General features: G+C 40.6%; 2 long non-coding RNA genes and 1 pseudogene across 4 annotated transcripts; 2 read left to right on the top strand and 1 right to left on the bottom strand.

Moving 5' to 3' along the window:
- The first annotated feature begins 9666 nt into the window (after positions 1–9666).
- Positions 9667–10751, top strand: LOC129157075 (uncharacterized). 2 transcript variants are annotated; one of them, XR_011520308.1, is made up of 3 exons: positions 9667–9879; positions 10012–10466; positions 10605–10718. It is a non-coding gene; the product is annotated as an uncharacterized lncRNA (long non-coding RNA). The 2 variants fall into 2 exon arrangements; XR_011520307.1 differs by having other exon boundaries at positions 9668–9879; positions 10562–10751.
- Positions 10752–29740: 18989 nt separating this feature from the next.
- On the top strand, positions 29741–58312 carry LOC139069625 (uncharacterized). 2 transcript variants are annotated; one of them, XR_011520310.1, is made up of 4 exons: positions 29741–29802; positions 55256–55346; positions 55487–55670; positions 56013–58312. It is a non-coding gene; the product is annotated as an uncharacterized lncRNA (long non-coding RNA). The 2 variants fall into 2 exon arrangements; XR_011520309.1 differs by lacking the exon at positions 56013–58312 and having other exon boundaries at positions 55487–55942.
- Positions 58313–64323: 6011 nt separating this feature from the next.
- On the bottom strand, positions 64324–67555 carry LOC129157070 (uncharacterized; annotated as a pseudogene).
- Positions 67556–72089: the final 4534 nt, after the last annotated feature.

The following is a 72089-nucleotide window of genomic DNA, read 5'->3' as shown; positions in this document are numbered from 1 at the left end:
TAATTTGATCACTTTGCTCATTATAAATGTATTTTAATCAAATGAATGATTATTATGCTTTGGGTAATCATAATAAACTATAATGAATCAGTATACTTAATTAAATAATGTTTTTGAAGATGTTTAGCAATGACCTTCACACCTGCTCATACAGGTCCGGATCCACAGTAACTTCAAAACACATTTGCTCTGACGCACAACAAGTTTGCTTTGGGAAGAGAAGTTTTTCAGTAAGGAGGCAGTACGGAAGAGAGCTGAGGTGCGGAACGAACGCCACGGGGAAAGGAGCCCTGCAGGCTCCTGTTCTCCCACCACGCTATTTCTGTCAAGCCAGACAGAATAGCTGAAATGCAACCAGCTAACGCAGACTCGTCCCAGAGTCTTTTGATTTCTGAGTTAATTTAAACATGAGAAAGCGCATCTGCCTAACGCTTCAGCAACGTGTACCGAGGTCAACTCTGGACTGGACCGTCGCACACCTTTGTCTTCTCTGTCAGCCAAGGTGTCATCTGGAGAACACATCCTCCTGAGGTCCGGATCTAAAAGAGGGTCCTAAGTGCAGTGAGGTAGAACACGACCAGATAGCGTTCTGATGCTTTTTTTCTAATAAGAACTAAAGTTTAATTGCAAAACATCATTTTTCACTCAGTTCACGTTCCCTCTCCCTGAAGTAATCTCAGACACCTGCATGCACGCATTCATAATTCCATCATCCTCAATCTTAGCACATCCAACACAAGGTCTATTTGAGCAAGCTTAAAATATCAACTGTTAAAGATTGTCCAAAAAGGTTGCCAATGTTGATTGTTTTTCCTATGATTGTCATTTCAAATCATTAGTTTAAATTGAAGAAGTAAATCTTTTAAAATTTAAACTTGCCTTTTCATTGAACTGAAACACAGACAAACGGATATGATCGTCAGTTTATCGATGAAAACAACCTTTGAGTCTTCTTATCTCTATAACATTTGGTTATTATTTTGTTAAAATTAATATTCCAGATTATTATGTAGAATGGTTATTCTTTCATGAAAGAGCCAAGAACCATTACGCTACAGTAATAAATAGAGTTTTCTAAACTATTATTTTTGCTTCTGTGTCAAATTATTAAGTGTTGGTGCCCTGGCATGCCCAAAGTATCTATTTCCAGAGTCAATCAGATATGAAAGGTCCAACAATATTAATAACTCATAGTGTGATGGAACATTATACTTTGTTGGATACTTTTCATATTTTATTGACAGTGTATTAATTGTGACCACTTACAAAACATTACACCAAGCATTACAGAACCCCATGATTTCGGCACCTACCACAGCTACTGGACTGTTTAGGCTGTGGGCATCAAGGGAGCAGGCAGAAAACTGTGGAGCAACCAATGACTCAACCTCCCAACCCATCAGTAACAGACATTCACTTACTTAGGGTTCTTGGTCTTGCTTTGTACACTTGTTACCACAGCAATGTAACGTGCAGCAATGGTCAGTTTTTAGGTACAGTTTGACCACTCAACATCAGGTCAAAAAGGAGACACAAGACTGCAGGGCCATGCAGAGACCTTTGATGGGGCGGGTGCTCAAAGTAAAAAAAGGGACACTTATAGAGCAACCCAATAAGTTAGAAAATTCAGATAATGAGACCCTTGGGTTCAAACAACATAATAAAAATATATAAATTAGTGTCATTAGTGTTAATGTTAGTTCATAAATAATAGTTTTAGTTTATAAAGCTGACTTATATCTAGAGATGTTACAACCACATTTTTGCCCCTGATCCGAGTCCAAGTTGTTTGATTTTTGATTATCTTCCAATACTGAGTCCAGTTCTGATACAGGTGGTGATGCAACGCATTATAAATGAAGAAATAAGTCGTCCTTCTGTCTGTATTTGTTATTTTGTTATTTTAGCCTGAAAAGGTCACTCATTCAGGAAGTACATTTAACAGAAATCAAGATACTTTATTGCTATTGCACAGGTGTACAACCAAAGATATTTTGTGCTTACTAAAGACAGCTGTAGTAAGAGGTAGTAAAATAAATGTAAAATAAATGCAACCACAGAGACTTATCCAGTGTGATCTACAGCTATGTTAGCTGAGATCTTTTTCCTGTCAGTAGAAAATTCTTAATCCCATTCCATGATCTCACTGAACTTAACACTAAACATGAGAGCTCTGTTACCAACCTAACAACAACACCCTTTACACAAAGGCACCATCATCACATACGTGGCAGGAATCTCAGAGAAACTTAGAAGAATCTTCTCCAAACACAACATCCCGATAAACTTTAACCCCAACAACACCCTCAGACAGAACCTGGTCCATCCAGAAGACAAAACACCCAAACAGAAGCTCAGTGGGGTCGTTTATGCAGTCCAGTGTAGGAGCACTGTCCAGATGTTTACATTAGAGAAACTAAACAACAATTACACAAGAACATAACACAACACAGGAGAGCCACCTCTTCAGGTCAAAACGCTGCAGTCCACCTTCACCTGAAGGACAAGGGACACACCTTTGAAGATGACAAAGTCCACATTCTGGACAGAGAAGATAGATGGTCTGAGAGAGGAGTAAAAGAAGCTATCTATGTCAAAACGTGAAAACCCCACTTTAAATAGGGGCGGGGCTGAGATTTCACCTTTCCAGAACCAATAATGCAGCTTTGGTCAAGGTTAAGGTCAATTTTATTTACAGAGCACATTTACAGCAGCAAAGCTACACCAAAGCGCTGTACAAGGTAAAACAAATCAAGATACAACAAATCAACAATAAAAACCTAAAATAAGATGAGCACACAACAGTCACAATCTATGATAAAAACTGTTAAAAACTATTAAGATGCTCAAGTCAGCCTGCATTAAAAGCCAAATCAAAAAATTGCGTCTTAAGAAGGGATTTAAAATGCTCTAGATTCTGTGTGGTCCTGATGTTGAGAGGTAGCTTGTTCCACAGTTTGGGCCCAACCACAGAGAACGCTCTGTCGCCGCGAGTCTTGTGGCGGGTTTTTGGAACTGTTAAAAGAGCTTGAGAGCTGGACCTCATGGTTCTGGCAGGGACGTAAGCGGACTGCAGCTCAGAGATGTAAACTGGGGCCAGGCCATGAAGGGATTTAAAAACAAAAAGTAAAATTTTGAAACGGATCCTGTAAGAGACAGGAAGCCAATGGAGAGAGGCCAGAACCGGGGTTATGTGATCCCACTTGCTGGTTCCAATCAGCAAGCGAGCCGCTGCATTTTGGACCAGCTGAAGTCGGTGTGGGGAGGACTGGTCCAGGCCAGAATACAGGGAGTTGCAGTAGTCCAATCGGCAAGACACGAACAGGTGGATGACATGTTCGAGGACATTAGCAGGAAGGTATGGCTTCACCTTTGCTATCTGCCTTAAATGATAAAAACCTGATTGGACCACTGCACTCACCTGTCTGTAAAGATTAAAAGAACCATCTAAAAACACACCAAGGGTTTTAACACAGGGTTTTAGAAAACCAGAACAAGGACCAAGAGGACCAACAGCGTTGTTTAAAAGATTAGAACTTTTTTTTGAATCTCATTCAGTTTCAGTCTAGGTCACATCTTCCTACATCTAATCAACACGATGACTCACCATCAATAGAGGCTAACGACTCATCAGGAGATGGAGAGGCGGGGTACTCAGAGTAGTTTCTGCTCTTTAAATAACAACAGACAGCTACAGCTTATAAGCTTGACTCTCCCATATTCCAGTTAGAACTGACAAAGCTCCTCATAGGAGAATTGAAATGTTTTAAAGAAACCAAAGAAGTCCAGTTGCCTTCATCTGAACTCTTTGGAGTAATAGTCAATAATAAAAAATACATAATAAAGTACTAAAACGTATATAATTATGCTCACATTCACTTTTACCATCTCTTTGTGGGAGGCGGAAAATGTATCACATTTAACCCTCTTATGACCATAAATATAACAAGTTTTTTTTTATGGCTTTAAAATTGCAATAAAAGTCTAAAATGTTTGTAACTCTGCTCCTTTTTTCAGAACAACCTCAGCTTTCAGTGTCTGGTTTGTATTTAGTGTTTATGTTTATTAAAGTCTGAAAAATTGCAGCTTAAAAAAAACAGATATGAATTTTCTTTACATTTATTACTAAACAGGAACTTCAAAATGACTTGAGCAAACTATGTCAAAATAACTACTGGTATTTAAACTCAGAACTGTGTTGCAAACACTCAGAAAACAGTGTGACCCCTGACCTCATGTTAATGAGTTTAATGACTGCAGCCTGTCTGTGACCACAGGTCTACGCTCTGGTCCAGAGAACAGGATACAGTAAAATAAATACTAGGTATCATAAAATAACACTCATGGGCTACTTCACAACTGTAGCTACATTTCTACCAGCATTATGAAGATCAATAAGCAGATAAAAGTTTAAATGTAAACATTTCATTACAAAAAGTCAACTAATAACATTCTGCACTGATAAAATTATATTTTCAGCTAAATAAATATTTATTGTAAGTATAAATAATGCTGGAATGAAGCTGAATCATTTAGTAAACAGTTGTGTGTTCAAATAAAAACCAGTGTGACTTTAATCTGTCCCTCCTCATGTCACCATCTACAGAAACAGCCTTTTGGGACACCTGACCAACCAGGTGGATTTTATTTGTGACGTTTCCATAACTTTATAAAAGATGCTGATGAAGAGGATCAGATCTCCTCCTTTCGGTTCTCGCTCTCCCGTCACGGTCCGCACCGTTTCTTTCTGTGACGCTGCAAAGCTGGTTTCCTTCTAATAGCGATTTTTGGAGTAACATGAATTACATCATGTAATACCTCGATGGAAAGCTCATTTTATGTACTTTTAGAACCCGTTTGAAGTATTTTTACTCGATTAGTAATTCAGAAGTTATGACCCGGAGAATCTAGAGTGAGACACATCCATGATTCTTTGAGTTTCTGCAACTCTTCAGGAGAACTCTCTCTCATGTCTCATTTTCTGTCCCAGACATGCAGCTACCTGACTCTGCTCCACACACACTAACCACGGACTCAAACGCACGTAAACAAAAGCTCTGGTATTAAAATTTATCCAGCTGACGTGAAGCAGGCAGAAACAAAACTTACAGGTAGATGAACGCAGACCCCTGTCCGCAGGGAAAACACCGGTCTGTCGTCTCCATGGCTACAAGGTAGAGCGACAGCAAGGAAAACCAATCACACGTTAGTATGATGCAGCAGAGCCAATCAGTGAGCTTGTAGGCGGGTCTAAGGGAAAATAGCCTTCAGCTTGAGGCGGCTGCCTCCGCATGGTCCTAGTGCCCGATTTGTATCACAGTATAACAGTTTTGTACGGTAAAATCTGACGAACGACCAGAAAAAGGGCACTTTGGGCACTTCGGACAAAAGGGGCAGGGTCTCAAGCACCCTCCGCACCCCCCTCTGCACATGCCTGCAAGACTGCATGTGTCCCCTTTAAATTGGCCTGCCTTCATCCAATCAGCTGGAACTCAGAGTCTCTGCAGCTCTGAACACATGATAACGACTTGTCAACAATAACATTCTCTCCTCAAGGTCCAATCTTTCAGGTCTTCATGCCTCCATATAAGGAACAAAACAGCTCGGATCAGTTGCTAAGTCAAAGAGTGATTTCCTAAATCAGATATGAACTTCTACAATTTATAAGCTATCAGGGGTGTCCAATCCTGGTCCTGGAGGGCCGGTGTCCTGCATGTTTTAGTTTGAACTCTGTTTCATCACACCTGATTTCAATCAGCAGCTAATTAACAGGCTTCTGCAGAGCCTGATGAGCTGTTGCACAGGTGTTTCAACCACTGAATCAAGTCTGTTGGAGAAAAAAACCCACAAAACCTGCTGGATACTGGCCCTCCAGGACCAGGATTGGACACCCCTGAGCTAGATCAAACCTGGGCACATACGGCCCTTTGGTTGACTTTGACCGGCCCGCGTAAGGTTAATTGGAAATTACAAAATAAATGTATTTTCTCATTTTACCTCATGCATGGACTAAGGCTGCATTGCTTTTATTTTGAAGTTGTTTTTTACGTGCACAATGACGCAATACGTGTAGCAACAAGTGCCCGCGGTTGACATGGTTATTGTAGCCCCCAGAAATGTCCGCTCATGCAAAAAAAAAAAAAAGAAAGATGCCGAATGCAGGATTTTCAACAAAAATTGGACTGCTAAGTATTTTTTTTACTGAAGTCGGAGGTAAAGCCGTGTGTTTGGTTTGCGGGGAGGAGAGTGCCGTGTTTAAGGACTATAATTTGAGTCGGCATTACGACAAGAAACACTCGGAAAAATACAAGAACTTGTCATGCTGAGAGGGCACGGACATCCTAAGCTTTGCTAGCAAAGTTGCAAAAGCAGCAAGGCTTTTTTACTAAGCTTCACACATCCAGGGATGCAGCAACCAGGACCAGCTTTGTGATATCCCACAAAATAGCTAAAAACAGCAAGCTGTTTTCGGAGGGAGAGTTTGTCAAAGAGTGCATGGTGGACTCTGCCGCACTAATATGCCCTGAAAAAAGGTGCATTTGAGCAAATCCCGCTGTCCAGGCGAACCGTGACCAGGAGGATCGAGGACATTGCGGGGAACCTGGAGCTTCAGCTGCAACGTGAAGTGGCAAGTTTTGACTTTTTCTCACTGGCCTTAGATGAGAGCTGTGATGTCCGCGACACAGCCCAGCTGCTCGTATTTGTCCGGGGATAACGGACTTCAAGCTCACAGAGGAGCTGGCAGCAATGCGGTCAATGAGAGGGACAACGGCAGGGAGTGATCTTTTTACAGAGGTAAATGCCTGCATGGGCACTCTGGGATTGAAATGGGAGAGATTGTCAGGTGTCACAACAGACGGTTGTCCAAACCTTACAGGGAAAAATGTCGGACTTTTGAAACGCATGCAAGATAAAGTGACAGAAATCGATGCAGATCAAAAATAGGTATTTTTGCATTGTATTATACACCAACATGTGTTGTGCAAGTCAGTGCTAAAAATCAACCATGTTACTGATGTTGTTACTAAAATAATAAACTTCATCAGGGCGCGGGCAATGAATCACAGACAGTTAGTCGCACTTTTGGAGGACTCCACACCAGGCACGTGCAGGGGGTGTGGGGTGGGGGTGGGGGGTGGGGTGGAGGGTGCTTGAGACCCTGCCCCTTTTGTCCGAAGTGCCCAAAGTGTCCTTTTTCCGGTCGTTCGTCAGATTTTACCATACAAACCGTTATACTGTGATACAAATCGGGCACTAGGACCATGCGGAGGCAGCCGCCTCAAGCTGAAGGCTATTTGCCCTTAGACCCGCCTACAAGCTCACTGATTGGCTCTGCCGCATCATACGAACGTGTGATTGGTTGTCCTTGCTGTCGCTCTACCTTGTAGCCACGGAGACGACAGACTGATGTTTTCCCTGCGGTCAGGAGTCTGCGTTTATCTAACTGTACGTTTTTTTCTGCCTGCTTCACGTCAGCTGGATAGATTTTAATATCAGAGCTTTTGTTTACATGCGTTTGAGTCCGTGGTTAGTGTGTGTGGAGCAGAGTCAGGTAGCTGCATGTCTGGGACAGAAAATGAGACATGAGAGAGACTTCTGAAGTGTTGAAGAAACTCACAACTTAGAATCACGGATGTTTCTCACTCTAGATTCTCCGGGTCATAACTTCTGAATGTCTAATCGAATAAAAATAATTCAAACGTTTTCTAAAAGTACATAAAACAAGCTTTCCAACGAGGTATTACATGATGTAATTCATGTTACTCCAAAAATCGCTATTAGAAGGAAACCAGTTTAGCAGCGTCACAGAAAGAAACGGAGCGAACCGTGACGGGAGAGCGAGAACCGAAAGGAGGAGATGGTCTGATCATCTTCATCAGCAGCTTTTATAAAGTTATGGAAACGTCACAAATAAAATCCACCTGGTTGGTCAGGTGTCCCAGAAGGCTGTTTCTGTAGATGGTGACATGAGGAGGGACAGATTAAAGTCACACTGGTTTTTATTTGAACACACAACTGTTTACTAAATGATTCAGCTTCATTCCAGCATTATTTAAACGTACAATAAATATTTATTTAGCTGAAAATATAATGTTATCAGTGCAGAATTTTATTAGTTGACTTTTTGTAATGAAATGTTTACATTTAACCTTTTATCTGCTTATTGGTCTTCATAATGCTGGTAGAATGTTGCTACAGCTGTGAAGTAGCCCATGAGTGTTATTTTATGATACCTAGTATTTATTTTACTGTATCCTGTTCTCTGGACCAGAGCGTAGACCTGTGGTCACAGACAGGCTGCAGTCATTAAACTGGTTAACATGAGGTCAGGGGTCACACTTTTTTCTGAGTGTTTGCTACACAGTTCTGAATTTAAATACCGGTAGTTCTTTTGACATAGTTTGCTAGTCATTTTGAAGTTCCTGTTTAGTAATAAATGTAAAGAAAATTCAAATCTGTTTTTTTTTCATTTAAAGAGCAAGTAACGTCTAAATTAACTTTTTTTTGCTGATGAACTGTATAAATGAGTGTCTAATAGTGTTTTAAATGTGTGTATTCATTATTTTAGCATTTTGGTGCATTTTCTTAAAAAATTAAAAATTCTGCCTAAATACCACAGTATAGCTCCACCTTCAGCTTAAAACATAGAATTTGACTCATTTTGAATAAATTTTAGCCAATGGCTAAAGAGTAAGATACTACGTAATCCAGTAGAGTACTACGTAGCAGCTCTGTGTCAACGTTATAAAAGCATCGGGAGTCTCGGCCACGCCTTGTGGCGAGTTGGGAGTTGGATTTGCATGCGAGTGTAGGAGGCTAGCCGTAGTTCAGCATTAGCATATAGCATTAGCATATCCTAGTCTTTAGCATAGCTTTTAGTGTTATACATACTTATTTAGTGTTAGCTTGGCTGTTGGATATTGTAGTTTAGTTACTGTTTGGCTGTTAGTGTAATTAGGAAAGTAGTTCGGGTTTAGTGCTCCATATCGTGTTAGCATGGTGAGATGGTGTAGTGTAGTATGGTTGCGGAGCTCTGTCGGGTTGCACTCCTTTCCGCTGGACTTAGAAATTAGGCGCCAGTGGTTGCGTGTCTGGAAAAGATTCAGCTCCCGCCTGGTGCTGTAGTTTGCAACCAGCATTTTACCCGCGATTCTGCACGTCTCCGTTCCAAGAGGGAGGCTGTGCCCACCGTGGCTCTTCCGCGATTTAGATGCAGCCCACCGACTCTGCTCCCCCACCATGACGGGCTACAGTCTGAGGTGAGTAAGCTAAATAAAAGTTTTAACATCTTCTAAAGACAATTTCCTACCTAAATGCAAAGTTTGAGAGACGTGGTTCACTCCATTTAGCTAATATCAGTCTGCACTGCCTTCGGGCTATTTTGTCAAGTTCACAAAATGTGGAACGGGATGTAAGGTTAGAATCAGCGGCGAATCGGAACATATCTCGAAGCCCTGGCCGACAAAACGGTCCACATGACTGTCAGGCTCAGAGAAAATTCGGGTTGTTTTTGTGTCAATCGGTAATTCAGCAACAGTGACTCTAAACTGACGCAGCACTAGTTGACAGACAGCATTACAGCGTGAAATCTAGCACAGCGTGACCCGGTTCCGTGAGGAATTCTGTTCAGGAGGTCGCATTTCAGGATCTCCACATCATATGTGACTGACTTTTACTTTATAATAACATCACACACTAGGAATGTTATAAAGCGCCTATATGGGACAGTTTCTTTTGTATTTTATCTGACTTTATAAACATCAATGTGCTTCTATTTTTTTTCAGGCTAAATCTACCCAAGACACTGGTTGTCAGACTGATTTAGTAATCTGCAAGAATGCACTTGTCCAGGCTGACGTGGTGTTACCCGTAGCAAAGGTGAATTATTTTTAATAATCTTCTATGTAAACATTTTATTACCTTCTAGTTTTAATTTGTTTTACAGATTGTTACAAGTGATTTTATGCTCTTTTAAACATTTATAAATGTGCTGCTTCTTTGTTTTTATAGAGCTCACAGCCTCAGTGTCTTGTGACCCAGGGACCATGACAGAAATTCATCTTCCAGAAGGTCCCAGAGCATCCACACCTCCTGAAAAGACCACGGTGTGAGGTGTCTGCTGTTGATTCCAGCTTCCACCTCAGTGACAGTGCAAGCTCAGTGAACTGTTCAAGGTAAAAAAAAATTAAAACATTTCTGAATTTTTAAGATATTAACAATTAAATAAGTATGTGATTACATCATGAAGGAGGCTACTGATTCTGGCCCTGTGACACTTGGTGGTCACCACCAGGTGGTGACGTGTGAGCTGATTCACCTGGTAAATAACTTTTAAATTAAATATTTTGTTTTTGCTATCAAAAGTAAATTAACTAATAACCTGCATTACTGCAGGACACTCAGCAAAATATGGACTCTACACCATGAGGCAGGCACACGTTAATAACTCTATAAGAGCACATAAGGTAAGCAACACCACATATTATTTTTATTACTGTACACTGTCCTGGATTTGTTTTCTTTCTGCATGATTTGTTTTCTTTCTGCATCTCATCATTAGCCTGGCTGATCACCTGATAACTCCTGTCATCTGGTTATGACAGCATGAGGATGTCCTCACACACCTGTAACCTATCAGCTCATCTGGCAGAATAGAGAGAGAAGAGACAACACCACATCTCCTGTTCCTGGAAAGCCTTCAGCCATCCTTCGATGACTGAGAACCTCCATCAGCTCTGTCTCCTGTCTGCCTACAATTATAATAAATATTGTGTTTGACAAGTTTTTTGTGCTGCCAAATATCTCATTTTGATTCCAGTTTTGATATTTTAATGGATATTTATAAATTACATTAATTGAATTATCACATTGTCGCATGTTTAACTAGCTCTATTGTGATGAACTAAACTAGCACCTCACTGTTAAAAGCTCGTTTTAATTTCAAGCATGTTTAAGTATTTATGGACATGAACAAAAACAGGAAATATATAAATTGAGATTTATTTAATTAATATAACAAATAAGGGGGAAAGAGTCATTTAAAGGCACATTCTTCTGGAAGCTCCTGATCCTGACGACACCAGCAGGAGACTAGCTGCAGACACCAGAGGATCACCTGCAACCAGGAGCAGCTAGTATCAGTAAATAAATAATGAAATCAGGGCAGTTTTAATGGGCTGAACACATTACAGAATAATTTTCTCATGGTATATTTTCATAACTTTATGCAGCAGACTAGCTTGAGCCCAGATCTCCTGGAGAGCTGCTATCCAGCACGTTTCAGTGGATTTTCCTGCTTTAACAGGTTAGATAAGCTGTTAAGCAGCTCAGCTGTTTGTTGCTGATTAAAACCAGGTGTGTTGATGCAGATAAATCTCTAAAACATGCTGAATACTAGCTTTTTAGGGCCATGGAGACAAACCCTGCAGCTAATCCAATGCTATGGCTAACGGCTACTTACGTTCAGAGATGGGTCTGTTGGGTCGGTTCCAGTAATTTCAGGCAACTCACAAGCTCAAAACAATAAGGCTCATGTCCGCTTGTCTCCTCCAAATAGACTTGGTCCCTTTCTTCTCGAGTGTCTGGGTAAGGAGGGGGAGAAACGTCCTCCACTTCTAATGACTGCTCAGAGTGAAGGGAGCTAGCTTCGTCTAGTTAGCCGTCTCTTCGTCACTGCCACGGCTCCGCCCTCTCGGTCCTCCAGGCAACGCCTACTAATGTTGCAGTTTTCAAAATTGATACGTGGGTGGGGTAAGACTCTGAGGCACACTTGACATGCACTTTAAGCTGCAGTTTTACAGACTTTAATAAACATAAACACAAATACAAACCAGACACTGAAAGCTGAGGTTGTTCTGAAAAAAGGAGCAGAGTTATAAACATTTTACACTTTTATTACAATTTTAAAGCCATAAAACAAACAAAAATACTTGTTATATTTATGGTCATAAGAGGGTTAAACGTGATAAATTTTCCACCTCCCACAAAGAGATGGTAAAAGTGAATATGAGAATAATTATATATGTTTTATTACTTTATTATGTATTTTTTATTATTGACTATTACTCCAAAGAGTTCAGATGAAGGCAACTGGACTTCTTTGGTTTCTTTAAAACATTTCACTTCTCCTCTGAGGAGCTTTGTCAGTTCTAACTGGAATATGGGAGAGTCAAGCTTATAAGCTGTAGCTGTCTGTTGTTATTTAAAGAGCAGAAACTACTCTGAGTACCCCGCCTCTCCATCTCCTGATGAGTCGTTAGCCTCTAATGGTGGTGAGTCATCGTGTTGATTAGATGCAGGAAGGTGTGACCTAGACTGAAACTGAATGAGATTAAAAAAAAAGTTCTAATCTTTTAAACAACGCTGTTGGTCCTCTTGGTCCTTGTTCTGGTTTTCTAAAACCCTGTGTTAAAAACCTTGGTGTGTTTTTAGATGGTTCTTTTAATCTTTACAGACAGGTGAGTGCAGTGGTCCAATCAGGTTTTTATCATTTAAGGCAGATAGCAAAGGTGAAGCCATACCTTCCTGCTAATGTCCTCGAACATGTCATCCACCTGTTTGTGTCTTGCCAATTGGACTACTGCAACTCCCTGTATTCTGGCCTGGACCAGTCCTCCCCACACTGGCTTCAGCTGGTCCAAAATGCAGCGGCTTGCTTGCTGAATGGAACCAGCAAGTGGGATCACATAACCCCGGTTCTGGCCTCCAGGGCCGGCTCTGGGTAATTTGGTGCCCAAGGCGAGAGTGCCCATTTGCCCCCCCCCCCCCCCCCCCCGCCTCTCACCCAAACCCAAGTCCACAAATTTGAAAAAGCAATTCCACAGTTATTCCTTAGTTACAAATTTTTTATTTTAGATATTCACACAGCAACTCTTTAAAGTCAACAGCCTGAAGAATAAATGTAAGCTTGAAAGATGAGTAACCTGGGAATATTACAATAACCGACAACTCAAAATGTTGTGCAAATGTCATTGGGGGGATGCAAAATCAAAAGCAACATTAAACTGTGCAATCAAAAGCAAAACTCAAATATCAAAGCGTCATCATAAAGAAAGTTCTACTTTCCATTTTGTTCAACTGCTGTGACCAGTCAGCAGGATCCATGGGGCCAGCAGCTCCTACATGTTCACAGACATCTGTTGAAGCTGATGATGGTGTCTCTTCAGACTGTTGGATTGGAGCACTGAGTCTGCTGGTGTTGTGTTCTTCTTCTGTGAGAAAATAAACACACACACACAAAGCAACTTAACCCTCTGATGCATGAATTAAGAACAGTGCCACTTTCACATTCAATATTCCTCGGTCATGTGCAGTGATGCTTTTCACTATTTTTAATATTACTGGACTTTTTATTTTATTGATCTTTTTTAATCTGTTCTATAAAAACATGAATAAAATTATCAAAAACAGGTGGAAGTGGGGAATATTTGAAAAAACTTATGTCTCACTCTCAGGTGCTCTTCAGCATCAAATACATTGTAGAATATGAGGAAGAAGAACCGGTGATCTGAGGGCAGGGGTGAGGAATGAGCACCACCTCACCCCTGCCACATGGACCTCAAGGGATAAACCATCAACCCTGCTCATTTCCTCGTAGGGTCGTGCATAAAGACAGTGGAAGGGTTAAAGCACTAAATTTACCTACCCTACAGCAAAGTAGGGACTGAAAGGTGCAGTAGCCATGCACCTATCACTGATGGAAGTATTGTGCAGCGAGAGGAGCAGCATATAGAAGCTTGTTGAAGTCTTCAAGACAACATGCCATATACAAATATTGCAAATATCCCAAAAAAAGGATGTGCAATAAGTGTGAGTGTAAATGCAAGACTTAAAAAGGTTTGATTGGTGGAGAGTATCCTAGTATTTATAGTCCAAAAGCTGGTCTGATGATGTGGATTGCGGATGCCGATGGATTGTACTCTATGATTAGATGTAAGCTTGTTTTTCAGAGTGGGAGGGGTCAGAAGCAATCTCTCTGGCCTGTCTCAAGGTCCTGGTGGTGTATAAATCCTGGCAGCTTTCAGCCAATCACCTTCTCAGCAAAACTGATGGCCATCCTTTGTCTTTGGCTGTGGCAGCAGCAGAACCAGACTGTTGTGGAAGAAGTGACGAAAGATTCAATGAAGCAAAGGCACCATTACTTTTTTCTGTGGTTGCAACAGGAATATCATCCAATGCTGTGCTTATACTTGACATGAAAACTCCCCATTTGGAGCACCATCACTTGGTACTTTAACGATTTTAGTTTCCTGTAATTTTATTTCATGCTGTTATTTATATATTGTTGCTGACAATATTAACACCTTTTATCACACTAATCAAAGTATTTAACTGTGACAAAAATTTTATCATGCGATAACACATTTTTAGTCTGTCGCTCTACTTAACATGCATTCTGCATTTGTACATAATAACCATCAAGCACATCGGTGTGATACAAGAAAGGAATTTATAAACTTCTGAGTGGAAAAATACACTGTGTGAGGACATTTCTCCTCTGTGACAGAGTGAAAAAGTGGATAAGTCCACAGGCGTCTCTGCGTGAGCGAAGGGCTAAGGCTCCCTCATGGTGCATGGTGGCATCTCTTCCTGCAACATAAACATAACATATTGGTGAAAACAATGCAGGACCTAGCCTAACTCGATTAGAAATAAACAAGGATGGTTTAATACAGTAAAATAACCAATGTCACTTAAGGATTAGGTCACAGATGCATCCACATTCAGAATGGAGTGTGGCAAAAGATGCTGGTTATATCCAGCAAGTTGGGTTTGAACTTTGAAGCAAGTACTACAAGAAAGGAAGCTGTAGAAGGTACACAAGCAGGTGAAAACAGGAAAGACAACAAAAGAAAAGCGTAATGAAAAGGGCAATAAGTAGTCAGCACTACCAGTGTTCCACTGCAACAACCAGCTGTAAGAAACCAGCAAAGGAAGTTGGAATGTTGTTCAGAAAAGCCAAATACTGGCGTCATTAACAGATAAAGAGGAGAAAAACAATGTTAAAAGGAGTGAGAGGTGAGATGAGGACAAGCAGTTATGGATGGTGGATGTTTGAATTTGTGATTCTTTGTAATGAATACTTCAGTTTCTTCTTTAAAGGTAGCAATAATCAAAACAATGTTTTTGGTGTTTTTCATGGTTTTATAAAGCTAGAATGTACAGATGGTTAACAAAATACTTAATGAATGTTACGACCACAGCCCTTTTTGCTCCCTGAAGGCTCCCACCTCTGATCCCGGACCATGGACTGCGCCAAAGCTGGAGTCACTCAGCCAGGCTGCATTCCCCTGATCAGCCTCTTCCTCTTTAAAAACAGCCAGCTGCAGATCATCAGGAGGAGAAGAGAAGTGTTTGGTTGTTGCAGTAGCTTGTGCTCTCTTCTCTCCCCTCGGTTCTTGACATTGTTCTGAAATTTGTGATAAGCGTCTAGATCAGTGGTCCTCAATCGGTGGCCCGCGGGCCCCCTCTCTGTGGCCCCCGAACCCCGCGCGCACCGTGTTTGAGAGGGATGTTACAACTAGAAACAAAGTTTTGCATACGCAAGAGGGTTAAGGTTGGGATGGGGGTGAGGTGAAGGTTAAATAAAAAGAGGGTAAAGGTCAGAATTTGGTGAAATCTCCATTTTCCCACAGCAGTCAGAAAACTACACTCTGGAGAGCGTCGCCTCCTGACAGGTGTGTCGGAAACAAAGACTTGGTTACCCAGCGTCCTTTTTCAAGGGTTTGGGTGTGAGAATGTGTTTGTTTATTACCCCCTCTTACCTCCTTTTGGGTCAATTTCAGTTGAGTGTTATTATCTCCCTTTTAGGTTAAAGTAAAACCTTCAAAGAAACCTTTTTGTTAATTAAACATTTGACTCGTCCTTTTTTATGTTAGCTCCTACTCACCTGCCTAGCTGAGCCTACAGAGGGGGTGTAACAATGAATATTAACTGTTTATCTTTAAAACAGCGACATGAGAAACTTTCAAAATTGAGATCTAATACATTTCTAATTTTGGTAAGGTTAGAATTTTTATCATTGTAGTTCCGGGCGTAAGTCATTCATTCATTGTTTCATATTTTACTTTCAGTTTAAATCTTACAACAGAAAATTACAGCACTGAGTTTGTCGCTGTGGTTGTGTCCTTGGGCAAGACACTTAACCCTCTTCCCTGCTAGTGGTGGTCAGAGGGACCGGTGGTGCCTGTGCTCGGCAGCTTCGCCTCTGTCGGTGCGCCCCAGGGGAGCTGTGGCTACATCGTGGCTCATCCCCACCAGAGCGTGAATGTGTGTGTGTGAATGACTGATTGTGTTATAAAGTTCCAAGAATCTAGAAGGCACTATATCAAATTACAGGCCATTTTCAAGAAGTAGAACTCAGTCTTTCCAAATTGGTTTCAACAACAGTTGTCTTTTGACATTGGTGGCTTTCCAATCTGTTTAAAAACAGTTTTAGAACTTGATCATTGTTAAGCTTTATTTAATTTATTTAAACCTGTTTTGTCTTCTAAGTAGCTGGGCAGAATGACAGAAAGGGCCCAATAAACAGTACACTTGGCCAGCCTTATGAAATGGAGATGTGCATGCCAGGGAGTTAAAAAAAATAAAAATAAGGTGAAAGCTCGGTCATGTGTCTCTGATCTGCTGCAACAAAATAGGTGGACATTGATCTTCCTTTTATGGAAGAAAAAGGGTCGGACTAATCTGCTTACACGCGCTGCCGACCACACTGATTAATCAGGGATTAAATATGCACTAGGTTGCACAAGAACATTTTAGGGGTTGCTTTTTTAAGAGCCACTGTGCATCTCCAGACAGCAATTTAGTGCTTAAGCTTTGCTGGCCATGCTGGATGGGAAATTATAGAGCCAGGAAGCTGAGCACTGAAACATTAAAGTGCAAACCTCAGAGAGTCTCACTGGCAGTCAGAAAGCCTGAGTCCATGAGTCGGGGCAAAGTGGAACGTGTGGAACAATCTGAAAGAGGGCCACATTAGAATCATTATTTATTTTGTTTTAGTTTCAACTTAAATGATAACCACTGAGCCCAACATGAACAATCAATGCTGCTGTTAGATCAAAGGGGCTTTCAGACCAAGGTCAAGAACCCAAAACTGCACTTTAAACCCCATTGATGATGTAACTTTACAGACTTGTGCCTGTCAGATGTATACAGATGTTTGTAATGGTGTTGCACAAGCAACCTTGTGATCTTGTTGCGGGAACCACTGTGCAGCTCAGTTTCCAACATCTGAAGAAAGACCCCATAGGACTCTTTCTTCAGCTTGACAGCATCCCTAACTGCCGGTGTCCACCAGCGGGTTCCGGGATTGCCACGGCACCGACAACCCTGCAGCCACAACTCGGGTCAGCCGCCTCAACAATGGAAGCACGGAACAGGACCCACTCTGACTCAATATCCCCCGCCTCCCCCGGAACATTTTGGAAATTCTGTCAGAGGTAAGAATTTAACTTCTCCTGACAGGAGACTCCGCCCTCACAATATGTTTGGGTCTGCCAGGTCTTACCTGCATCCTCCCCCACCATCGGAGCCAACTCACCACCAGGTAGAGGGCAGTTGACAGCGCCGCCCCTCTCTTCACCCAAGTGTCCAAGACATACGGCCACAGATCAGATGAGACAATAACAAAGTCGATCATCGAGCTGGGACCTAAGGTTTCCTGATGCCAAGAGCACATATGGACACCTTTATGTCTGAACATAGTGTTCATTGTGGACAATCCATGACTAGCACAGAAGTCCAATAACAAAACACCACTCGAATTCAGATCAGGGGGGCCGTTCCTCCCACACCTCTCCAGGTCTCACTGTCGTTGCCCACGTGAGCGTTAAAGTCCCCCAGCAGAACGAAAGAGTCACCAGAAGGAAAGTTCTCCGGCACCCCGTCCAAGGTCTTCAAAAAGGGTGGGTAGTCTGAGCTGCAGTTTTGTGCATAAGCACAGACCACAGCCAGAACCCGTCCCCCCACACGAAGGAAGAGGGAGGCTACCCTCTCATTCACCGGGGTAAACCCCAACGTACAGGCACCAAGATGGGGGGCAACTAATATGCCCACCCCTGCTCGGTGCCTCTCAGTGGGAGCAAATCCAGAGTGGTAGAGTGTCCAACCCCTCTCAAGGAAACTGGTTCCAGAGCCAGAGCCATGCGTTGAGGTGAGTCCGACTATATCTAGTCAGAACCTCTCAACCTCACACAGCAACTCAGGCTCCTTCCCCACCAGAGATGACATTCTACATGCCAGCTTCTGTAGCTGAGGATCAGACCGCCAAGGTTCCTGCCTTCTGATACCACCCATCACAAATTGCACCCAACCCCTTTGGCCACTCCCACAAGTGGTGAGCCCATGGGAAGGGGGATCCATGTTTACTCTTTGGGCTGTGCTGATATATATATGCCGTAAATCCTCTAGTACAGGCCGGTATTCAATTAAAGGCCGGGTCTCCAATTTTGACCGGTGTCGGAGTCGGCGGAGGTGAATAATGGCCGGTCTCTTATTGTGGCTGGGTGGAATGTGGTAACAAGCAAGTACGGGGGGCGGTTGTGTCATCGTCTCACTTTTGATTTGCCAGTGATAGACCGCGAGGGTCACTTTAACCGTGCGGAGATGAAGAGGAGGCGAAAATTTGATATCAAGTTCAAAGAGAACGGGAGGGGGGGGGGGGGGGGGGACGCGCTGTGCCAGAGCGTCGGTACTGACACGCGATCGTTCATGTCGGTTCATTTCCTTTGATGTTTTCTGTCTTTTATTTGCGCCTGATGTGTTTCGCTGCTGTGGAGCGGGGCACATCACCTTGTCCTCCGACGCACCGATCACTGATGCGGCCGCCAAGCAGGGAGCACTCCGCTGTTTTTGCGGTCGGTAGATCTGCCTCCTGAGCATGGCCACAGTAACAATCAGGTGTCGCCACCTCAAAAACTAATTTAACACGCGATCGTTCATGTCGGTTCATTTCCTTTGATGTTTTCTGTCTTTTATTTGCACCTGATGTGTTTCGCTGCTGTGGAGCGAGGCACATCACCTTGTCCTCCGACGCACCGATCACTGATGCGGCCGCCAAGCAGGGAGCACTCCGCTGTTTTTGCGGTCGGTAGATCTGCCTCCTGAGCACTGTCACAGTAACAATCAGGTGTCACCAACTCAAAAAATTATTTAACACGCGATCGTTCATGTCGGTTCATTTCCTTTGATGTTTTCTGTCTTTTATTTGCGCCTGATGCGTTTCGCTGTGGAGCGGGGCACATCAACTTGTCATCCGGTGACGCACCGATCACTGATGTGGCCACCAAGCAGCGAGCACTCCGCTGTTTTTGCGGTCGGTAGATCTTTTAGAACTGCAGTTCAAAGGTAACTCATAAGGTGAATATATATGAACCCAGGTAGCAGTTTCTCTTTAGGATTGAGAGGAGATGCAGGAAGATAATAAACAGGCAGGACAGAAAAATAGTCAAATAAAAACAAGTTAGTTTTTGTTCCTGCTGGTTGCAACAAACAGACACCATTGAAGGTAATCAGAAGTGAGGAACAGAAAATGAAATAATTATTTTAATGTTTAGAGCAGCAGGAACACTGAGAGGCTGCGGGCGCATCAGTGAGTTTGCGGCCGCTGCGCAGAGGGAGGGGGAGATGGCTGAAGCAGAAACTACTGTTGTTAAAAGAAATGTGTTTAACTTTGAAAATGTGTGCACAATTTTAACTGTCAAAAACTCCAGCGAACCATTAGTTCATTTTGCTCAAATAGAAATAGAGGCATGTCTCTAATACTGGCCCTCCTTCCAATAAAGGCCTGGAGCTTGATGAGCTTGAGTCAAATACAGGCCCGGGCCTGTATTAGAGGATTTACGGTATATATATATATATATATATATATATATATATATATATATATATATATATATATATATATATATATATATATATATGTGTGTGTGTGTGTGTGTATTTATATGTATACAGTGATCCCTCGTTTATTGCGGTAGATGCGTTCCAGACCTGGCCGCGATAGGTGAAAATCCGAAGTAGGGACACCATATTTACAGTACAGTAATGTAATGTAAGTTGCAGTGGGCAGCACGGGCAGAATATCTTGCCCTCCAGTCAGAACCCGAAAACACCACCAGTAGGCAACGACTTATAAAATGATACACTTTATTACACGATCAACAATAAGACACAACAATAAAACACTATGGCCCAAGCCCTCTCTCATAAAACCAGTTATCCAGCATGAGTCACACAAGCAGCGGTACTTAGCTGTCTCAGATGCAGTGACCCCCCTCCCCAGGGTCTGAGCTTCCAACGCCGTCCAACGTCCCGGGGTGCAGCTTGCGAGGACGGTGGGTAATTCCACAGCGTAAGACCAACTGCCAAAGTCCGTGGTGGCAGATATCGGCGTGGTCTCGGCATCCCCTATGCCCAGCCCTCGCTACCTAAAGAAGGCAACCAGCCTTCCCTCCTGACACTGGAACGCTGCATGCCTGTTTAACTGTCTTCGTCGCCGGCAGCCCTAACCGACTGCGAACGACCCCACCCCCCAAACTGATGAAAAAAAACAGGAATTTCTTGATATTTCGCATAGAAAAATGCCGTGAATCGGTGAAAAATACCGCAAATCGGCAAATTTCCCTTGAATAAGGCTCCAAAGAAAAAATCTGCGAAGTCGTGAATCCGCGATAAACGAACCGCGAAGTAGTGAGGGATCACTGTACACATATATACATAAATATAAATATATATAATACATATATATATATATATATATATATATATATATATATATATATATATATATATATATATATATATATAATATAATACATATATATATATATATATATATATATATATATATATATATATATATATATATATACACACAGAGAGAGAGAGAGAGAAGAGAGAGAGAGAGGTGTGTATTTATAGATATATATTTATAGATATATCTCCAAAAGTTGCATTAAACCAGTCATGCTGGTACATGGTAAACCTCCTAGGAAATATATTGTTTCAACAACAGTGAGTGGCTGAACTTCAGCAAAGTAACGAACAAACCAAAATGAAGTTGTGTTGCTCAGGTAAGAATGTGCTGCCTCCGGATACTTGGACGTGTCTGCTCCAATTCCTGTGCTCAACACTGAGTTGTGTGAATTCTGCATTAGTGGCCCTGTTAGCATTCATGTGTGTTTTTACACACCCATGGGCATGTGTGTGTGTGTGTGTGTGCATGTGTGTGTAGGTGATGGAGAGTCTACTCTGGCATGAAGGCAGAGGGAAATGCATCACTTTCAATAACAGTGCTTAGAGTTGGTATGGAGGGAGGGGAGGGTTGCCCAGCCTTGAGGGGCTAGTAGGTGGACAAATGCATCACAAGCTCTTTCCACAGAATCAACAGACAGCAACCTTTTGCTCATATAAAGATGATAATGAATCAGAGCTGAGATGGATGTCAGGGAGAAGCACTTCCTCCCGCCCTGCTCTCTGGCCCAGCAGGTGGTCTCTAGCTTGTTCAATGTTTGTCTCCTGGCCCTGGCTGTATAGCATGAGTCATTGCCACAACATGAAGAGCAAGACAGATACAGCCAGGGCGGATGCAATAACAAACACACATCGACTGTGTGTTTATATCAGGAGCTCTTCCTAAAGAACACAGCTGCTCCCAGAGGAACTAAAGGCATTCTGGGAGCGCCGTCTCCTCTGCAGTTGCTGCACTGCTGAATTTCAGCAACAGAGGCATGAATAAATTGAAAATCAATCGGGCTTCATGGTCTGACGGTGCAGGGCTGTTTCCCCAATTACAGCCAATGTTCCTCTTCGTTGGTGGTGCACATAAGCTCTTTACCAAGTCACCTGACATTTAACAGAAAGGCTTTTGGTGCGGCCCAGTGTGGGGTCCCATGTCATGACGTGTAATTTTTACTCTGAGTGACCTGAATTGATCTCCTGTCAGGAAGAAGATCCAAAAATTAATGCTTTCTTCTCATAGTACAATAGAGGTGTACTAAAATGAGGTTTTTTTTTTTTTTTTTTACAAACAAGAAGGTGAGTTCCCAAGTAACAAACTAAAACTAGGCCCAACTTTATTTTCAAAAGTCAACACTGAAGAACAGAAGCTTTTTTGACATGTGGCCTAAATTTTATTTGGTTGTAAAGAGAGGATGGACTGATGTCATTAAAAGTGTTATGCTGTTATCAGTGTGAGTGCACACATGGATTAAAGACAGATTAACTGTGTGAAACTAGAAAAGTTATCCTGCAATTTTCTGAGGAATATTACCAAAACCATCACAAAACATACAATTAGAACTACTACTAGTGAAACAAGATGTTTTAACAGTTTAACAATGAGAGAAAAACAAAAAAAATGTGATTTAAAAAAAATTCCAAGTCAGTCAGGTAACCAATTGTAAACCTAGATTTGTCACGGTGATCATGTAACAGCAGTGTGATAATATCTAAACACAGACTGAGGATAGAGGATGGCATCATCTTTACTTAAATGTAGCCAAAATAATTGAAAGAAATCCCTCTGAGGACAGATCATCAAATGTTTGTTTTTCTGATAACGGGCAAACTTTGCCAGCTTCAAAGTGGCCTCGACAGCAGCAGGGAGATTACTCTAGCGTTTCCATCTGTGATGCAGAAAACAGTTCAAGTAGCTGCTAAAATACAGCAAATGGCATGGCTGTTTGAATTGGTCCCGAAGTGCATCTCTTCAGCTGCTCCCAGCTGAGAAAAATGCCTCTGTTTCTGGCCTAATTTCACATGGAGTACACTGCAAATGGGCTCATTTCTGTTAGCAAAGCAGTCCAAATATTCTCTTTTCAAGTGTTCTTGTGATTCGGCATAATAGTGTTTCAATGGCAACGTTAAGATGGTTTTTAAGAGTCAACTGAGAATGTCTATCAGGTCTAAATGCTTGTAACAATGATTGTTTTTCTACTTGCGTCTTCAAAATGCAATGAAAGCTGAGATTGCATTGCTTTGTTTCGCTGTGGTTTCCAACAACTTCATCAAGACAACAATGGACTTTTCAAGAAAATAACTCCTCCAAGTAATCTTTGCCCTCTGTTCAGTAGCCGAGTTTGATCTGAGAAAATGACTGTTGATTATTTCTTTGTTGTTGTAATGATGCTTCTTGGAAGGAAACCTGATACTGTTAAAGAACCTGTTAATTCCCCTAAATGTAGCCAAATTCGTGAGGAAATGTGTGTTGAGTAGCAGAGCCCTAACCCTACAGCCAGGGGCGGCGTTAGGCCCGGCTACTTGGGCTGAAGCCCCGGATCTTTCATGATAAGCCCCGGATCTAAATCGCGGAAGTAACATGCAGTACCAAAGTCCAACAGAGAGAGCGCAGCTGGCAGTAGTTTGTAAAGTCCCATTTAGTCGTCACACACACAGGTGTGTGGTGAAATTTATTCTCCGAATTTGACCCATCCCCTGAGTTGCAGACACGCGGCGCTCGCTTGGTTTAACCCCCCAATCCAACCCCTTAATGCTGAGTGTCAAGCAGGGAGGCATTGGGTCCCATTTTTCTCAAATTCTTTGGTATGACCCAACCAGGAGTCGAACCCTTGATCTCCCGATCTCAGGGCGGACACTCTACCACTAGGCTACTTAGTCGGTATTCAGTTTACCTGAGACTGAAGAGAAGCCCTTCAGCAGCTGGCTTCTGCAGTCTCTGTCTGAAACGCATGAGTGAAGATGGACATAAGGACGTTTTTTTAGACCAAAAGTACAACGACAGAACCCCAGCTCTGATGAGACTGGTGTTGACTCAGGTTTGTGAGTCTTATTTGAAAATACTTGTTGTGCTGCTGGTTTGCCTAAAGTTAGCTTACTATCAGGTAAAGTTGTTGGAGAAAGAAAGGGAATATTCACTATCATCTCACACTAAACACTAACAGGAACAATACTCTGCCCTGAATATGCTGAATATGTAGCTTCAGATTAAACATTATGTGGTACAAGATATATATATATATATATATGATGTTGACTAGTGCGTGTCACGTGTGTGCGCGCATGCGTGTGTGTGCGCGTGCGCGCGCGTGTGTGTGCGCGTGCGCGCGCGTGTGTGTTAAGCCCCGGATCTTCTTCAGTCCTAAATCCGCCCCTGCCTACAGCCATGAATGACTCCCCAGTCGTCTAATGTCAAACAGCTTACTCTGCAATTGATTCTTGTTTGTTGGATTGTATGTTTGCATTCTGAAAACAATTCATCTTTACTATTTAACTATTTATACATTTTACAAACATGAGACTCAGCAGCGTGTGGAAGAAACAAGCACAGCTCTCTCAGAGCAGACGTATGCTGACTGCTGTGGCAGGGTCGATGCTTACAGGTGCTACTAGTTTAGCGCCAATAAGGCACTCTATTGTGAATACCCTATGAACCAGAAACTCAATACAATATTTACAGTGCGCATTCAGACCTCCATCAATTTTTTACAATTTGTTATATTTCAGCGATTTGCTCAAATCAATTCAATTCTTTTTTTCCCCTCATTAATGTACACACAGAACCTCATATTGACAAAAAACACAGAATTTTAGAATTTTCTGCAGATTTATCAAAAACAGAAAAACTGAAATATCACATGGTCCTAATCTTCAGACCCTTGGCTCAGTATTTAATAGAAGCACCCTTTTGAGCTAAAACAGCCATGAGTCTCCTTGATAAAGATGCAATGTTTCTTACACCTGGATTTGGGGACCCTCCACCATTCCTCCTTGCAGATCCTCTTCAATTCTGTCAGACTGGATGGTGAATGATGGTGGACAGCCATTTTTAGGTCTCTCCAGAGATGCTCAATTTGAGTTTAAAGCTGCGGTACGTAAGTTAAAATTCTTAAATAACTTTAAAAATCCTTAAATTTGACCATCTGGCCTTGTTCTATGAGAAATATTTTATTTTATTTTATGGGTCGTTGGGTTCCAGGCTCGGCCAACTAGGGGGTAGGAGGCTGCGGGCGGGCCTGTAGGCTTGCCGTCGATATTTCTCAGGACTCTGCCGGCTGCTGGTTGTGCTCCCCGGGGCGATCCTCTGCACCTCTCCAGAGGGGGCCGGGACTTCTCTGATTACAGTCTCCCTGGGGTCCCTGCGCTTTGGGGCAGCTCCTGGATCGGTGCCAGTACCGTTTCAAAAGTACCGGTTTGGCACCAGTATCGGATAAAACCTAATCAATACCCATCCAGCAGAAGGGTCCGTACAGTGATTTTGTCTCATTAAAAACGTACATTTTTTTTGCTGATTAGTTTGTTGCTACAAATACCTGCACGTCTCATTTCAGATAGACATCACGGAGCTGGAGGCTGTGATCAAAGAAGGTGACCAAAGATGAGTCGTACATCACGGTGACCAAAGATGAGTCGTAGATCACAGAACTTCAAACCATGATGATAGACAACGCTTAACTTCCTCGCCGCTACAAACCAAGGCCTTAGGATCTAAGAAGTTACTGTTTGTTTTCCGGAGTCCTGACATCAATGGGCTTAAGGTGCTGATGAAAAATATTCTGTCTTATGTCTCCCCTATTTATTAATCATTGTTATCTTTTTTTTTTACAGGTCAAGCTTTGATACAGAAACAGGTTTTGGGAACATTAAATAAAAACAAAACATTGTCAGTTTTCACTGTTAGTAATTATGTGTAAAATCTAAACATATGTTTGAAATGGTAAAGATTAGTCATATCAAACAAACAATAGTGTAAACTACTTATCAGTAACAATGTTGCTAACAATCTTGGTATAAATCCCATTGGGGTCAGGGAATTTGTGCCTCATCCTCCAGACTTGAATTACTACTCTGTGGTCTCCACCAGGTTTAACATTGTAAGAAGTACGGAAAAACGATCTTTTGTCTTCACCAGGGTCAGGCTCATCAGACAGTGCCCTGGCCAAGTGAAGAAGCTCGTTTTTAAGCATAAACTCCTTGTGTGGGACACATATGAAAATGCAGTACTTCCCTTTTCTTCACTGGTTTCCTCCTGTTCCCTCTGTAAGTGGTTTTTATAAACACCGTGGATCTAATCCTGCTAATTTACGTCCACCAACTCCAGCTGTTTCTGTAGGTTCTGATTCCTCCACTTCACTCAGCATAGCTCTGTTAAATGTTCGCTCTTTTAACAACAAATCCTTCCTGCTTAATAATCAAATTCCCTCTGAAAGCCTGGATTTTCTGAAGTTTGTAAGTAAGTAAGTAAAAGTTTATTTATATAGCGCCTTTCACAGATATAAATCACAAGGCGCTGTACAACATGATAAAGATCAGGGCAAATGCCTCTAACCAATAAAAACATCAGAAAAACAATAGCAGTGATAAAATAGAAAATAAAATCATGAGTATAAACAAAGTGAAGGTGTGAACCCGAAAAGCCATCTTTTTGAAACAATCAGGGAGGGAACACCTGGATGAAAAGGTGAGTTTTTAGATGATTTTTAAAGACCTCTACAGTGTTAGAGAGACGAGATTAGAAGGTAGACTGTTCCAAAGTCTGGGTGCAATAGTCTGAAAGGCCCTGTCCCTTTTGGTTTTCAGTCTGGTTCGAGGAACAGCAAGGAGGTTTTCAGATGTGGATCGAAGGTTCCGAGAGGTGGTGTGTGGGGATAAAAGCTCAGTTAGGTAGCTTGGAGCCTGGTTGTTAAGAGCTCTATAGGTCAGGACTAAAACTTTAAACTGTATTCTATATTCTATCGGGAGCCAGTGGAGGGACTGTAAAACTGGAGTGATGTTTGGCAGCAAACTGCCAAACTGTAAAAGTGGTACTGTACAACTTTTACAGTGGTACTGTAAAACACTACTGGTACTGTACTGGTACTGTATTTTAGTTTTACAGTAATTGAGGCCATACCGTAAAATAACAGTAATAGAACTGTAAAATAACAGTTATGGTACTGTATAAATTAAAATGAGGTATAGGACCACTACTGTAAAAAACTGTTTCTTACAGTACAGTGTTGTACAATATTTTGGTTCATACTTGTAGACTGTTTAATAATAATTAAAATTGTAATAAAATAATTTAAAAGTTTAATGAATGGTCTTAAAGTTTTCCCAAATTGACTTAAACAATTATATTAAATCAAAACAAACATCTCTTACAAAACATAGGATTCTTTATTTCTAACACCTCAAACGTAAAAAACATCAGAGGTTATATTATGTAGAAAAAAAATCTCATTCAAAATATTAGAAATTCACCTCAAATCATTACTGGAAAAAATAAAACATTTTACAGTTTATAGAACCTCAGAAACAGGCAAACTAACGTTTACTCATTAACTTTGAAGTATTACTATTATAAGACATATGGTGTATTGATTGGCTTATAGTTTGTAAACAGTAACTAACACGAGTAATTGTTCAGTACACAAAGTTTCTTTGAAGGGATATTCCACCCATAAATGAACTGTAGTCTTTTGTTGTATTCCCCAAAGTTAGGGAAAATTATTTTGTAACCAGCTCAGTCATCCATTTCTGGCAGTGTTAGCTTTAGCTTAGCATACACAATGTAAGTGAATGTTAACAGCTTGCATTTACTGTGAAAAAAGTCATGAATATTACTCGATAATAATCCTAATTTTTCTTGGAGACCTCAATAATCATAATGACTTCAACTGACAATAATAAAGAACACAAAGGGATTACAGGAGTTTATTTATAGCTGTGCTGTCGGCTAGCGCAGAAAGGCATAAGAGAATGACACTGCAGCCCAAAACTCATTGTTCTCATAATTCACGGGGTGAAATGTTGTAAATGTTATAAGAGTAAACTTTAAGTCAGCAAGCTGGGAGTTTTAGGGTCACTGCAACATGTTACTGTGCCTTTCAACGTCGGCTTACAGCGATGCTGTGTTGAGATGTAGCTCTAGGTCTAAACGGGCTCCTATTATTCCTTCGTGTTATTATTTTAATTTGCTGTTAATATTTATTACACTAAATGCTAGCCATTGACATTCACTTACATTGTTTATGATAAGCTAAAGCAAACAAAATACTACCAGATCGGGGGAGCAATCGGGCTGGTTACAAAATGTTTTTCCTCACTGATTTAACAGAAAAAATTTCAATGGATCAGCAATTGAAAGAGTAGAATACATTGCTTTTCACAATACAAAAACATTTGTTAACAATGTAACAGTGCAACATTTGCTGTTAGAAATCTGCTGCATTGAAACATATTACAATAACAAATTAATAAATGAATTAATAAACTAAGTAATAACAGTGCAATGGATAGTGCAATCTATGAGCATATGCTGCATCAGGAAACATACAAAACCTGCAGAACTGTAGTTCTCAAGAACAGAATGAAATAGTGCTTGTTTTTTTTTTTTTTTTTACTGAATCTGATGGGTGAAGAACCTGGCCAGAATGTTCTCCCCTCGTCTGATGCCCCAGTGATCCTAAAAAGGATAAGGAACATTTAAATGTACAGGTGAAACTTGAAAACTTAGAATTTGGTGTAAACTGTTCAACTTAATGGGGAAACTAATATATGAGACAGACTTGTTCCAAATATTTCAGCCTTTATTTTTTATATTAGTGATGATTATGATTTTCAGCTGATTATGGTTAGTATACATGCACAAATATAGACTATATATGTCTCGTACTTACATCGTTTTAATGTATATCCAAAAAATGTATTCTGATGGTACATTGTTTTAATTTTTTCTTTATCCTTCTGACAGCATGGCGGCACGCCACGGCAAAGTACACATAGCGGAAACCCTGATGCATCACTCAATCCAGCGTCTGTGCAAAAACTCACCGAGGAACTTCTATCCGCTGCAAATAACGCAATATATATATATATATTTTAGCAGAAAAGATAGACTGAAACAATACGCTAGTGGACCGAACTGAAACGGCTCAAACCCCCCCCCCCCCCCCCCCCAACTGTTACACCCCTAGTGAAGATAGAGTATCAAGAGAATAAAAATGTCCAACTTGATGTATATCAACCATACCCTAAAAATACATATCTCACCTATTCCATGTTCTTCCACTCAAACTCTGTTAGCTGGCGAAGGAAGGACAGCACTCTGGGGTTCATGGTGGCTGATTTTCTTTTGACCAACTGTCCGGTCTTGCGACTAACTCCAGTCCGTGCCGTACATTTGCTCCCATCTTCAGGATTGATTCTCATGAAGAATCTGCATAAAAATGAGAAAGAAAGAAAACAAAAAACATATTAAGTGCAATTTTAGTTCATATAAATGCAGTCTGGAAGAGTGATTTAACAAAACTGGGGTATGATTCCACTATTTCTGTTAATTTGCTAAAGGATTACAATATATTTCATCCCTGCGAACTCAGAAGATGTAAAAAATCTGAGAACTAAAATCAGACCAGCATAGATGTTCCCAGCATATGTTGTTTTGGTGCTTGTTTAGCTGGTGAACCAGCATTGAATGCTAGTCTAGCATGCTGGTCCAGGATGGGATGCTAGTCTAGCATTCCATCACCAGCATCCAGGCACGTGCAGAGGGGGGTGCAGAGGGTGCTTGAGACCCTGCCCCTTTTGTCCGAAGTGCCCAAAGTGCCCTTTTTCTGGTCGTTCGTCAGATTTTACCATACAAAACTGTTATAATGTGATACAAATCGGGCACTAGGACCATGCGGAGGCAGCCTCAAGCTGAAGGCTATTTTCCCTTAGACCCGCCTACACGCTCACTGATTGGCTCTGCCACATCATACTAACGTGTGATTGGTTGTCCTTGCTGTCGCTCTACCTTGTAGCCATGGAGATGAGAGACTGGTGTTTTCCCTGCAGACAGGAGTCTGCGTTCATCTGCCTGTAAGTTTTTTTTCTGCCTGCTTCATGTCAGCTGCATGGATTTTAATATCAGAGCTTTTGTTTACGTGCGTTTGAGTCCGTGGCTAGTGTGTGTGGAGCAGAGTCAGGTAGCTGCATGTCTGGGACAGAAAATGAGACATGAGAGAGAGTTCTCCTGAAGAGTTGCAGAAACTCAAAGAATCATGGATGTGTCTCACTCTAGATTCTCCGGGTCATAACTTCTGAATTACTAATCGAGTAAAAATACTTCAAACGGATTCTAAAAGTACATAAAATGAGCTTTCCATCGAGGTATTACATGATGTAATTCATGTTACTCCAAAAATCGCTATTAGAAGGAAACCAGCTTTGCAGCATCACAGAAAGAAACGGAGCGAACCGCGACGGGAGAGCGAGAACCGAAAGGAGGAGATGATCTGATTATCTTCATCAGCAGCTTTTATAAAGTTATGGAAACGTCACAAATAAAATCCACCTGGTTGGTCAGGTGTCCCAGAAGGCTGTTTCTGTAAATGGTGACATGAGGAGGGACAGATTAAAGTCACACTGGTTTTTATTTGAACACTCAACTGTTTACTAAATGATTCAGCTTCATTCCAGCATTATTTAAACGTACAATAAATATTTGTTTAGCTGAAAATAAAATGTTATCAGTGCAGAATTTTATTAGTTGACTTTTTGTAATGAAATGTTTAGATTTAACCTTTTATCTGCTTATTGATCTTCATAATGCTGGTAGAAATGTAGCTACAGCTGTGAAGTAGCCCATGAGTGTTATTTTATGATACCTAGTATTTATTTTACTGTATCCCGTTCTCTGGACCAGAGCGTAGACCTGTGGTCACAGACAGGCTGCATTCATTAAACTGGTTAACATGAGGTCAGGGGTCACACTGTTTTCTGAGTGTTTGCAACACAGTTCTGAGTTTAAATACCAGTAGTTCTTTTGACATAGTTTGCTCAAGTCATTTTGAAGTTCCTGTTTAGTAATAAATGTAAAGAAAATTCAAATATGTTTTTTTTATTTAAGCTGCAGTTTTACAGACTTTAATAAACATAAACACAAATACAAACCAGACACTGAAAGCTGAGGTTGTTCTGAAAAAAGGAGCAGAGTTACAAATATTTTACACTTTTATTACAGTTTTAAAGCCATAAAACAAAAAAAATACTTGTTATATTTATGGCCATAAGAGGGTTAAACGTGATAAATTTTCCACCTCCCACAAAGAGATGGTAAAAGTGAATGTGAGCATAATTATTTACGTTTTATTACTTTATTATGTATTTTTTATTATTGACTATTACTCCAAAGAGTTCAGATGAAGGCAACTGGACTTCTTTGGTTTCTTTAAAACATTTCACTTCTCCTCTGAGGAGCTTTGTCAGTTCTAACTGGAATATGGGAGAGTCAAGCTCATAAGCTGTAGCTGTCTGTTGTTATTTAAAGAGCAGAAACTACTCTGAGTACCCTGCCTCTCCATCTCCTGATGAGTCGTTAGCCTCTATTGATGGTGAGTCATCGTGTTGATTAGATGCAGGAAGATGTGACCTAGACTGAAACTGAATGAGATTCAAAAAAAAGTTCTAATCTTTTAAACAATGCTGTTGGTCCTCTTGGTCCTTGTTCTGGTTTTCTAAAACCCGGTGTTAAAAACCTTGGTGTGTTTTTAGATGGTTCTTTTAATCTTTACAGACAGGTGAGTGCAGTGGTCCAATCAGGTTTTTATCATTTAAGGCAGATAGCAAAGGTGAAGCCATACCTTCCTGCTAATGTCCTTGAAGAATGTCATCCACCTGTTCGTGTCTTGCCGATTGGACTACTGCAACTCCCTGTATTCTGGCCTGGACCAGTCCTCCCCACACCGACTTCAGCTGGTCCAAAATGCAGCAGCTCGCTTGCTGACTGGAACCAGCAAGTGGGATCACATAACCCCGGTTCGGGCCTCTCTCCATTGGCTTCCTGTCTCTTACAGGATCCGTTTCAAAATTTTACTTTTTGTTTTTAAATCCCTTCATGGCCTGGCCCCAGTTTACATCTCTGAGCTGCTGTCCGCTTACGTCCCTGCCAGAACCATGAGGTCCAGCTCTCAAGCTCTTTTAACAGTTCCAAACACCCGCCACAAGACTCGTGGCGACAGAGCGTTCTCTGTGGTTGGGCCCAAACTGTGGAACAAGCTACCTCTCAACATCAGGACCACACAGAATCTAGAGCATTTTAAATCCCTTCTTAAGACGCAATTTTTTGATTTGGCTTTTAATGCAGGTTGACTTGAGCATCTTAATAGTTTTTAACAGTTTTTATCATAGATTGTGACTGTTGTGTGCTCATCTTATTTTAGGTTTTTATTGTTGATCTGTTGTATCTTGAGTTGTTTTACCTTGTACAGCGCTTTGGTGTAGCTTTGCTGCTGTAAATGCGCTCTGTAAGTAAAATTGACGTTGACCTTGACCAAAGCTGCATTATTGGTTCGGGAAAGGTGAAATCTAAGCCCCGCCCCTATTTAAAGTGGGGTTTTCAAGTTTTTACATAGATAGCTTCTTTTACTCCTCTCTCAGACCATCTATCTTCTCTGTCCAGAATGTGGACTTTGTCATCTTCAAAGTTGTGTCCCTTGTCCTTCAGGTGAAGGTGGACTGCAGAGTTTTGACCTGAAGAGGTGGCTCTCCTGTGTTGTGTTATGTTCTTGTGTAATTGTTGTTTAGTTTCTCTAATGTAAACATCTGGACAGTGCTCCTACACTGGACTGCCTAAACAACGCCACTGAGCTTCTGTTTGGGTGTTTTGTCTTCTGGATGGACCAGGTTCTGTCTGAGGGTGTTGTTGGGTTTAAAGTTTACCGGGATGTTGTGTTTGGAGAAGATTCTTCTAAGTTTCTCTGAGACTCCTGCCACGTATGTGATGATGTAAACTTTGTGTAAAGGGTGTTGTTGTTAGGTTGGTAGCAGAGCTCTCATGTTTAGTGTTAAGTTCAGTGAGAACATGGAACGGGATCAAGAATTTTCTACTGACAGGAAAAAGATCTCAGCTAACATAGCTGTAGATCACACTGGATAAGTCGCTGTGGGTGCATTTATTTTACATTTATTTTACTACCTCTTACTAGAGCTGTCTTTAGTAGGTGCAACATATCTTTGGTTGTACACATGTGCAATAGCAATAAATGATCTTGATTTCTGTTAAATGTACTTCCTGAATGAGTGACCTTTTCAGGCTAAAATAACAAAATGACAAATACAGACAGAAGGACGACTTCTTTCTTCTTTTATAATGCGTTGCATCACCACCTGGTATCAGAACAGGACTCAGTATTGGAAGATAATCAAAAATCAAACAACTTGGACTCGGATCAGGGGCAAAAATGTGGTTGTAACATCTCTAGATATAAGTCAGCTTTAAAAACTAAAACTATTATTTATGAACTAACATTAACACTAATGACACTAATTTATATATTTTTATTATGTTGTTTGAATCCAAGGGTCTCATTATCTGAATTTTCTAACTTATTGGATTGCTCTATAAGTGCCCCCTTTTTTACTTTGAGCGCCCGCCCCGTCAAAGGTCTCTGCACTGCCCTGCCAGCATCCCATGCAACATATACTGGTAACCAGCAATGCTGGGGTTTTTTTCAGCATGGTCAGTGGTGATTTTGCTTGATTTGACAAAAATTAAGCTGCAACCTTGAAACAACAGCTATACGTGCTGCGAGCAGCGTTCTGCAGCATCCTGACAGTTTTTGGGCATGCTGTCTCCATGACTGTGATCAAAATGATAATGTAACAAGCCTTCCCCAAACGAAGGAACGGTGCAGACTCCTATGGGAGTCATTAACGAAGTTGCACTTTCAGCTAAATAGCGCAATAGGAGAAAAACAAACAAAAACACCTTTAAGTGTAAGGTGAATCCAGCAAGACCAGACACATAATCTAAAATAAATATATACGACAGGCACTAATCAAAGAATGCCTAAATGAAAATATTGTTTTTAAGTTAACCCCGTAAGGGACAAAATTTTTAAAACTGACTCATACATTTTTGAACGTAAAAAAAAAAAAAAAAAAAAAAAAAATTCATTACCCCCCCTCCAATAAGAAAAAGAAAAACACAGTCCTCAAACCGTGAAATAGAAAGCGGAGGCGTCAGTATATTTGCGTTTTGTTTTTTTTTTTCTTTTCTTTTCCCTTTTTCCCCCTTCCCTCACTTAGTTATCGTCTCAATGTAAGTTTTGGCCTCATCTGGAGAGGTAAAGTCCCGTGTGACCCCATCATGTGTAATCCGCAGCCGGGCTGGGTGGAGCAGGCCGAACCGAACCCCCTCTATTCCAGTGCAACGGGGGGGGGTCCCTTTTTTTTTTGTCTCCTTTTTTTTTTTTTTTTTTTTTCCCTTGCGGAGGGGGGTGCCTACTTACTTCTGTACTAAATGATTGATCACATGTCCTGTCATATACAAGCCTCACCAAGTTCTTCAGTTAGATTTTTAAGTTGGAACGTCAAAGGCCTTAACAACCCGGTGAAACGTTCTAAAATATTTTCACACTTGAAGCGTCTAAATCCAGATATAGTATTTTTACAAGAAACACATCTGCAAGATACACATCATTGCAAGCTCAGATACTCATGGATTGGGGAAACTTTTCATTCAACCTTTAATTCTAAAGCCAGGGGGGTAGCTATTTTAATTAGTAATAAAATTGATTTCACGGTTTCCAAAACAATTGTGGATAAAAATGGTAGATTTCTTATAATTGCTGGTAAATTATTTCACACTCCTGTTTTGCTGGTCAATGTTTATGCTCCAAACTTTGACAATCCTGAATTTACAAACAATCTATTTAGCACTCTCCCTTTTCTTGACACCCACTGCTTAATTCTTGCTGGTGACCTGAACTGTGTAATGAACCCGACACTAGACCGCTCCTCACCTCGTGTCCTCACTCAGTCCTCCATGTCCAAATCAATCTCTGACTTCATCTCACAGAATGGGTATGTAGACCCTTGGAGGACACTTAATCCACGAACTAAAAAGTTTTCCTTTTTCTCTCAAGTACACCAATCTTATTCCCGTATAGATTATTTTTTTGCTGATGGTTCTCTGATGCGGAAAGTTACATCGTCTGATTACCATCCAATTGTTATATCGGACCACGCTCCGCTAACCCTCGATATAAACTTCACTGGTAGACCTCGCTCCTGCCCTTCTTGGAGGTTCAATACTCTCTTACTATCCGATGATCCATTCAACCTGTTCATCCGTTCAGCAATCGATGACTTCCTTGTCTTTAATAAAAGTGATTCAACCTCTTCTTCACTATTATGGGAAACACTGAAAGCATATCTGCGTGGCCAGATTATTTCTTATTCTGCTAATTTTAACAAAAACGCCAGGGCCAAGGTAGCGGAAATTTCAGCAAAAATTCAAGACGTGGACAACCAAAATGCCATTAATCCATCACAGGTGCTACTGAAACAACGACAGGATTTACAAACTGAACTTGATCTCCTTACAACAGCTGACGCGGAAAGTCTTTTGATTCGATCTCGTGCTATCTACTACGAGCATGGTGAGAAACCAAGTAGACTTCTAGCACACCAATTGAAACGTAGGGCCAGCTCTCGTACAATTTCACAAGTTAAGGACAAATCTGGCGATCTGGTTTCTGACCCTGTCTCTATCAACAGGATTTTTAAGAGATTTTATTGCAATCTCTACAGCTCCGAATCACAGTCAGTTTCAGATGAGATGCTTGCCTTCCTCCAAAATTCTGACCTTTCCACAGTAAATAAATCAGTTTCTGATAAGCTTGACGCTCCTATTAAATTAGAGGAAATTCTTTTCTCAATCAACTGTATGCAGAGCGGTAAGGCCCCAGGCTCTGATGGTTTTCCAGCTGACTTTTTCAAAAAATTTAAAGACAAACTAGCCCCTCTCCTTCTTGATGTATATAATGAATCACTACGAAACGGCCGGTTGCCCCCTACTTTAACGCAGGCATCTATTTCAGTTTTATTGAAGAAAGGCAAAGACCCCACAACATGTGAATCCTACAGGCCCCTATCTCTCCTAAACGTAGATTTTAAGATTTTGGCAAAACTACTTGCAATTCGACTTGAAGCCGTTCTTCCACAGATTATCTCACAGGAACAGAACGGATTTATAAAAGGCCGTCAGCTGTTTTTTAACACACGTACATTGCTAAGTACAATTTTTTCTGCTCACTCTCCCTCATCTCCTGAGGTGATAATTTCTTTGGATGCAGAGAAGGCCTTTGATCGGGTTGAATGGGATTATCTTTTTGCTGTACTGATGAGGTTTGGATTTGGAGAAAGGTTTGTGTCCTGGATCAAACTTCTTTATACATCCCCTCAGGCCAACTCATTACCAACTCAGTCCATTCTGATTACTTTCCACTAGGCCGTGGCACTCGACAAGGGTGTCCTCTTTCTCCCCTTCTTTTTGCATTAGCCATAGAGCCTCTTTCTGCTGCTCTGAGATCCCTCTCTTCCTTTCATGGAATTATCCGTGCAGGTGTTGAACTTAAGGTATCCCTGTACGCAGATGACCTTCTTCTGTTTGTAGCTGACCCCTTGTGTAGTTTCCCCCCGATTTTATCTGTCTTGGAAAAATTTAGCTCTTTTTCTGGTTATAAAATAAATTTGCTTAAGAGTGAATGTTACCCTGTGAACTCTTTAGCGTTAACACTGGAGCCGTCTGACATTCCTTTTAAGCTCAGCCCCTCGGGGTTTAGGTACTTGGGGATTAATATTACACGAACTTTACCTTTATTGTTTTCTGAGAATTTTGCCCCCCTGGTCTCACAATTTACGTTAGATTTCCAGAGGTGGAACTCCCTCCCACTGTCATTAATTGGCAGGATTAATATTATCAAAATGAATGTGCTACCCAGATTTCTCTTTCTATGTCAGTGTATCCCTTTATTTTTGCCCATGCAGTTTTTTAAGTCTCTGGACTGGATGGTTTCTTCTTTTTTGTGGAAGGGAAGAGCCCCTAGACTTAGGCTTTCTTTATTACAACAGTTTACTTCTAATGGGGGTCTTTCCCTACCAAATTTTTTAATGTACTACTGGTCTTCGCATATTCATAAGCTGACCTACTGGTTAAATTTGCCTGATCTGATTTGGTGTAAACTTGAAATTCAATCTATTTCTTCACATTTTTCACCCGCCTCTCTTATCTATTCATCACTACCTGTTAAAATATCTTCTGTTGCTTCGAATCCCGTAGTGATCTCTACACTTAAGATATGGTTTCAGTTCAGGTCGCATTTTAAATTCATATCCCCCTCTGCCAGATTACCATTGTTAAGGAATCATCTATTTTCCCCTGCCACCACCAGCGCCGCCTACTTGATGTGGCACGAAAGAGGCATAAAGTCCATGAGAGCCCTTTACAGAGATGATGTCTTTCTTAGTTTCTCAGAGCTATCCTCAAAGTTTAACCTACCTTCCACTCACTTGTTTCTCTATTTTCAAATTAAACACTGTGTCTCATCACTGTTTCCAAATTTCCCGATTCTCCCCACTGATCCTCCATGGGTTGACCTCCTGCTTGCTAGGCCTAATCAAAAATCACCTTTATCAAGTATATATTGTATGCTTATGGCAACTGAATCTAACTCACCAGGTAAAATCAGAACTGCCTGGGAGCGTGAATTAGGTCTTGAACTGTGTGAATCATGGTGGGATAAGGTGAATCTCATCATGCGTTCAAGTACACCATGTGCTAGGCTACAGCTTATACAATTTAAAGTGATAAACAGAGTCCATTTCTCAAAATCTCGTTTATCTAAGATGTTTCCTTCAATCATAGACCAATGTGACAGGTGTCACATCTCCCCTTGTAATTTAAGCCATATGTTTTTTTTCTGTCCGAGTTTGAACAAGTTTTGGAGTGATTTCTTTTCTGTACTTTCGGGGGTTTTTGGAACACAAATCCGAGAGGACGCTCTAATAGCCATTTTTGGAGTTCCGATGACACCTCTTAATATAACTCCCCAGCAAAATGAGATCTTGGCCTTTTGCTCCCTCCTTGCTAGACGGTGTATTTTACTTCTTTGGAAATCTCCCACGCCTCCATCTACATTGCAATGGCTTAACACTGTCCGGACATTTTTGAAGGTGGATAAGATCTCACTCACAGTGAAGGGTAGTTCAGCAAAATTTATCCACAAGTGGACAACCTTTCTGGAATATCTCAAATCTTTTCCTTAATGCGAAGCAACTTGCCCATCCTGCGACTATATTGAAAAGAATCCGACACTTATTCCTTTCTTTTTTTTTAGGTAGACATTGGATTTAAGCACCCCCCTTACCCCTTATATTTATCTATTTATTTTTATTTTTTTAATTTATTATTATTTTTTTTTCTCTTTTTTCTGTCTTCTGTTTGATAAGTTAAAGTTAAAAAATATTGTGAAAGAAATATCTGAGAAAATATGTCATTTAAGTTGTATACAATGCAATGTATGTAAGTCTATATGTGTTCTTGATAAACAAATTAATAAAAAAAAAAAAAAAAAAAGATAATGTAACAAGCCACAACAAAGATAGTTTATGAACAAGAGTAATTCACCTCCTTTCTCTGAAAATTGATTCTTAGAAAGAGCGACCCCCCCCCCCCCCCCCCCCCCCCACACACACACACACACTCAATATGCATGTATGATATATGACTGTTTTTTGTTATTTCACAGTGCCTTTTAAAAAAAAAGATTCTTACCGTTGAATAAACTCCAGTGTTGCACATGCAGGCTCCTGGTATTCCACATTGAAAGCATAGAAGCTTGCCATCAACACAGAAAGTGCATCCGCAAAACCCAGGTCCTCATCTAAAATGTAGGCCCCCTTTCCCTCGATGGTCACCATCCACTTGGTTGCCTCAAGGTATGTGGTTCCTATGAGACAAAACATATACACTTCAAAATCGAACATACCAATCTTTGCAACAACAGTGTTTCGCTAAATGCAAAATAAGATGCCTGGCCTGCAGAATTCATTTATTTTTGTTTTTATATGTTAAAACGATGTAAAGTATTTGAGATTTAGATATATATATATATAGCCTATATTTGTGCACTTCCACTAACCGTAATCATAGTTTGAAAAGAATTTAAATATCATGAAACATTACAATTTTTTTTTTACACTGCCAGCTCCTTCCTGTCTGGCTGGATTTTAACACTAAGCAGTGCACAAAGTTGTGATTTAACAGTTATTGAAAGGTTGAATATGGAACATCTAGTGTTTACAAGTGGTATCGCAACAACAGAACAAATTTTCTAGCTGATTCTGGGCTAAGAATCAGCTGCTTGACTTGGAGAGTCCACCATTTTACATAGCCTCACCTTGCCGAACGAACATTTTAAAACATAATATTTTACAGCAACGGAGCTCTCTAGCAGCTGGTAGATGTGTCGTAACCATAAAAATAAATTTGTGGTTATTATTTTTTTAAATATAGCTTCTAAAGAAAAAAAAAGTACATTCATTCTGCACACCTCTAAACGCCCCATGGTATATATATATATATATATATATATATATATATATATATATATATATATATATATATATATATATATATATATATATATATATGTGTATATTTTTTTTTAAATATAGCTTTTTATTAAAATGTTACATATTCAACCTTTAAATTCAGAGTTCAAAAACTGATTCAGCTTCAAAATATCTGGGCATCAACTGCTGTTATTAGTGACATTTTAGCATGAAAATAAAGCGGAACATGTCTGGATATCGGCCATGAAAACTGGTCCAAAAAAATTGGCAGTACAACCTGGCCATCGGTTGACCGTAGGGATGGGTACCAAATTTGTTACTTTTTAAGGTACCGACCGAATTCCACAGTACCGACTGAGCACCGATTCACTTCATTTGAAACGGTACCTCGTTTCGGTACCCGTCTTTCACAACGAGAACTTGCCTAGACAGCTGCGCATGCGCAAGAGCGTTATGTCATCGGTCGCTGCGAGCGATTTATAAACAGAGCAGCATGGTAGAAAGAAATAATGCTAAAGCTTGGGTCCACTTCACTAAATGTGATGGGAAACTGGGTGATGATGAAACTAGCGACAACGATCTAAGTGAGACATCCTCATCTTAATCTGCTCCGGTAGGTAAATAAAATGTAAGATAACGTTAGCTTGATATGTTAGCTTCCGTTTCACTAATGGTGCGTTCGCTTTCTCCTCGGAACTCTGAAATTCCGACTAGAAGAACTTGAACACGCACTAAAGTTTGACTTCACTTTACTAAATGCGACGGGTGATTGGGTGAAGATGAAACCAGTGAGAACGATTTAAAGAGCAGGTCAATTGTGCCTCGGAGTCCTTCTCCACCCACGTATCAATTTAAAAAAATGCAACATTAGTAGGCGTTGCCTGGAGGACCGAGAGGGCGGAGCCGTGGCAGTGACGAAGACGATGGCTAACTAGACGATGCTAGCTCCCTTCACTAGGGATGGGTACTGAATTCGGTACTTTTTAAGGTACCGACCGAATTCCATAGTACCGACCGAGCACCGATTCACGTCATTTAAAATGGTGCCTCGTTTCGGTACCCGTCCATCATAACAAGAACTTGCCAAGACAGCTGCGCATGCGCAAGAGCGATTTGTCGCCGCTTGCTGTGAACCAGTTGTAAACAGAGCAGCATGGTAGAGAGAACGCAGGCTAAAGCTTGGGTCCACTTCACTAAATGTGATGGGTAACTGGATGATGAAACCAGCGACAACTATCTAAGTGAGACATCCTCATCTTAATCTGCTCCGGTAGGTAAATATAATTAGCTTGATATGGTAGCTTCCGTTTCGCTAATGGTGCTTTCGCTTTCTCCTCGGAACTCCGAATTTCCGACTAGAACAACATGAACGCGCTCTAAAGTTTGGCTTCACTTTACTAAATGTGACGGGTGCAGACGAAACCAGTGACGATCTAAGTGTGAGGCATTGTTTTAATCTGCTCCAGCAGCTAAGTAAACTGTTTAAGATATCGTTAGCTTGATATGTTAGCTTCCATTGCTACCATTGTTATCAGCTAATGGTGCGTTCGCTTTCTCCTCGGAAATTCTAACTTCCCAGTAGGAAAAATCGAATGAAAAAAGATGGCAAAAGGAATGAAGATACACAGTAAATTTAATTCACAGTAAAGATGTTTGCTTCAGTTTAATTATCAGCTTATAAAACTACAAGGGCAATGTTAAAATACAAACAGTTGTATGTTATTTATCGTGATATTTATCAAATATTGTTATATATTGAGAAAAATATATATTTAATTATAAAAGAGAATTAAAATAATTAACACTCAAAAGTATCGAAAATTGGTACCGTTAAGTACCGGTATCGATTCCTAGGTACCGGGAATTAGTACCGGCTCGATTCAAATGTCAAAGGTACCCATCCCTACCCTTCACTCTGAGCAGTTATTAGAAGTGGAGGACGTTTCTCCCCCTCCTTACCCAGACACTCGAGAAGAAAGGGACCTAGTCTATTTGGAGGAGACAAGCGGACCTGAGCCTTATTGTTTTGAGCTTGTGAGTTGCCTGAAACTAGCGGAACCGACCCAACAGAACCAGCTCTGAATGGTAATTAGCCATTAGCCATAGCATTGGATTAGCTGCAGGGTTTGGCTCCACGGCCCTGAAAAGCTAGTATTCAGCATGTTTTAGAGGTTTATCTGCTTCAACACACCTGGTTTTAATCAGCAACAAATAGCTGAGCTGCTTAACAGCTAATCTAACCTGTTAAAGCAGGAAAATCCACTGAAACGTGCTGGATAGCAGTTCTCCAGGAGCCCTGGACTCAAGTTAGTCTGCTGCAGAGAAAGTTATGAAAATAATAATATTTTTTTTATTGTGTTACAGATATACAAGGTGTCACAATGCTTTATAGAAACACAACTAAATGTATCCTTGTTGTCATGAATGTATTTCTTGTTGAATAGTGTAGAGTAATAGAATCTAACTGAGCCTATTGAGCTGAACAATTGTTGTCATATGTAATTATATTTCCAGAGCTACTGAGAATTATTTTAACCCTTTGATGCATAATGGTCACTACAGTGGACAGGTACTTAAAATTGTTATTTATTTATTTTTGCTATTAAGCACAGCTGTTGAAGACTTTATTGCATTTGAACCTCTCCATCTGTACTTCAGTAAGTCAAGCCAACATTTTTCATGTTCAGATTGCATACTGTCCACTGAGGTGGACATGTAATAAATTATTTGTAAATTAAATTTTACAAAAAATATGTAAATATGAAATTAGTTTCATTCACACCTAAAGATGAATGAAAAAAATTGTTTAAAAAATCATGGTTGACGATTTCATAATTCATGCATCAAAGGGTTAATAGACAATCAAATTGATGTTATGTTAGTTGAACTGTGAACCCAAACATGATTGGCTATGCCAATAGAGTGAAGCATTTGTTTAAGTCTGTAAGACTTTATGCTGTGATGTGACGAGAAGGGTCGATGCCAACTCGCTAACAGTCCTGTTGTTTACAGGCTGGGTTTTTTTTTTTTCCTTGGGTTTGATCCCGACTCCTATGATCACTCACTTGGAACGAGAACTGGATTTCTTCCTGACGAGGGAGATGGCGAGCCTTAACCACTGAACGAACCAGGACATCTCAAGTAACTGAAGAGCAGACTGCTCTCTTCTGTGAACAATCTCAACGGTGCGGTAGGAAAAAATCGCACCACCGGACTCTGACTTTCACCCCAAGCGTGGGGATTTGACTTGACGCCGGCTGACTTGTGACTCATATGATCAAATCTCATACCGAGCATTTTACTATTGTCGATTGTTTTCATCTGTTTTTGTGTGTTATCTTTATGTGTTATATTTCCCATTATTATTAAAATTTAGTATATAAACCGTTTCATGCTATACCCGTGACTCCAGTCATTCTTAAACAACCTCCAATTCTCCCCGAACCTAATTATTGGCCCATTTGTTTATTTTTTCTTTTAATTATCTTATTGTATCCTGTAATCCGGTTACATAAAACAGATGAAAACAATCGACAATAGTAAAATGCTCGGTATGAGATTTGATCATATGAGTCACAAGTCAGCCGGCGTCAAGTCAAATCCCCACGGTTGGGGTGAAAGTCAGAGTCCGGTGGTGCGATTTTTTCCTACCGCACCGTTGAGATTGTTCACAGAAGAGAGCAGTCTGCTCTTCAGTTACTTGAGATGTCCTGGTTCGTTCAGTGGTTAAGGCTCGCCATCTCCCTCGTCAGGAAGAAATCCAGTTCTCGTTCCAAGTGAGTGATCATAGGAGTCGGGATCAAACCCAAGGAAAAAAAAAACCCAGCCTGTAAACAACAGGACTGTTAGCGAGTTGGCATCGACCCTTCTCGTCACATCACAGCATAAAGTCTTACAGACTTAAACAAATGCTTCACTCTATTGGCATAGCCAATCATGTTTGGGTTCACAGTTCAACTAACATAACATCAATTTGATTGTCTATTAAAATAATTCTCAGTAGCTCTGGAAATATAATTACATATGACAACAATTGTTCAGCTCAATAGGCTCAGTTAGATTCTATTACTCTACACTATTCAACAAGAAATACATTCATGACAACAAGGATACATTTAGTTGTGTTTCTATACAGCATTGTGACACCTTGTATATCTGTAACACAATAAATAAATAAATAAATAAATAAATAAAATGTTCTATAACAAAATTCAACAAAATATAAATTCTGGTCCTTTGGTCCACCTTTGTAAAATAATTCCTCCCTAATCAGTTAGCTTTTATTTATTTTTATTTATCTATTTTTTTTATTATTAAATGTTTGGTTAAGGGACGCATTGCTAATTCTATGGTGTTAGCTATAACGCCCCTGAGGACCTTGTACATCTAGGCCGTACCACCATTAACTGGCGGTTTGAGCCGTTAACTCCTGGGAATCCCATATGCCCTACCGCCGTTAACTGGCGGTTTGAGCCGTTAACTCCTATATGCCCTACCACCGTTAACTGGTAGTTTGAGATGTTAACTCCTGGGATCTAACGTCTAGCAGCCCACTGCTGTCACCTCGGTTGCTGTAATTAGCTTTTTGAATTTAATAATTTACTGAATTTAATCTCATTCACTCACCAACGCGCTCCAACGGTTCCCTCCTACAGAGGATTGGTTCACTCTGTCGTCTCCACACAAATCTATAAGAATGGAATTAATTTGATAAGCTATTTAAGTTTCCTTTTTTTTTTTAAGTTGCATCGTTAGCTTTTTCTCTTCTTTTTTCTTTACTCACCGCGTTGGTTCCAAGTTCCTAGCTCTTATTAGAAGGAGTCAAGTCCGCCTCTCCCTCTATCTATGCGGCACCCAAATCAGGGTTCTTCATGGCCTCGACCGTTGTTTTTTTTTCTCTCTCTCTCTCTCTCTCTAACCGCTCAGTCTTTGCTTTCTGTATCTGCGTGCTGCACAGCCGTTTGTCTCTCCTCTCGCTCAGCTGCGTCGCACGGTTTTATTTCGCGGAGGCGGGACTTATTTCTCTCAGCCAATGAAATTTCAGATTCCCACCTGGACCAATAGTATACAGCTTTCCTCTTCTGTTTCTGTTAGGGATGTTCAAGATTCTTGTTTTAACCGATGTTTAATATTAAACTCGTTATTTTAGTTATTCACCCTTCCAATAATTCATTATGAAATTATCTATTAGTTAATTAGATATCTATTAATTAGTATTGTTAATTTCCTTAATTTATATTTTATATTTTATCTAAATTGAGGATGGATCATATTAGTAAGCCAATTAGTTAATACCTCATTAAGGTTCTAGCTTCTGGGTTACATCCTCCCCCATTAAATATCATGCACGTCCCTGTGCATTGTTTCTACGGGGTACACAACTTCTTGAGTAAGAGAGTCAATAAAAGCTTTATTAAGTCCTTGGAAAAGGGACCTAACTACGGTCACTAGTGGATTGCCCAATTGAGAGTAAGTTAGTCTTTGAGGAGGCTGACTACTTCGTTCAGATCTCCTGACATACATCTCTGGTTGCACAGTATCATGCTCATCCGTTTCGGTTTGATTCTCAACTGAGACAGGACGAAGTGAGCTCTCTGTTTCCGACAGAGCTGATGAGCTATTCTCTAAGACTTTGGTCTTTTCAGATGTATGTGTCTGATCGTGTATGATGGGTTCAAAACTTACATCACGTTGCTGCGACTTTAGGACACCATCCAATTGAGGTAGGTTTGTGTTAGTTTCATCCCCCGTTTCTACGTCAGGTAAGTATACTTCGTTTTTTTTCGTTTTTTCAGGTAAGTATGTTGCTGCTTCTTTCACTCTTTCAGGTAAGAATGTTTCGGTGTTGATGCCTTTGTCAAGTAAGGACAATTCAGCATTTTCATTACCAGCTAAGGTTGGTTCCTTGCGATCCCCTGTGTGTAAGGATAGTGTGTTTTGTTGTTGAATATTATTTACCGGTCCTGAATCTGCTATGAGTTCCCTATTTGGCAAGGTGACCGCTATTTGATAGGATGGTCGGTTTAGCACTTGTGGAAGATCAGAGTAATAAAACTCATCTACCTCTTCGTCAAGTGGCTCATCTGGGTCAGGTTCTAAGGCTGAACTCTGTCTTGTACGAGGTCTGCTAGGTTTCGTAACGCGTTCTGTTTCATTTTCTAATGAAGAGAGAAAACCACAAGGCAGTAAAAGATCTCTGTGGAGTGTTCTGTTGGGTCCTTCTCCGTTCTCTGGTTTTACAGTGTATACTGGCAAGTTTTCCATCTGTTTGAGAACTATATACACTGTTTGCTCCCATTTGTCTGCTAATTTATGCTTTTCTCTTAAGCGAAGATTTCGGACTAAAACACGATCTCCCACACCTAGTGTGGACTCACGAATGTTTCTGTCAAACCGTTCTTTGTTCTTCCTCGCTGTTTTTTGAGAGTTTTTTATGACAATGTCATAACTCTGTTCCAGATGACTCTTCAGTTCTTTAACATACTGAGAATGAGTTATAGAGGGCTTGTTCAAATGCGGTAACCCAAAGGCAATATCTATAGGCAACCGAGGCTGCCTACCGAACATTAGCTCGTAGGGAGAGTATCCCGTCACGTCATTTTTTGTACAATTGTACGAGTGAGTAAGTGGTTTTACAAAATCGCGCCAGTGATGTTTCTCAGTGGCTTGTAAAGTTCCCAACATGCTGAGTAATGTACGATTGTACCGTTCAACGGGGTTGCCACGAGGGTGATAAGGGCTCGTTCTGACTTTACGGATACCAAGTAAAGAACAAAGTTCCTTGATTGTACGTGATTCGAAATCCCGTCCCTGATCACTATGAAGACGCTCAGGAAACCCGTAGTGGACTAAAAAATGTTCCCACAGGTTCTTCGCGACGGTGGTGGCTTTCTGATCTTTGGTTGGGATGGACACTGCATACTTTGTAAAATGGTCTGTAATCACTAAGACATCTTTAGTGTTCTTACTGTCTGGTTCTATGGAGAGAAAATCCATGCAAACTAACTCCATAGGTCTGGTGGTGGTAATACTCACCATTGGAGCAGCTTTGTCAGGGAGGGCCTTCCGACGGATACATCTTTCGCAAGTTTTAACTTTGATTTCGATATCACTAGCCATTCTTGGCCAGTAAAAACGGGACCGAATGAGATCTGTCGTACGTTCAACCCCAAGATGCCCCATATCATCATGTAGGCTTTGCATGACTGTTGAACGTAATGAATCAGGCAAGACTAACTGCAATGATGTCTCTGGTCCTAATTGGCGTCTCCGGTACAGTAAATCATTTTGAAACTCAAACCGTTTCCACTCTCTCAAAAGGTTAAGAACCACCGGGGGTTCTGCAATAGTATCAGTTGGCGGTTTATTGTCAGTCATAAGCAGCTGAATGACTCGGCCAATGGTTGGATCTTTCCTCTGCAAGGAGACAAGGTCAGCATGGTTATACTTGGGCACAGCAAAGAAACTGTCACTATTGTCTTCCAACTGGAATAGGTCTGGAATGGCCGCTGCAGACATGGCAAGTGACTGAACTAAACCACAAGGAGAATCAGTCTCATCCAAGACCATGTGCTTTTGGCATGTTGCCTTCACTGCTTCGGCTTGAAGTTGAAGCTCGACTTCTTTGACAGAGGATAAAAGATGAGATCGGAACTCATCTAGTCGTTGGCATTCCTCAGTGAATTTTGAGTTGTCTTCAGGTTTATCATGCAGCCTCCTAGACAGGCCATCCGCGTCAACGTTCTGTGTACCTGCACGGTATCTGATGTCAAAATTATAGGTGGACAACGCAGCTAGCCAACGATAGCTCGTTGCATCGAGTTTTGCCGTTGTTAAGAGGTAAGTTAACGGATTATTATCAGTAATGACAGTGAATGTGTTCCCATACAAATAGTCATGAAACTTATCTGTTATGGCCCACTTTAAGGCTAGAAACTCCAACTTGTGCGCAGGGTACCTAGTTTCACTAGAGCTTAAACCGCGACTTGCATAAGCGATTACCTGTGTGACACCGTTTTGCACTTGGTATAGCGCTGCACCGAGTCCGGTCGTACTAGCATCTGTGTGTACTAGATATGGGAGTTTTGCGTCAGCGTAGCCAAGAACTGGCGAAGTGGTAAGTTTTTCAATAATAGTTTGAAAGGACTTCTCACAGTCTTGGCTCCAACGATTCCCAAAGGGTTCTTTGGGGTTCAAGTACTTTGATCTACATGGTGGTGTTTTAAAGTTTTTCCGTTTGGGTGGATAACCAGCCGTGAGAGATGTTAGTGGCTTGACAATATTTGAGTAATCTTTAACGAAGCGTCGGTAATAACCGGTAAATCCTAAGAAAGATTGGAGTTCCTTCAAAGTCTGAGGCTTCGGCCATGTTTTGAGTGCTTCCACCTTATCTGGATCGGTTTTTATGCCATCTCGAGATACTATATGTCCAAGATAACGCACAGATGTCTGGAAAAAACGACACTTATCTGGTGATAGCTTGAGTCCGTATTCTCTAAGCCGTTCAAGAACGTGAGAAAGTCTGGTTTCGTGTTCTTCCAAGGAGTTGGAAAAGACGATCAAGTCGTCTAGGAAAACTAACACTTCCTTCAGATTAATGTCCTTCATACACTTTTCCATAACCCGTTGGAAAGTGCTTGGAGCATTTGTTATTCCTTGTGGCATACGGTTAAATTCATAAAACCCAAACGGGCAAACAAAAGCAGTTTTAGGTTTATCCTTTTCACACATCTCTATTTGATAGTAACCTGACTTGAGGTCCATCACAGAAAACCACTGTGATCCAGCGAGAGCAGAAAAGGACTCCTCCAAGTTAGGCAGGGCATATGCGTCGCGAATGGTTTGCAGATTAAGCTTTCTATAGTCTATACATAGACGTACCTCACCATTCTTTTTCCGAACTACCACTATTGGTGAGGCAAATGGAGACTCCGACTCTCTTATTATACCGGTTTCCAAGAGGGCTTCCAAATGTTTTCTCACGGCTTCATAATCATGTGGATGGATCGGCCGAGATTTCTGTTTGAATGGGGTCTCGTCTTTTAAGTTGATGTGATGTCTTATCTGTTGTGTATGACCAAAATCAAGATCGTGGTGCGAAAACACATCGGAGTAAGTGTTAAGTTTGTTGGTGATCCTCCCTTTCCATTCTTCGGACAAGGGCGAAGTACCGAAGTCAAAACTGAGAGGAGGGTTTGAAGGTGAAGTCTGTTGCTGCGAACTACACGCCGCAAGTACTTTCTGATCACTTTTGTCAGGTTCTGGATATGGCATAACACGATCGGCTTTAACTAACTCAGCGATCACACAGTTAGTGGGTAATGTGATGTCATGGTTAGTTTCGTTTCTTAGTACAACAGGTACTTTGTATGGACCATGTGAAGGTAAGGAAATGAGGCAACAGTCTACAATTATACCCCCTGGTAGAGAACCATTGGTGGGTTGTTCAATGAGTGCATAAGGCTCATGCTTGTTTTGGCTGGGTTGCATAAACCCTTCTAGTAACAGTTTTTTATTTGCAGGGAGAACTTCTTGGGTTCTCCCTCGAAGCTTCACCACACCAACTCGTCCATCTTTGCTTTGTTTTTTTCTGACTGCTAAGGCTTTTAGCACGTGTTGGTACCCATAAGAGAGTGCCTTGGAATCAGGTAAGTTATTGGCAGACAATTGCTCATACAAAGGATCGAGTGTGTTTGTGCCAATGAGTAGTGGTGTATCAGAGTTTGAGCTTATATCCGGAACCACTAACGCAAGGGTAGGTAACTCAAGTCCAGACTGATCGAGCTCTTTTGGAAATGTGACACTTATCTCTATGTATCCTAAATAAGGAACTGCTTGACCGTTTGCGCCCTCGACTTCTAACAGATTACTGATGGGTTTAATTGAGAGGTCAGGTAAGTGTTCTTGGTAAAAAGAATTGGCAATGGTGGTTACCTGGGACCCTGAATCCAGTAAACAATTACATTCAACACTGTTAACTGAGACTGTAGCTGTGCATCGCCCACCCACTAATCTTTTGGGAAGTTTTGGCACTGAATGAGCATGAACTGGCTTGCAAAAAAGTCTCTCTGTCCTTTCCTTAGAGGGACTTGGTTCTACTTTAGCACCTATCTGTCCCACGATAGGAGCTTCTACCGGTTTAAAGGAAGAGACTGAGCAATTGGCTTTGACATCTCCCACTCGCGCTGCTTCTGTCTAAGAGCAAGTCTTTTAGTTGCAACTAGTGCTGGATTTGGCTCGTTGCTACAGCTAGAAGCTATGTGCCCATCTTCTCCGCACTTAAAACAGTATCCAGGCTTTGGTCTGGGCACCACTGCTGTTATCTGCTGAATCTGTTTGGGCTCATCTGGAATTTTAGTCCCCACACGGGGTTTTGACTCTTTTTGAGTTTTCTTTGCCTTTTTATCTGTGTTGTTAACCTTAAGCTGTGCAATTTGGCTCCTGAGCTCAGCGATTTGTTTGCGTAAGTCATCACAGTTATCATCTATTTCCAGTTCACAAGTGTTTTTACTCTGAGAGCATGTTGTTTGCACATTTGAATACACTCTAGTTCGTTGTGCCCCTAAGTGTTGTTTCATGCGTGCTGCTTTAGTAGCCTGTTTGTCTTCTTCAGTGCGCAGTTTGAGGAGAAGTGCTGTAAAATGAGGCGGGTTGTCTTTCTTTTGTTCGAGTTGCAGGTTTGAAATCAGCGAGCTGTCCCAACAGCCTCTGCAAAACTGCTTGAGCAGCTGCTGGTCGGCATCACTGGAGGAAATTCCATTCCTCTGAATAACTAGGTTTAACAAGGTGTATAACCTCTGAAAGTAATCGGAAGGTTTTTCACCACTGTCCTGGTTTGTGTTTAAGAAGCGAGCAAAGAGCTCGTCGCCGTCTTCGACAGCTGCGTAAGCTGAATCGAGATGTTCAAGGTACGTTTCCGGGTCGGATTTTGGACTAAGAGCTTTAACGATGCTCGCTGCTGGGGCTGACAGACTCTCCACGATTCTTCGTACAATTTGGGACTTGGTGAGTGAAGGATCATTTATGCATAACACTACACTACTACGCCAAGTATCATAGTCAGTTTCAAAAGAAGGGTGTGGAACTCGCCCTGAGAACGGTTTTAGTCTGTATTGTGAAGTAGGCGGAGGGATAACCTCACTGCTTTTAACAATGTGTTCCACAATAACTCGCTGAACCTCAGGTGTGTTTAAAAGATTTGGTGGAATGCAAGGGTTTTGTTTTCCAGTCTCTGTAGGTGGACAATTGTCCTTTGAGTTGTTCATATAGTTAACTTCTGGTGTTAAAGGCAGGGAATATGTAACTTGGTCACTATGGAGCATTGGCTCTGGTTCAGTGACTGGTTCAGATGCATGGGTATCCCTTCCTAAAGATTCCCCAATTTTTGCCAGTTCCTCCATTAGAAGGTCTTTAAATGATTGATTGCTACGCGCAGCTATGTCCCTGAGCTCTGACAGATAGGCATCAGTGGCAGATGTGCTAGTTTCTAGACTGTACGCGCTGGCTAGGTCTTGAATATGAAAGAAAACATCTGGGTTCCTAGTACAAGGTTTGTCATAGGGTAAACATTGTTTCTTTAATTCCTTAACAGTGGCTTCATGTTGAAACTCCACAATAATCTGATCACAGTTTGGTAACTTAATGCGCCTGTTAACTGGTCCGAATCCTTCCATAAACCCAAAGACTTCGTTATCAAGGTCTGTATCAGTTAACCCACTGATTAAAACAGCATTTGAAACTTTGACCTTTTCTGTTTTTACAACTTCCATTTTAAAACACTCAAAAGTACCAATAATGCCAAAATGGCAAACCACTGTGACCTCCAGGCACTCTTATGATGTCAGTCAATGGTTAGCTAAGGTAACAACTCTACAATTCTCCTGGCTGGCTCGCCAAGTTTTATGTAACCGGATTACAGGATACAATAAGATAATTAAAAGAAAAAATAAACAAATGGGCCAATAATTAGGTTCGGGGAGAATTGGAGGTTGTTTAAGAATGACTGGAGTCACGGGTATAGCATGAAACGGTTTATATACTAAATTTTAATAATAATGGGAAATATAACACATAAAGATAACACACAAAAACAGATGAAAACAATCGACAATAGTAAAATGCTCGGTATGAGATTTGATCATATGAGTCACAAGTCAGCCGGCGTCAAGTCAAATCCCCACGCTTGGGGTGAAAGTCAGAGTCCGGTGGTGCGATTTTTTCCTACCGCACCGTTGAGATTGTTCACAGAAGAGAGCAGTCTGCTCTTCAGTTACTTGAGATGTCCTGGTTCGTTCAGTGGTTAAGGCTCGCCATCTCCCTCGTCAGGAAGAAATCCAGTTCTCGTTCCAAGTGAGTGATCATAGGAGTCGGGATCAAACCCAAGGAAAAAAAAAAACCCAGCCTGTAAACAACAGGACTGTTAGCGAGTTGGCATCGACCCTTCTCGTCACATCACAGCATAAAGTCTTACAGACTTAAACAAATGCTTCACTCTATTGGCATAGCCAATCATGTTTGGGTTCACAGTTCAACTAACATAACATCAATTTGATTGTCTATTAAAATAATTCTCAGTAGCTCTGGAAATATAATTACATATGACAACAATTGTTCAGCTCAATAGGCTCAGTTAGATTCTATTACTCTACACTATTCAACAAGAAATACATTCATGACAACAAGGATACATTTAGTTGTGTTTCTATACAGCATTGTGACACCTTGTATATCTGTAACACAATAAATAAATAAATAAATAAATAAATAAATAAATAAAATGTTCTATAACAAAATTCAACAAAATATAAATTCTGGTCCTTTGGTCCACCTTTGTAAAATAATTCCTCCCTAATCAGTTAGCTTTTATTTATTTTTATTTATCTATTTTTTTTATTATTAAATGTTTGGTTAAGGGACGCATTGCTAATTCTATGGTGTTAGCTATAACGCCCCTGAGGACCTTGTACATCTAGGCCGTACCACCATTAACTGGCGGTTTGAGCCGTTAACTCCTGGGAATCCCATATGCCCTACCGCCGTTAACTGGCGGTTTGAGCCGTTAACTCCTATATGCCCTACCACCGTTAACTGGTAGTTTGAGATGTTAACTCCTGGGATCTAACGTCTAGCAGCCCACTGCTGTCACCTCGGTTGCTGTAATTAGCTTTTTGAATTTAATAATTTACTGAATTTAATCTCATTCACTCACCAACGCGCTCCAACGGTTCCCTCCTACAGAGGATTGGTTCACTCTGTCGTCTCCACACAAATCTATAAGAATGGAATTAATTTGATAAGCTATTTAAGTTTCCTTTTTTTTTTTAAGTTGCATCGTTAGCTTTTTCTCTTCTTTTTTCTTTACTCACCGCGTTGGTTCCAAGTTCCTAGCTCTTATTAGAAGGAGTCAAGTCCGCCTCTCCCTCTATCTATGCGGCACCCAAATCAGGGTTCTTCACGGCCTCGACCGTTGTTTTTTTTTCTCTCTCTCTCTCTCTCTCTAACCGCTCAGTCTTTGCTTTCTGTATCTGCGTGCTGCACAGCCGTTTGTCTCTCCTCTCGCTCAGCTGCGTCGCACGGTTTTATTTCGCGGAGGCGGGACTTATTTCTCTCAGCCAATGAAATTTCAGATTCCCACCTGGACCAATAGTATACAGCTTTCCTCTTCTGTTTCTGTTAGGGATGTTCAAGATTCTTGTTTTAACCGATGTTTAATATTAAACTCGTTATTTTAGTTATTCACCCTTCCAATAATTCATTATGAAATTATCTATTAGTTAATTAGATATCTATTAATTAGTATTGTTAATTTCCTTAATTTATATTTTATATTTTATCTAAATTGAGGATGGATCATATTAGTAAGCCAATTAGTTAATACCTCATTAAGGTTCTAGCTTCTGGGTTACAACCCCATGAGAAAATTATTCTGTAATGTGTTCAGCCCACTAAAACTGCCCCGATTTCATTATTTATTTACTGATAACAGCTGCTCTCTTGGTTCTAGGTCCTCTGGTGTCTGCAGCTGGTCTCTAGTGTCGTCAGGATCAGCAGCTTCCGGAAGAATGTGCCTTTCAATGACTCTTTCCCCCTTATTTGTTATATTAATTAAATAAATCTCAATTTATATATTTCCTGTTTTTGTTCATGTCCATAAATACTTAAACATGCTTGAAATTAAAACGAGATTTTAACAGTGAGGTGCTAGTTTAATTCATCATAATAGAGCTAGTTAAGCATGCAACAATGTGATAATCAATGTAATTTATAAATATCCATTAAAATGTCAAAACTGGAATCTAAATGAGATATTTGGCAGCACAAAAAACTTGTCAAACACAATATTTATTATAATAATTGTAGGCAGACAGGAGACAGAGCTGATGGAGGTTCTCAGTCATCGAAGAATGGCTGAAGGCTTTCCAGGAACAGGAGATGTGGTGTTGTCTCTTCTCTCTCTCTATTCTGCCAGATGTGCTGATAGGTTACAGGTGTGTGAGGACATCCTCATGCTGTCATAACCACATGACAGGAGTTATCAGGTGATCAGCCAGGCTAATGATGAGATGCAGAAAGAAAACAAATTCAGGACAGTGTACAATAATCTGTGGTGTTGCTCACCTTATGTGCTCTTATAGAGTATTAATGTGCCTGCCTCATGGTGTAGAGTCCATATTTTGCTGAGTGTCCTGCAATAATGCAGGTCATTAGTTAATTTACTTTTGATAGCAAAAACAAAATATTTAATGTAAAAGTTATTTACCAGGTGAATCAGCTCACACGATACCACTAAGTGTCACAGGGCCAGAATCAGTAGCCTCCTTCATGATGTCATGATGAATTCACATACTTATTTAATTGTTAAAGAGCAAGTAACGTCTAAATTAACTTTTTTTTGCTGATGAACTGCATAAATGAGTGTCTAATAGTGTTTTAAATGTGTGCCTTCTTTATTTTAGCACTTTGGTGCATTTTCTTTAAAAATTAAAAATTCTGTCTAAAAACCACAGTAATGCGCCACCTTCAGCTGAAAACATAGAATTTGAGTCATTTTGAATAAATTTTAGCCAATGGCTAAAGAGTAAAGTACTACGTAAACTAGTAGAGTACTACGTAGCAGCTCCGTGCCAAAGTTATAAAAGCAACGAGCGTCTCGGCGACGCCCTGTGGCGAGTGGGAGTTGGATTTGCAAGCGAGCGTAGGAGGTCAGTGGTAGTTCAGCATTAGCATATAGCATTAGCATATCCTAGTCTTTAGCATAGCTTTTAGTGTTATAAATACTTATTTAGTGTTAGATTTGGCTGTTGGATATTGTAGTTTAGTTAGTGTTTGACTGTTAGTGTAATTGGGAAAGTAGTTCGGGTTTAGTGTTCCATATCGTCTTAGTATTGGTGAGTTGGTGTAGTGTAGTATGGTTGCGGTGACTCTGTGGGCATTTTACCCGCGATTCTGCACGTCTCCGTTTGAAGAGGGAGGCTGCCCACCGTGGCTCTTCCGCGATTTAGATGCAGCCCACCGACTCTGCTCCCCCACCACGGCGGGCTCCAGTCTGAGGTGACTAAGCTAAATAAATGTTTTAACATCTTCTAAAGACAATTCCCTACCTAAATGCAAAGTCTGAGAGACGTGGTTCACTTCCTTTAGCTAGTCAGTCGGCAATTCTGCAACAGTGGCTCTAACTAACAGCATTAGTTGACAGACAGCATTACAGCGTGAAATCCAGCACAGCGTGACCCGGTTCTGTAAGGAATTCTGTTCAGGAGGTCACATTTCAGGCTCTCCACATCATGTGTGACTGACTTTTACGTTATAACGATCACATACTAGGAATGTTATAAAGCACCTATATATGAGATTCTTTTGTATATTATTTGACTTTATAAACTCCCAACAACAATGTGCTTTTTTTTTTTTTCAGGCTAAATCTACCCAAGACACTGGCTGTCAGACTGATTTAGCTGCAAGAATGCACTTGTCCAGGCAGACGTGAAGCCTTACCTGTAGCAAAGGTGAATTATTTTTAATAATCTTCTATGTAAACATTTTATTATTACCTTCTAGTTTTAATTTGTTTTACAGATTATTGTTGCACGTGATTTTATGCTCTTTTAAACATTTATAAATGTGCTGCTTCTTTGTTTTTACATAGCCAGCCAGAATGGAGTTCACAGCCGCAGTGTGTCTGGTGACCCACGGGGACCATGATGAAAATTCATCTTCCAGAAGGTCCCAGAGCAGCGGCCGCACCCCCTGAAAAGACCAAGGTGTGAGGTGTCTGCTGTTGATTCCAGCTTCCACCTCAGTGACAGTGCAAGCTCAGTGAACTGTTCAAGGTAAAAAAAAAATTAAAACATTTCAGAATTTTTAAGATATTAACAATTAAATAAGTATGTGATTACATCATGACATCATGACGGAGGCTACTGATTCTGCCCCCGTGACACTTGGTGGTGACGTGTGAGCTGATTCACCCGGAAAACAACTTTTACATTAAATATTTTGTTTTGCTATCAAAAGTAAATTAACTAATAACCTGCATTATTGCAGGACACTCAGCAAAATATGTACTCTACAACATGAGGCAGGCACACGTTAATAACTCTATAACAGCACAGGTGAGCCACACCACATATAGTACACTGTCCTGAATTTGTTTTCTTTCTGCATCTCATTAGCCTGGCTGATCACCTGATAACTCCTGTCATCTGGTTATGACAGCATGAGGATGTCCTCACACACCTGTAACTTATCAGCTCATCTGGCAGAATAGAGAGAGAAGAGACAACACCACATCTCCTGTTCCTGGAAAGCCTTCAGCCATCCTTCGATGACTGAGAACCTCCATCAGCTCTGTCTCCTGTCTGCCTACAATTATTGTAATAAATATTGTGTTTGCCAAATATCTCATATAGATTCCAGTTTTGATATTTTAATGAATATTTATAATTTACATTAATTGAATTATCACATTGCATTTTTAACTAGCTCTATTGTGATGAATTAAACTAGCACCTCACTGTTAAAAGCTCATTTTAATGTCAAGCATGTTTAAGTATTTATGGACATGAAAAAAAAACAGGAAATATATAAGTTGAGATTTATTTAATTAATATAACAAATAAGGGGGAAAGAGTCATTGAAAGGCACATTCTTCTGGAAGCTCCTGATCCTGACGACACCAGCAGAGGAGACCAGCTGCAGACACCAGAGACCAGCTGCAGACACCAGAGGACCTAGAACCAAGAGAGCAGCTGTTATTAGTAAATAAATAAATCAGGGCAGTTTTAGTGAGCTGAACACATTACAGAATAATTTTCTCATGGGGTATTTTCATAACTTTATGCAGCAGACTGTAACTTGAGCCCAGGGCTACCGGAGAGCTGCTATCCAGCACGTTTCAGTGGATTTTCCTGCTTTAACAGGTTAGATTAACTGTTAAGCAGCTCAGCTATTTGTTGCTGATTAAAACCAGGTGTGCTGACGCAGATAAACCTCTAAAACATGCTGAATACTAGCTCTCCAGGGCCGTGGAGACAAACCCTGCAGCTAATCTGATGCTATGGCTAATGGCTACTTACATTCAGAGGTGGTTCTGTTGGGTCGGTTCTGGGAGTTACAGGCAACTCACAAGCTCACAACAATAAGGCTCAGGTCCGCTTGTCTCCTCCAAATAGACTTGGTCCCTTTCTTCTCGAGTGTCTGGGTAAGGAGGGGGAGAAACATCCTCCATTTCTAATAACTGCATAGAGTGAAGGGAGCTAGCATTGTCTAGTTAGCCGTTGTCTTCGTCACTGCCGCGGCTCCGCCCTCTCGGTCCTCCAGGCAACGCCTACTAATGTTGCATTTTTTAAAATTGATACGTGGGTGGAGAAGGACTCCGAGGCTGAATTGACCCGCTCTTTAATATCTTAAAAATTCTGAAATGTTTTAATTTTTTTTTACCTTGAACAGCTCACTGAGCTTGCACTGTCACTGAGGTGGAAGCTGGAATCAACAGCAGACACCTCACATCTTGGTCTTTTCAGGGGTGTGGACGCTGCTCTGGGACTTTCCTGAAGATGAATTTCCATCATGGTCCCTGTGGGTCACCAGACACACTGAGGCTCTGAGCTCTATTCTGGCTGGCTATGTAAAAACAAAGAAGCAGCACATTTATAAATGTTTAAAAGAGCATAAAATCACGTGTAACAATAATCTGTAAAACAAAGTAAAACTACAAGGTAATAATTAGGGATGAGCCGGATACTCGTTTCAGATGAGTATCCGGTACGGATAAAGCATTTTTGACGAATACGAGCATGAAACGAGTAAAACGAGTCAATATCTGTAATTGTGCTGAAGGAAAATCTTCATTGGGTAACTGACTGTCTTCACGCTCTGTGATTGGCCAGTCACATAGAGCGCCCACCCCTCCCTACTTACAAAACTCTCTAGCCGGCCGGGAGCGCAGTCCGTCTGGCTCATCTTCGATCGTTCTGTGATGGCTTCACTGTTTCTCACGTTTCTTCAGTTTTCCCTAGGTTTTCTTCAGCTCGCCTACTTTTCGGTTGAATATTTAAAGTTACTTTATTCGTAACTGACATGGTGCATTTGACAAGACAGAGCTGACATGCTGTTGTCACTACCTCCGCTCCGGTCGGGTTTTTTATTTTTTTGAACACTCTCTCTCTCTCTCTCTCTCTCTCTCTCTCTCTCTCTCTCTCTCTCTCTCTCTCACACACACACACACACACACATTAATCAACATTGTTTTGTTTAACTTTGTGTGGGAAAATGCCAAGAACATTAAGAAAAAAATCAGTTTAATCAAATTAAAATAAAAAAATATATAGAAAGTTGTGTCTGGTTCTGCCATTTCATATTTCCTAGTTCCTACTGCATGAGTTCAGATGTATTAATCCATGCACTCAAATATTAATGTTCTGATTTTATTGAAAAACTTGTTCTGTAATAGTTTCTTTACTATTGTGATCAAAAATATTTAATCTCAATTCTGAGGCTGCTCTGTAAATAGTTTTCAAATAAACAATACACATAGCAACTTCTGATCAATCCATATCAATTTCAGACTTAAAATAATACATTGATGTAAACCATGTCCACTTCCGGTTAAACCACGCCCACTTCCGGGTTATGCCACGCCCATTCCGAGTACAGATACAGATAATTTAGTTGGTTGAACAGATACAGATACAGAAACAGATAGTGGTGTACTCTCTCATCCCTAGTAATAATAAAATGTTTACATAGAAGATTATTAAAAATAATTCACCTTTGCTACGGGTAAGGCTTCACGTCAGCCTGGACAAGTACATTCTTGCAGCTAAATCAGTCTGACAGCCAGTGTTTTGGGTAGATTTAGCCTGAAAAAAAAAAGAAGCACATTGTTGTTGGAGTTTATAAAGTCAGATAATATACAAAAGAAACTGTCCTATATAGGCGCTTTATAACATTCCTAGTGTGTGATCGTTATTATAACGTAAAAGTAAGTCACATAACATGTGGAGAGCCTCCTGAACCGAATTCCTTACAGAACCGGGTCACAAGCTGGATTTCACGCTGTAATACTGTCTGTCAACTAGTGCTGCGTCAGTTAGAGCCACTTTTGCAGAATTACCGACTCATTAGCTAAAGGAAGTGCACCACGTCTCTCAAACTTTGCATTTAGGTAGGGAATTGTCTTTAGAAGATGTTAAAACGTTTATTTAGCTTACTCACCTCAGACTGGAGCCCGCCGTGGTGGGGGAGCAGAGTCGGTGGGCTGCATCTAAATCGCGGAAGAGCCACGGTGGGCACAGCCTCCCTCTTCAAATGGAGACGTGCAGAATCGCGGGTAAAATGCCCACAGAGTCACCGCAACCATACTACACTACACCTTCTCACCATACTAACACGATATGGAGCACTAAACCCGAACTACTTTCCTAATTACACTAACAGCCAAACACTAACTAAACTACAATATCCAACAGCCAAACTAACACTAAATAAGTATTTATAACACTAAAAGCTATGCTAAAGACTAGGATATGCTAATGCTATATGCTAATGCTGAACTACCGCTAACCTCCTACACTCGCTTGCAAATCCAACTCCCAACTCGCCACAAGGCGTGGCCGAGACTCGATGCTTTTATAACTTTGACAGAGAGCTGCTACGTAGTACTCTACTGGTTTACGTAGTATCTTACTCTTTAGCCATTGGCTAAAATTTATTCAAAATGAGTCAAATTCTATGTTTTAAGCTGAAGGTGGAGCTATACTGTGGTATTTAGGCATAATTTTTAATTTTTAAAGAAAATGCACCAAAATGCTAAAATAATGAATACACACAATTAAAACACTATTAGACACTCATTTATACAGTTCATCAGCAAATAAAAGTTAATTTAGACGTTACTTGCTCTTTAAGTGTGAGGCATCATCATTTAAATCTGCTCCAGCAGTTAAATAAACTGTTTAAGATAACGTTAGCTTGATATGTTAGCTTCCTATGCCACCATTGTTATCATCTAATGGTGTGTTCACTTTCTCCTCGGAAATTCTAACTTCCCAGTAGGAAAAATCAATTGAAAAAGGATGGTAAAAGGAATGAAGATGAAGCATTTTTGACGAATACGAGCATGAAACGAGTAAACCTCGGAAATATCTGTAATCGTGCTGAAGGAAAATCCTCATTGGGTAGCTGACTGTCTTTACGCTCTGTGATTGGCCAGTCACATAGAGCGCCCACCCCTCCTTACACACAAAACTCTGTAGCCAGCCGGGAGCGCAGTCCGTCCAGCTCATCCACGCACACACACAGACAGTAACGGATCTCGATGTGATTGCTTCACTGTTGCTCACGTTTCTTCAGTTTTCGCTAGGTTTTCTTCAGCTCGCCTCTTTTTCAGTTGAATATTTAAAGTTACTTTTTTTCGTAACTTACATGGTGCATTTGACAAGACAGAGCTGACGTGCTGCGTCTCCACCTCAGCTCCGGTCAGGGTTTTTTTTATAACTCCATCTCTCTCCCTCTCACCCTCGCTAACAAATGAAACAGATTCATGCCTTGAATTGGAGGGTTATAATATGTTTAACGTAAATAGGAATAATAAGAAAGGTGGGGGTGTTGCCTTCTATGTACAGAAGCATATTGACTGTAAAGTAATTGATAGTACAGTTATTGATGACATTATGGAGAGTATAATAATAGAAATCAGTTTCACCAAAAGGAAAAGAATTATTTTGAGTTGCATGTATAGAACACCAGGTTCTTGTGTTGAAACATTTATACAAAATACTGATGATATATTGCAAAGGATTTGTGCTAAGAAACATGTATTTGTTTGTGGTGATTTTAATATTGACTTGATCAAATGGGAGGAACATAAGTTAACCTTAGATTTTTTGAATATGATGTTTAATTTTGGTCTCTGGCCTATGATTGATAGGCCAAGTAGGATAACTAAAGATAGTGCCACATTAATTGATAATATATTTACAAATGTTTATGGTCAATCAACAAGTGGTTTGCTAATAAATGATATTAGCGACCACCTTCCTGTTTTTACAATTTCAAATATGGACATTTTTAGACCCCTACATAAGGAGGATGATGATTCCACTATATTGGTGAGATGGAAGACAGCTGAAAGAATTGAGGCATTCAAAGCAGAACTCTTGAATTACAATTGGGATCAGGTGTATGTAGACAATACAAACCAAGCATATGATACATTTCTGTCAATATTCTTAGAGGTATATAATAAAAATTGCCCTATTATACAATATAAGACAAAGAAAAATTATAATAGAAAGCTGTGGATGACAGAAGGTCTGTTAAAGGCATGTAAAAAGAAAATGGTATTATATGAAAAATTCATCAAACATAGGACAAGTGAAAATGAAGACAATTACAAAAAATATAAGAATAAATTAACTACAGATATTAGGATCAGAAAGAAGCAATATTATGATGAAATTTTAGATAAAAACAGAAACGATACTCGTAGGACGTGGAAAATATTAAATAATATAATTCAAAAAAGGATGACAACTTTGGAATGGCCAAACTACTTTCTAAATAGTTCAAATCATAAAGTAAATGATCTAATAAATATAGTGGAAGAATTTAACAAATTTTTTGTAAGCGTCGGGCCCTCATTAGCAAATGAGATAGCAGTCCCACCTGATGCAGATACATTTAATAATCTGATAAATAGTAATATCAACTCAATGTTTCTACATGAGATAAGTGAGACTGACGTTGTGAATACAGTAAGAAAATTTAAAAACAAAAAATCCACAGATATAAATGAAATTGATATGGGAATTATAAAAGAAGTTATATTCTCTATTGTGAGACCACTGACATATATATATAACCTATCACTACATAAAGGTCATTTTCCTAAAACTATGAAGATAACAAAAGTGATCCCAACATTTAAAACTGGAAATAAGCATTCTATGGAAAACTATAGGCCAATAGCAATTATTCCACAATTTTCAAAAATACTCGAGAAATTATTTGTGAACCAGCTAGACGTATATATTACTAAAAATAAATTATTAAGTGACAGTCAATATGGATTTAGAAAAAACAGAACCACTACCTATGCGATAATGCAGATGGTAGAAGAAATAGCCCAAGCAAGTGAAAGCGAAGAACTCTCTATTAGCATATTTGTTGATTTAAAGAAGGCTTTTGACACCATTGACCACAGGAGATTATTGAAAAAGATGGAAAATTATGGCCTACGAGGAATAGCGAAGTCCTGGATAGAGAGTTACTTACAAGACAGACAACAGTATGTACAAATTAAAGATATAAAATCTGGATTTAGAGAAATAAGTTGTGGAGTTCCACAAGGTTCAGTAATAGGTCCTATATTATTTACTTTATATATAAATGACATATGTAACGTGGCAGATTTTTTCAAATTTATAATGTTTGCAGATGATACAACTTTAGTTTGTTCAGGTAAAGATATAAAAGAACTTTTAAAGAAGGCCAAAAAAGAGTTAAATATCCTCAAATCTTGGTTTGATGTAAATAAACTATCACTGAATATAAAAAAGACTAAATTTATGATTTTTGGAAATAAGAAGGTAAAAAATGGGGACTTTAAATTAACAATTTCAGATACTGAAATTGAAAGAGTGTCTGAAATAAAATTTCTTGGTGTTGTGATTGACTCTAACTTATCCTGGAAGCATCATTTAAATTACATAAAAGGAAAAATTGCCAAATCTTTGGGTCTATTATATAAGCTGAAGGACATACTAAATCATAAGGCCTTACATCTAATATACTGTTCACTAATACAACCATACATGGCATATTGTATAGAAATATGGGGTTCAACTTTTAAAACATATATACATGAAATAAAAACTATACAAAAGAAATCTATTCGAGTTATGAACAAGAGCAATTATTATGCTCATACTGACCCGTTGTTTTTAAAATCACAGATTATGAAATTAGAAGATCTATATTATTATAAAATAATGCAATTTATGTTTAGAGTAAAATTAACAGCTCTGCCAAAAAATATACTAATGTTCTTTGCAAAGAGGCAAAGTAAATATGATTTAAGAGGTGTATGTATGTTTGTTCTACAAAAAGCCAAAAAGGGCATGAAATGGAGATGTTTCTCTGTAATGGGAGTAAAATTTTGGAATGAGGCTAAAATAGAATTAAAATTAGCAACTTCTCTTTCAGTTCTTAAAAAACTTATCAGTAAAAACATTTTTGAAGAGTATTAATTTGATGTTGATGGATGGATTTGTGTTTTACTTTTATTTGGGTTGTTGGTTCATTGCGGGAAATTAAAAAAATGTTTTGTAAGTAGGTTAGGCAATTATATAATCTATTGCTTCTGCCTAAACCTATTCAGTCATGATATACCAAATAGACACCATATAAAAAACAAGGCATATGTTAGTGAGAAATGGTATTTGTATCTAATTGTATGACATGTTAATGTACATTATCTTAAGATAACTGACTGAATAAATTGATCATTCATTCATTCATTCATTCATTCATTCTATCTCTCTCAGACACACACACACCTTAATCAACATTGCTTTGTTTAACTTTGTGTGGGGCAAAATGCCAAGAACGTTAAGAAAAAAATCAGTTTAATCAAATTAAAAAATAAAAAAAAAATATATATATATATATATATATATATATATATATATATATACAAATACATATATAAGTTGTGTCTGGTTCTAGCATTTCATATTTCCTAGTTCCTACTGCATGAGTCCAGATGTATTAATCCATGCACTTAAATATTAATGTTCTGATTTTATTGAAACACTTGTTCTGAAATAGTTCCTTTACTATTGTGATCAAAAATATTTAATCTCAATTCTGAGGCTGCTCTGTAAATAGTTTTCAAATAAACAATACACATATCAACTTCTGATCATTCCATATCAATTTCAGACTTAAAATAATATATTGATGTAAACCACACCCACTTCCGGTAAACCACGCCCGCTTCCAGGTTATGCCACGCCCATTCCGAGTACAGATACAGATAATTTAGTTGGTTGAACAGATACGGATACAGATAGTGGTGTACTCGCTCATCCCTAATGAAGATACACAGTAAATTTAGTTCACAGTAAAGATGTTTGCTTCGGTTTAATTATCAACTTATAAAACTACAAGGACAATGTTAAAATACAAACAGCTGTATGTTATTTATCGTGATATTTATCAAATTTGGTTATAAATTGAGAAAAATATATGTCTAATTATGAAAGAGAATTAAAATATTAAACACTCCAAAGTATCGAAAATATGTACAGTTAAGTACCAGTATCGATTCGTATAGGTACCGGTAATTAGTACAGGATCGATTCAAATGTCAAAGGTACCCATCCCTAGTTGACCGTGTCTCCTACATGTCGGCATTGGTATTGGCAATAGAAAAACCAATATTGGTCGACCTCTAATTTTTATATCTTCCCTTACCAAGCATTAGCAGTCTCGATGATATGGAGGTAATGCCCTCTCCCTCTTGACGGACGCCTTTGTTGAAGTTGTCTAACATGTTACACATAGAGCACGATAAATACACACAGCAAACATGTGTCACATTGTTCCTTTGACTATTTGCCAACTTACATCAGCCAAAAGGAAGACGGACTCCTCCTTTTCGCCAAAGCATTTCATCAGAAGTAGAATCACTGCTATACCATGACAGCTTCACTGCATTGTTGTGTTTCTGTCCAAATCCTGAAGAATAAGCTGAGTATCTTTATTGTGACTGTGGCTCTGGAAAAAATGCACGATTTTCTTCCTCTTGGTCTGAAGAGCCTCTCCAAGGCGATCACAAATGTCAATCCCTGTGAGGATTTTGAAGTTGTTGCAGAGTCCTCTTTTTGTAAAGAAAAATGGCCATTTCTCTTCAATCTCACAGACACTTGGAGGAGGGCAAGTATTAATCATGTGGCATTGATAGATGTAAGTCAAATCCATTAAAAAGTCTATATCTGGTGAGTCAGCAGCTCTAGGGCCAAACAGACTGAAATTTGGCAGTCATTTGTTTTCTTCTCTCCTCCAAAGAATCTGCCGTCTCTCCATCCGGGAGACATCTTGGTTGCCAGTTCACGCAGCCATAGCTGTCCAGTTTGCATCGAGACGTTTTGATTGTAGCGTCAGCATTGCTGGACTGTGTAGTCCTTGGTCTTCATATTCTGTCACTCATATTGTTCCTGTTGACATGTTCAACTCTTGTCTTCAGCTGGTTAATGAGAATAGTACCCTATTCCAGTGGTTCCCAAACTTATTTAGCCGCGCACCCCCTCCTATGTCCCGACCATGTTGACGCACCCCCCAGCCCCCACATCAGGGCATGGCTATATATATATATATATATATATATATATATATATATATATATATATATATATATATATATATATATATATCAGAAATCACGCTAAACCAGGGGTCAGCAACCTGTTCCCATCAAAGAGCCATTATTACCCGTTTCCCACAGTAAAGAAAACACCGCAGCAGCCGCGGCGTTGTGGGCGTGGCCTACCCTCAGAGAGCTGCTCACAACAGGTGACAGCAGCCGGTACCGGTCGCTCGTGTACGTCAAAGTTATCTTTCATAAGAAGATAATCAATAAAACGATTTATATAAAGTGGATCCAGAAGTTGTAGCCCGTCTCTGCCTACAATATTTTGATATTTTTCACCCTGTTGGTGGTTTTACTGAGCAGGTGCCACTTTTGTCATACGTTTCTTTTTAAAACATGTTTAAACTGTTCAGAATACAAATCCAGGCTCTGTCACGTTTGATTGTTGTAATTAAACTTTGTAGGTGTGGAAGGTCAGAAAAGGATCCGATCATTTTGTTTTTCTCTCATTTACAGTGACGGAGATAACGGTGCAGTGCGCCTGGCTCTGGTGTTAATCAAGTTAAATTATATCTTTTTGCAACAATTTTCACAAGAAAACAGAACAGTTAAAAGCAGGGCTTGTGTTGACCGGACAGTTCCCGTATTTGGCCGTTTATTTTGACGGAGAAAGAATAGAAAGAATTACCCCGATGCATGCAGACGAACTGACATTTTATTCGTTACGCACATCGCAGATGTAGCTAAATCACCCAAGAAATGATTTCCTTCTGAACATCTGAGCTGGACACTGCTCAGCGCAGCTCACTGTCAGCGCGTACATAAGGTCCACAGCGAGCTGAAGATGTGGAGAGGGGCTTGGAGCGCGTCGCAGAACCAGAGCGCATGCGGGAAGATTCCTTCCACTGAAGCGAGAGTTTTCCAAACCCGGTCTCTCAGAGAGACTTGTCACTTAGAAAATGTTCCCTGATGATGAAACTTTGGCTGAATTGTGCTTGTTCCTGTCTCCAATGTGGTGTCTGAGGAGAGTCCCAGAATCTCACATCGTCTTCAGCTCAGAAAGCGCCTATATGATTACGCACAAGCGTGACGCGTCAACCCGGTCACACAGTAGACCGGGTTGGACCTGTTCAGGTTTACGCAGACAATCATTACATTTAGAATTAGCTTACAGATGTAAAATTTATGCAGTAAAATATAAAGCATTTTATTTAAATATCCATTCATTATTTTACAAGCACAGAGAGCCGCATCAGATGGATGGAAGAGCCGCATGCGGCTCCAAAGCCACGGATTGCCGACCCCTGAGCTAGGGCATGTGCGGAGGACACACACACACACACACACAAGCAAAATATACTTGTTTTCAATTACGTTTATTGGGCCCACTTACATTTTCTTAGGCCCACCCACAAATGAGTTTCTGGCTACTGTTGGTCTTTCTTCTGTTAGACCAAGCACGGGTACGGAGAAGATGGAGTTAAACACCTTTTGAGTTGGCAGAATGTGGAGACAAATGATCAGAAGTCCAGCCACTGTTTTCACCGCTCATGAGGGGGAGAGCCTTTGCAACATACAGCAGGTCCCGCGACCTGCTCCCGTCAGTTGCTTCGGACAGACTCTCGCCGTTCTGCTGAAACGGCTGATTTTTATTGAAGAGTACAGGAATGTAACATACGCAGTTTGCCATGTACATACGTCAATGATCATGACAGGTGAAAATAACAGCCTTGTTAGCGGACAGTTTAATACATCACTAGAACATGCATCCTTGAGATTACCAGGAACATCCTGATACATTCATGACAGGAGAAGATACATTCACTGGTACCGAGAGGCACTGAGTGGAGATGGAATGTGCACACTCCCTTCTCTGGTGCAGGAGAAGATATACAGCTATTAATCTTTGTGTAGAGGCCTTGAGTATCTGAGCGAGTTTCCATAGCATAGAATAATAAAATGAGCTTATAAGGTAAATATATATATATTGCCTTGTTAGGCAGGAACTAACATGTCACAAGAACTTGTAATTCTAAGATGAGCAGAAGCATCCTTGGTAACCGGTACAAGAAGAGACTGCAATGTCTCACTCCCTTTTGGAGTTCCTGCAGCTGTTTTAGAGCTTGTGCAGGAGAGAAACACAGAGAGGCCTTTGATATTATAACATGATCCCATAATGAAAAGAGTAGCATGTAACAATGAATAATAAAAGAGCTTATATGAGAGTTACATATATTTTCACTACGCTAATGGTGACTTTTGACAGACTTCTCTGAGCTCTGCAGCCATTACACTTTTCACCTTGTACACCGGGGGTGCGCGCACCACACTTTGGGAATGCATGCCCTATTCCAATCTGTTCACCTTCTTCATTCATGTCTGCAAAAGTCAAAGAATATTTGGCAACAATAGTTTTTGCTCTTTCAGTGCAGGCAGCTCTGTTGGGGTTTGAACAATGCTGCTGCATAGTGGACACTACAGTCCGCACCATTGCTCTCCTGTCTGCTGGGCTGGCCCTTATGGCCTCTTAACAATGTCTGGGACAGTGAAGCAGGCATCTTTTCCCATGGAATTTGGAACTGGCTGATCCAAGAGTTTTGTGTTTTTAAAAGAGTGGATCCAGGATTATGTCTGAAGAGGTGTGAAACATGACTGTCCATTTTCTCTCTGTGTATCCAAAGATGAGGTAGGAATCACGTTTCCACTTGGCACAGAGCTGACTTCAGTGTCCACTTTGTCTTTCAGTTCTTTGAAGATAATAAAAGGTTTTTTTGCACATCTAAATTATTTACAGTATTAACACTTTACATACAACCTTACATAACTTAAATACTGGCACTGTGTTTATGGCATTCTTACAGGGAGGATTTCACGAACAATTTCAGAGTGCTCATACAACTTATAAAACTATTAATTTTAGAATAAATGAATATTTTGTGTTAAGATTTGTTGAACATGTTTTTTTATCTCTTTGTTTGAAGGCCTGAAGTAATTTACGGCACTGGAATGGTGTCAAATATTCCTGAAAGTCAGCCTTCTCAAGAAAGGCAAGATCCTCTTTCTTTGTGACTCCAACCACAGATGAGAGGTGTTCAGTAATGGCCAGTAGTCTTTCATGGTCCAATTCAGGCAGCACTCGCTGTATTTCATCAATGCACTCGACCTCCATATCTAGGGAAAAGAACACACTGAGTGATGCAAGCAAACAACAGGGAGGGTCAAGATATGATAAACTGGCATTGGATAAAAGTCTAGTAGCCTATCTGCATTAACATATGCATATTTATGGTCTGGGTTATACAAATGATAAACTCCAAGATCTATTAATACCACTGAGTGGTGTACCAAAACAACAAAGTGGACCTGTTTATCATCAGTCAGCATCAAGGAGATTTTTCCAAAGACTAGAGTGTCACCTGTGTGTGTGTGTGTGTGTGTGTGGAATATTTGGTTCCTTTATAAAACACAGATGAAACTTCGGAGGTTCTTCCTTTATCAATATCAGCTTCCTTTAAAATCATCTGTATGTCCTTGTTGTATGAGTGTTCATCAACACCGTTTGCCTCACCGGCAATCTGAATGAGAGGTGGGAATAACTGACCACAACCTAAATAAGACTGTAGGAGCTGATGTCTCTCTGCTAGTGTTTTACTTAAGTGTAAAAAGTTGTGCATTTTTCTGGCACACTCTTTGAAGTTGGAGTGTTTACTCTCAAACCTCAGTGTCCACAACCGTATCAAGGGTCCAAACTTGAGAATGAGACTTGGATAATGCAACACATAATGATGTTTTAGTTTGAGAGATTGATCAGGAAACATGGTGCTACGTAAGTAGATATATTCCTCTAGCAAAACTTTTAGATAAGCAATCTCGTTCTGATGAACTTTTGGAGCACAGATAAACTCAACTATTCTCCTTAGTTTTAGACACAATTGCCAAACCTCACTTCCAAGGGGATTTTTTTTTAATTGATTTACCCACATAAACTGGTAACAGCCGTAAGAAACACCAGTTCTGTGCTGCTGAACCACTAGCCTTTTAGCGTTTTCCTTAATCTCACATGGTTTGTTATGAGAGTCACTGCCAAAAAGTTTTGTATGTGAGATTGCCTGATTTATCTGGTCATAAGTGAAATGTTTTTCAACTTTTATCAGATGCTTAATATAAAGAGCTAAATCATCTGCCACTATTCCCTCAAAAAGGTCATGCCCGAGACACGGAGGAAGACCCAAGCAGACATGAAATGTTGCTAGTGAGTTAAAACTGGAATCAAATTTGATTCCATTAACTATTTGTCATAATTCAGTTGTCGAACACTATCATTGTAGTTTGCAGGTGTTCTCTGTGGGCCAAACAGAAGTGGTGATTTTACAAATGTTTCTCTGTCAATCATGCAGTACCTACAAAAGTGTGTGCTACTGCTAAAATTTTCTGTGAATCCACCAATAGAGTGGGAACCAAGATTATCACCACAAATGGCAATCAATGATGCCTTGACGTTGGCTCCATCTTCCACCTGAAAACCTGAAAGCTTTTAGGTCTGTTGTGAGGTGGGACAATATTTTTTCTTGTCCAAAAGCCTTAAAATCCTGTTCTCTGCAAAGTAAGACAAGCTGTGCAGGGTCAACGGTGGATCGATTGTGTGGTAGCATTTCTCCTAGTGTCATGTACATGGCCATGATTTTGTGTTTTTTTCTTTTTTTTTTCCAGAACCTAAGGGATTAGTCACTTCAAATGCATCCATGTACAGAATGACTGAAACAGATGGTGACAATCCTTGTAAAATGCTATTTTATTTGAAGTTTTGGCCATCACTTACATAATTTAAAACCATTCCATTATGTACCAATTGGTTAGATTGAGCAAACTGCTCCTTTACTGTTGATTGCCTGTACAAGGCAGCAAGTGTCTCTTTTACTGGTACATACTGTCAAAAATGTTCTATTTCGTCTAGTCTTAGCCCTTAAGCTAGCTGCTATTGGGAGGATGATCTCAGCATCAGTCAATCATGAAGAGCTTAAATGTACGCCCACCAATGGTGGGCACCCCTTGTGGGTATATAAGTGGAGTGACTCCACTGTTCGCCTCCGTTATCTCTTCAAGCCAAGCTTAAGAGCTTTCTTTAAAGAGCAAATTATCGAAGAAACAACATTCAACTCACCAGCCATGTCCAGCGACGCCAGGAACTGCCCGGCCTGCCAGACGGGCTCCATCTCCAGCGGCAACCTGCACGCCAAGTGTGAGGTCTGTCTCGGGGCTCATCACACTGGCCTGGCCTTGACCCCCCAGGCCTCGTGCCCGTTTTGTGCCCCTCTGCCCATGGCTGAAAAGGTCCGCCGGGTCGAGTGCTTCACCCCCACCACCGACGAGGAAATTCCGGTGGCTGGCACGTACTCGCTGGACAAGGCCTTTCAGTTCTTCGTCGTCGGTCAGGAGCCGGCTGGCTCCTCCCGACTGGACGATGTCATCGACAGTGAGGAGTACGACGAGGCTGGCTGCCATAGCCCTTTTTCCCTCCTGTACAACAAGGAGGTCGACGAGCCTTGTGAGGAGTACGATGAGGCTGGCTGCCATAGCCCTTTTTCCCTCCTGTACAACACGGAGGTCGACGAGCCTTGTGAGGAGTACAACGAGGCTGGCTGCCATAGCCCTTTTTCCCTCCTGTACAACACGGAGGTCAACGAGCCTCGCTCAGTGGGTCCTCCTGCCCCAGTGGCTTCTAGCTCCTCCCTGCCAGCAGTTAAAGTACTGCTCCAGGAGCTGCCCACCCCATCATCTCCGCGGCCGCGGTCCACAAGGGGCTAGCCATTCCAGAACCAGCTCCGCCTGAGGCAGATGATTTGGCAGGAATTTTCGGGTCACCGCAGACGCGCTGTCCAGACCCCGTCTGGCCGCGTTTCCCCGCTGCCATGAGCTGCTGGACTGTCGCCTTCTCCGAGCCTGCTAGGCTTAAGGTGCCAATTTCCACATATGCGCCCATTACCAAGGTTGAGGGCTTCTCCGACCTGGGCTGGCCATCTGTTCCTCCACTGGAGCCGGACTTGGCCTCGCTATGTGGCGCCAAGAACCACCTCGCTGGTCCGCAAGCAATTCCCGCTTCTAAGCATGACCAGCTGCTCACGCGGCTCACCGATCATTCACACCAGTGTGCCTTCCAGACCGGCGCTGCAGGAAATAACATCGCCCTTCTTGCCTTTGGCATTTCCAAAATGGTGGAAGAGCTTGATGTTCCTGACGAGTCAAAAACCATCATTACCAAAACTGCTGGTGTCATTTTCAATCTGTGCGCTGCTGTACTCACCGGTTCTGCTCGCATTGCTGCCTGGCAGACCCTTATCCAGCGGGCCTTGTGGCTCAAGGCCCTGCCCTCCATTCTTGATCACCTGCTCAGGGAGATGCTGGAAGGCCCCATCACCTCTGACGTTCTGTTTGGTCCCCATCTTACGAGCATCATTAGCTGCGTTTACATGTGCCAAATTTCCTCAATCCGAGTGAAATCTTGGTTGATCGGAATTTCCGAATCTCTGTTCACATGGACACGAACTGAAATGATCTGATCATGCCTTGCGTACATATGCACCAAGCATTTAATCCGATTAAATAGGTTGAGCATGCGCAGAGTTGCCTTTCCCGAAAGAAAAATAGTAAACAAATGCCGTGAAACGAAATGAAAAATGTAAAAACAGAAATAACTATTCTTCCTGCTTTCCTGATCCATTTATTCAATTCAATATTTTTATTTAGCTCATAGAAGTTACGTTTTCTTCAGTGAATAACTGCAGATATATGCTTTGCTGCATTTTATTGTTGATTAAAATAAGGGAGTGTTATGTCTCTGCCTCTTGATCAGCTGGTCCGCGGGTCTGAAGTGACAGCT

Source organism: Nothobranchius furzeri, chromosome 4, assembly GCF_043380555.1.
Source record: "Nothobranchius furzeri strain GRZ-AD chromosome 4, NfurGRZ-RIMD1, whole genome shotgun sequence".
Classification (NCBI taxonomy): Eukaryota; Metazoa; Chordata; class Actinopteri; order Cyprinodontiformes; family Nothobranchiidae; genus Nothobranchius; species Nothobranchius furzeri.
The sequence above is the reverse complement of the archived record's forward strand: the minus strand, read 5'-3'. Positions and strand labels throughout refer to the sequence as shown.